This window comes from Oncorhynchus masou, chromosome 22 (assembly GCF_036934945.1).
Source record: "Oncorhynchus masou masou isolate Uvic2021 chromosome 22, UVic_Omas_1.1, whole genome shotgun sequence".
NCBI lineage: Eukaryota > Metazoa > Chordata > Actinopteri > Salmoniformes > Salmonidae > Oncorhynchus > Oncorhynchus masou.
The window spans coordinates 28720109-28792197 of NC_088233.1; the positions used below are offsets into that span (position 1 = coordinate 28720109).

A 72089-nucleotide genomic window follows, 5' to 3' on the forward strand; every position below is an offset into this window, starting at 1 on the left:
AGGCAGTTAACCCACTGTTCCTAGGCTGTCATTGAAAATAAGAATATGTTCTTAACTGACTTGTCTAGTTAAATAAAGGTAAAATCTATATTTTTAAAAAGACACCTGTCACACACACTGAGGAGACTCCAACATGGAGCATCAGGAGGCTGAGGGGGCAGGACAGTCCTCCTTTCAATGAGGAACACACTGATGACTTCACTGCTGTGGGAGCCAATGAGAGTGCTTACCTGGGCTCTGTGGGAGCCAATGAGAGCGCTTACCAGGGATTTGTGGAAGGGGAGAGGGAGGAAGTGAGAGACAGAGCACTGGGCCATGAGTGGACTTGCTCCTCCTACATCAGACCAGGAGACCCACAAAACCCCACATGCTACTCTAGAGAGAGACAGAACGATGTGGAGTGTGATGGAGAGGACATTGGAGCCATTCTCTGCAATGGAGAGAGAGAATGATGCGCGGCCTGTTGGACCTGCAGAGGAAACAAAAGAGAGACAGAGAGACTACTTGTGCGGCCGGTAGCCTAGCTGTTAAGAGTATGGGACAGTACCTGAAAGGTCACTAGTTTGAAACCCCAATCCGGCAGGGTGAAAAGTCTGTGCCCTTTTCCAATTCACACATATAAATACTTGTACATGTATAAAATAGGAGAACACAATTTATATTACTGAGAGTGAGACAAAGGGGAAGTGGGGGGGGGGGGGTACTGAGAGTGAGACAGGGGGGGGGAGACAACCACTGAGGGTGGGAGAGAGACATACTCTTGTGTTTTTTTAGGAAGAGAGGCACAATGAAAAAAAAAAAAAAAAGAGAGCAGCGTAGTTCTAAAGAGATACTTCCTGTGTCAGGTCCAGGAGCGGCTGTCAATAATCCAGAACAGGAATTCCCATGAGGACCTAATGGGCCTGAGACTGATAGACACCGCACACACAACCTGCCCCATGTAACACACACATAACCAACCACATCTAATATACCCTTTTGTTAGGCATTGGAGGTTGGTGTATAATTCTGAGCTGTACGTCTCTCTCAGGAGGATAAGAAGATCAGACAGAAACTGGAACAGCTGAAGAGGGAACACTCCTATGTCATGCAGTCTAAATGAGACAGTTAACACACACAAGTAATATGTCAGAGATACAGGTAACAAGACAGGTGTCAATTTCCACATCTTGCTCATTCTTTATTCTCCCTCCTCCCAGGAATACAGCAGGCTATAAGGAGCTGCTGGGTCCAGTGGAACTCCACAGCGCAGACAGTTGACACTGCTGACTCACTCAGGCTAGCCACCAACACTAACTAATATACTATCACTACCCATATAGCGATGCCATTACTACACATCCAGGTCACTAGAATTCTGATCAGTAAGTCCTGCTCTGGCTGTTCCCCCTCAATCTGTCAATTGCTATACTACTACCCACCCCATTCACTTGCCTGGCTGCAGTTCAGTCATTATTTTAGTGTATGCATAAGATTCAGCTTTCCTTTAATTAAATACAGTGGACTTCAAAGAGCTATACTTTTTTCTATTAAACTGTCTGTCATCGGCTTAAATACTGTAGCATGCTGGTAAGTGGATGAACAGAGGCAGAGAGCTGATGGTGACAGAGTTTATTATACAGTTCAATTGTCATCCTGACAAATATGAGCATCAACAATAATATCACTTACTAAATAAAGCCTGTCTGTTGGTCTGAAGCGTGTCCATCCAGTGGCCTATTTCATATTTACAGTGATAGTCATGTGACTACATCTCTACAGTCTAAAGCAGCCTCCTATCCTCTCCATCTGCACTGATCTCACAGAACTGGACAGGAAAAGGAAATAGAGCAGACTGTAGCTAAATATTTTGAAACTGGAAATTGAAGTGTTTTTTTAGGTTGTGATCAAAACATTTTCTAACTTGTGCCAACTAAACATGACCCTGCTGTTTTGTCCCATTAGTGCAGATGAAGGACAGGAATTTGGATTGGAAGGGAGGAGGCAGCTGAAGAGTACTGAGATGCAACTGTGCACAGGTGATGGGGCTGTGGCTGGTATTTACAGAGCTGGAGATGGCATGTGACAGTTCTACTGGCATGGAGAGTTGTGTATAATACAGAGGTTTGGGGTCGAGGGTTAAAAGGTGACATGGTCAAGGTGGGACAAGTTCAACAAATTCAGATGTTTTTATCTTAAATTGAGCATAAACATGAGGTCATCACTCACACTGCCACTACACACAGAATACATACTGCTATGAGTAGAGAAGCCAGCATCTCACACACACACACACACACACACACACACACTTGCCTGAGTTTAGAAAGAGGAATGGAGTATGCTACTCAGACAAAAGCTCTGTGGTCACACACACAGATGCGCAAAAGCACACAATCCTCACGCAGAAGAAACATTTTTTTCTGACTGAAAGGTAAATAAGCCTAAAGATTCAAGCTATGTGATTGGTGGAGATAAATCTGAGCCAGGAAGTCCTCAGGTAACTCAGTGATGAGAGGAGTTTGAGCTTACAGAATGTGATGTAATCACTTCCTGTGTGGCTCATCAGGCTGCCGTGTAGGCCAGGGGCTATGGTAGGCCTGTGTTAAATGTCTTTTCAGCATGCGCTGATGTGACATACTAGACTACGACACTGAAGAAGATAAATGAATGTATTTTTAAAGACAATATTTTCATTTTATACACAAGGTTCGCAAATGAAGTTTCCAAAGACAGCTGTAGAGCATAGAATCCTAGGATGTCAAATGGCCACCACACATCCAGCATAGCCTGCTGACCACACCCACACACCCTGATTGTGGAATGAAGAAGATGGAGGGTCCTGATGGGACCTGGGGCAGGGTGCAGTAGGGAGGTGCCCTTCCCTCTCAACAGATGGGCACACAGACTGGAGAGAGAGGGTAGTCGGGGTGTGTATTCAGTCTACTGGTGGGCACACTGTACCCCTGGGCCGTGCGGCCCCCCCTCCTCATCAGAGCTATCATTGTAGGCCTCCCTTCTGGCCCCCGCTGACCCCTGACCTCTGACCTCACAGTCCTGGAGGTCAACCTCCTCTGCCTCCGACGAGATGACTGGTCCATCTGCACGCGCAGGCAGCAGGTCCTCCAACTCCTAAACACACACATGTAAAACACACATTCTGTAAATTACGTACACAAAGTAAAGGTTAAGACAATGTGTGATGCACCAGACACCTTAGGCGGGCTATTTGGTTCTCAGGGGTACTCACGGTGAGTTTCTCAGGGCTGATCCAGTTGTTGTCAGGGAACAGGACATCAAACTTGATGAACAGATCGCCTTTCTCAAATGGGTTCCTGTACTGAGGCATACCCTCTCCCTTCACCACCCGGATACAACCTGACACACACGTAATGATACAAGGCAAGCAAAATAGATCAAGTTAAAGAGCGACTGCCCCTAAAAAGCAACTTCTCGTTTTGAAAACGTCCTATTTGGCATCGATAGGAGTCAGAATTATATCATGTCAAAATGTACTACAAAGTAGTATGATCATAAAATCATTCTCCAAAAAAGGCTACGTCACGGAATGAAGGGTACCGTAAGTGTTCCTTTGGTTGGGTTTATTTCAATCCTGCCCACAGCTGGCAGCACACAAGTAATCATGAATTCGGACCGCAGCTGCATGCGACCTGATCGTAATGACCAAGGTCAATTTCTATTTGACATCCCTATGGGGCAAGTTAGGGAACCTTAAGTAAATTGCAGTGTACATGGGACAATATTTTAAAATGTCAATAGCTCCCAATTTGAATTATTTAAACACCTCAAACCATCTATAAATTGTAGAAATATCGAAAGCATTTAAAAAAAGGTGTGCACCATGACAATATTGTCCCATTTTGCTATTTATTGACGGTCACTAACTAGCCCCAGAGTTAGGCTATCCGATGTCAAACCAACTTTGTCACGGTCGCACACCAGCCAGCTGAAGCTAATTGGCGAAAGAAGTTGTCTAGCACGAGCAAGCCTAAGCGACTTCAAGACACAAGACCTGGCTAGACTGTTTCAAGTTATAAGCGTAAGTGAATACTGTGTGCTGTACAAACGAGTGACTGTACAAACGCTTGCCACATCCGAACATACAGAGACAACCACATTAAACCACACCCCCAAAACATCTCTTGTTTGGCTTCAGTCATGGCTGCTGCATTTCTTAATGACCAAGCCAAAAAAACTAGGCCAAATGAGGAAGTTCAGGCCCCCTTTAAACTTGAAGCGGTGTGTGTGTGTGTGTTGTGGAGTGGTGAGTGTTTACCTGGGTCTATGACCTTGCCAGGGGGATATTTGACAGCGAGCTGGCGTCCGTCGAGGTGTGTGACCGCCAGCTGAAAGCCACACAGAGCTTCCACCAGGCCGATACGCTGGGTCATGTGGAGGTCATGGCCATCACGACGGAACTCCTGCAGAACACACTCAATAATTAACATTTTATCAGTACTTTGACTCAACCTCTCTGTTCGGCAAGAGCGTTTAAGGATTTTCTCAAACTCAGGAGATGGGAATTGAGGGCCACCTTCAGAGAGGAAGCTAAAACATTTTGTCACTGGCCGGCTACCACCCAGACTCTGCCCTCCAACTTAGACTGCTGTCCGATGTACATAGTCATTGATTCTCTGGCAGTAAGCATGCCAGTTGCACACTCAACTTGAGACATCTGTGGCATTGTGTTGGGTGATAACACGGCACATTTTAGAGTGCCTTCTATTGTTCCCAGCACAAGGTGCACAGGTGTTACGACCATGATGTTTAATCAGCTTCTTGATATGCCACACCTGTCAGGTCGATAGACTATCCTGGCAAAGGAGAAATGCTCACTAACAGGGACGTAAACACATTTGGGCACCACATTTGAGAGGAAAAATATTGTGTGAATATGGACAATTTCTGGGATCTTTTATTTCAGCTCATGAAACCAACCTTTTACATGTTGCATTTATATTTTTGTACAAAGTGAAGGAAAAGCAGCCAACGAGTGCTCAGCATATGTGGTTGAGATAATGCCAAGAGTGTACAAAGCTGTCAAGGCAAAGGGTGGCTACTTTTTCGCAAATATATTTTGATTTGTTTAACAGTTTTTGGGTTACTACATGACTCCATGTGTGTTATTTCAGAGTTTGTCTTCACTATTAATTCAACAATGTAGAAAATAGTACAAAATAAAGAACACCCTTGAATGAGTAGTTGTGTCCAAACTTTTGACTGATACTGTAATATAAATATATATACACTACTCAAAAAAATAAAGGGAACACTAAAATAACACATCCTAGATCTGAATGAATGAAATATTCATATTAAATACTTTTTTCTTTACATAGTTGAATGTGCTGACAACAAAATCACACAAAAATTATCAATGGAAATCAAATTTATCAACCCATGTAGGTCTGGATTTGGAGTAACACTCAAAATTAAAGTGGAAAACCACACTACAGGCTGATCCAACTTTGATGTAATGTCCTTAAAACAAGTCAGAATGAGGCTCAGTAGTGTGTGTGGCCTCCACGTGCCTGTATGACCTCCCTACAACGCCTGGGCATACTCCTGATGAGGTGGCGGATGGTCTCCTGAGGGATCTCCTCCCAGACCTGGACTGAGCGCATCTGGGACATCATGTCTCGCTCCATCCACCAACGCCACGTTGCACCACTGTCCAGGAGTTGACGGATGGAGCGAGACATGATGTCCCAGAAGTGCTCAATTGGACTCAGGTCTGGGGAACGGGCGGGCCAGTCCATAGCATCAATGCCTTCCTCTTGCAGGAACTGCTGACACTCCAGCCACATGAAGTCTAGCATTGTCTTGCATTATGAGGAACCCAGGGCCAACCGCACCAGCATATGGTCTCACAAGGGGTCGGAGGATCTCATCTCGGTACCTATTGGTAGTCAAGCTACCTCTGGCGAGCACATGGAGGGCTGTGCAGCCCCCCAAAGAAATTCCACCCCACACGATGACTGACCCACCGCCAAACCGGTCATGCTGGTGGATGTTGCAGGCAGCAGAACGTTCTCCACAGCATCTCCAGAATCTGTCACGTGCTCAGTGTGAACCTGCTTTCATCTGTGAAGGTCACAGGGCGCCAGTGACGAATTTGTCAATCTTGGTGTTCTCTGGCTAATACCAAACGTCCTGCACGGTGTTGGGCTGTAAGCACAACCCACACCTGTGGACGTCGGGCCCTCATAGCACCCTCAATGAGTCTGTTTCTGACCATTTGAGCAGAGACATGCACATGTATGGCCTGCTGGAGGTCATTTTGCAGGGCTCTGGCATTGCTCCTCCTGCTCCTCCTTGCACAAAGGCGGAGGTAGCAGTCCTGCTGCTGGGTTGTTGCCCTCCTACGGCCTCCTCCACGTCTCCTGATGTACTGGCCTGTCTCCTGGTAGCACCTCCATGCTCTGGACACTACGCTGACAGACACAGCAAACCTGCTTGCCACAGCGCACATTGATGTGCCATCCTTGATGAGATGCACTACCGGAGCCACTTGTGTGGGTTGTATAATTTTTTATATATATATAATTTTTGGGGGATGTGTGTATTGTTTCGTATTGTTACTGCACTGTTGGAACTAGAAACATAAGCATTTAGATGAAACTGCAATATCTGCTAAATGTGTTTGCAACCAACAAAATTAGATTGAGAATTTCTGAACACTGAGTGGTTTCCTGAGCAGTTTATTTCAATCTTTGAGTACTCTCTGCTACAGTGTGTGTGCATTTTACCTCATGCTCCTTCTCCTGTAGGACCAGTAGGATGTCTCCAGGCTCAGTGCCTGGGGCTTGGTCAGCCTCTCCAGTGAAGCTTATTTTCTGGCCATGCCTCATGCCTTTATCAACATGGACCTCCAACAGCTTGGTCTCCTTGTTCACCTTACGACCTTCACACTTCTTACAGCGGTCCTTCTCACTAATCACCTCCCCTATACAAAACACAAACAGATTAGTTTCCTAACAAAAAAAACATTTTTATAGTGTATTCATTATTGCAGACCACGTGTGTGTGTGTGTGTGTGTGTGTGTGTGTGTGTGTGTGTGTGTGTGTGTGTGTGTGTGTGTGGTCCTACCCTCTCCGTTGCAGTCTGTGCAGACTGACTGCATCTGTTGGACCATGCCAGGAGCCAGCTGTCTGATCATGATCCTCATGCCTCTCCCTCTGCAGGCCACACACTTCTGCACCGCCCCCGCCTTACCCCCGGCACTGGAGACAGACCAGAGAGAGGAGAGTCAAGTATCACATTAAACAATATATATCTCATGTTAAAGGGGCAATCAGCAATCACACCTACATTCATTTTTGGACTTGTACCCATTGATTCTAAAATATTATAACTTATAAATTAACTTTGTTCAATTGTCATATCCCATCACAACCCAAAATATAACCTTGTTTTTCAAACAAAGTGAACAAACGGTATACAGCTTCAAAATATGGTAAAAACTATACATTTTTATATCATGAATGTTTAGTCCTGCATCCATCTGTCCACTAAAGATATTTATACAGAACAAAAATAAAACGGAACGTGTTGGTCCCATGTTTCAAAACCTTTCCAGGTGCATAAAAAGCTTACTTCTCTCAATTTTTTTGAAGAAATGTGTTTACATCCTTGTTAGTGAGCATTTCTCCTTTTCCAAGATAATCCATCCTGACAGGTGTGGCATATCAAGAAGCTGATTAAACAGCCTGATCATTACACAGGTGAACCTTGTGCTGGGTACAATAAAAGACCACTAAAAATTAGCATTTTTGTCACACAACACAATGCCACAGATGTCTCAAGTTGATGGAGCTTGCAATTGGCATGCTACTGCAGGTATATCCACCAGAGTTGTTGCCAGATAAATTAACATTAAATTATCTACCATAAGCTACCAACGTCAATTTAGATCATTTGACAGTACGTCCAACTGGCCTCACAACCGCAGACCACATGTAACCACGTCAGCCCAGGACGTCCACAACCGGCTTCTTCACCTGCGGGATTGTCTGAGACCAGCCAACCAGACATCTGATGAGGGTTTGAACAACCAAAGAATTTCTGCACAAATTGTCAGAAACCGTCTCAAGGAAGCTCATCGTCCTCACCAGGGTCTTGACCCGATTGCAGTTGGCGTCGTAACCAACATCTATGGGTAAATGCTCACCTTCGATAGCCACTGGAGAAGTCTGCTCTTCACAGATCAATCCCGGTTTCAACTGGTACCATGAAAATGGCACACAAGCGTGTATGATGTCATGTGGGCGAGCGGTTTGCTGATGTCAGCGTCGTAAACAGAGTGCCTCATGTTGATGCTGGGTTTATGGTATGGGCAAGCATAAGCTGCAGACAACGAACACAATTGCCTTTTTTTTATTGATGAGATTTTGAATGCACAGAGATATCGTGACAAAATCCTAAGGCCCATTGTCATGTCATTCACCCGCCCCCATCACCTCATGTTTCAGCATGATAATGCACGGCCTCATGTCGCAGGTATCTGCACACAATTCCTGGAAGCTGGAAATGTCCCAGTTCTTCTATGGTCTGCATACACACCCATTGAGCATGTTTGGGATGCTCTAGATTGACGTGTATGACAGCCTATCCAGTTCCCACCAATATCCATCAAATCCGCACAACCATTGAAGAGGAGTGGGACAACGTTCCACAGGCCACAAACAACAGCCTGATCAACTCTATGCGACAGAGATGTGTCGCGCTGAATGAGACAAATGGTGGTCACACCAGATACAGACTGGTTTTCTGATCCACACCCCCTACCAACCCACTTGGTATCTGTGACCAACAGATACATATGTCAGAGTATGTGAGCGGAATTGAAAATGGAAATCCCACTCATGGGGCGCACCATGTCCTTTCCGACTGCTCTGACAAAAACCGCTCCGAGCTCCAAAAAACACCCATCTATTTCTGTAACGACCTGGACCTTTCATTTATTTTTTAAGTTTTGAAACCAAACCATATGATTTGAATGAAAAGTATTTTAATAAACATTAAAAGGTGAATGTAAGTGCTCAGAACTTCAAATAGGCTACACGTCATTAAAACAGCATATAAAACACTAAATAGGTCAGGAGCCAGACAAGCCTAAGAAGGAACAAAAATGAATTATTTAAGTTATATCCTACAAAGAAACACATTGTGATGAATTGTGTACAGATGAAGCAGATGCGAAGCTACATGACTGTTTTGCTAGCACAGACTGGAATATGTTCTGGGATCCTTCCGATGGCATTGAGGAGTACACCACATCACTCATTGGCTCCATCAATAAGTGCATCAATGATGTCGTCCCCACAGTGACCAGTACGTACATACCACCAACCAGAAGCCATGGATTATAGGCAACATCTGCACTGAGCTAAAAGGTAGAGTTGCCGCTTTCAAGGAGCGGGACACTAACCCGGAAGCTTAGAAGAAATCCCTCTATGCCCTCCGACAAACCATCAAACAGGCAAAGCGTCAATACAGGACTAAGGTTGGATAGTACTACACCGGTTCTGACGCTCGTCGGATGTGGCAGGGCTTGCAAACCATTAGACTACGAAGGGAAGCACAGCCGAGAGCTGCCAAGTGACACGAGCCTACCAGATGAGCTAAACTACTTCTATGCTCGCTTCGAGGCAAATAACATTGAAACATGCATTAGAGCACCAGCTGTTCCGGGAGACTGTGTGATCACACTCTCCGCAGCCGATGCGAGTAAGATCTTTAAACAGGTCAACATTCACAAGGCCGCAGGGCCAGAAGGATTACCAGGACGTGTACTGCAAGCATGCTCTGGTCAACTGCAAAGTGTGTTCACTGATATTTTCAACCGATCCCTGACTGAGTCTGTAATACCAACATGTTACAAGCAGACCACCATAGTCCCTGTGCCAAAGAACACGAAAGTAAACTGCCTAAATGACTACCAACCCGTAGCACTCACGTCTGTAGCCATGAAGTGCTTTGAAAGGCTGGTCATGGCTCACAACACCATTATCCCAGAAACGCTAGACACACTCCAATTTGCATACCGCCTCAACAGATCCACAGGTGATGCAATCTCTATTGCACTCCACACTGCCCTTTCCCACCTGGACAAAAGGAACACCTACGTGAGAATGCTATTCATTGACTACAGCTCAGCGTTAAAAACCATAGTGTCCTCAAAGCTTATCACTAAGCTAAGGACCCTGGGAATAAACACCTCCCTCTGCAACTGGATCCTGGACTTCCTGACAGGCCGCCCCCAGGTGGTAAGGGTAGGTAACAACACATCCGCCACACTGATCCTCAACACAGGGGCCCCTCAGGGGTGCGTGCTCAGTCCCCTCCTGTACTCCCTGTTCACTCATGACTGCACAGCCAGACACGACTCCAACACCATCATTAAGTTTGCCGATGACAACAGTGGTAGGCCTGATCACCAACAACAACGAGACAGCCTATAGGGAGGAGGTCAGAGACCTGGCAGTATAGTGCCAGGACAACAACCTCTCACTCAATGTGATGATTGTGGACTACAGGAAAAGGAGGACCGAGCACACCCCTATTCTCATCGATGGGACTGTAATGGAGCAAGCGGAGATCTTCAAGTTCCTTGGTGTCCACATCACCAACATGGTCCAAGCACACCAAACAGTCGTGAGGAGGGCACAACAAAACCTATTCTCCCCCCAGGAAACTGAAAAGATTTGGCATGGGTCCTCAGATCCTAAAAAGGTTCTACAGCTGCACCATCGAGAGCATCCTGACTGGTTGCGTCACTGCCTGGTATGGTAACTGCTCGGCCTCCGACCGCAAAGGCACTACAGAGTGTAGTGCAAACGGCCCAGTACATCACTGGGGCAAAGCTTCCTGCCATCCAGGACCTCTATATCAGGCAGTGTCAGGGGAAGGGCCTAAAAATTGTTATGGACTCCACCCACCCTAGTCATAGACTGTTCTCTCTGCTACTGCACGGCAAGCAGTACCGGAGCGTCAAATCTAGGTCCAAAAGGCTTCTAAACAGCTCCTACCCCCAAGCCATAAGACTCCTGAACATCTAATCAAATGGCTACTCAGACCATTTGCACTGCCCCACTCTACCCAACTGTACATATTACCCCAACTAACCAGTGCCCCCGCACATTGACTCTGTACCGGTACCCACGTGTAGTGTCACGCCATTGTTATTTTACAGCTGCTCTTTAATTACTTGTTACTTTTATTCCTTATTCTTACTCATTTTTTTCAACTGCATTGTTCATTTTGTTATACATTTTTATTTAATTCATTTTGTTGTATTAACTCATTTGTCTATAAATGGTACATATACAGTGCATTTGGAAAGTATTCAGACTCCTTGACCTTTTCAACATTTGGTTACATTATAGCCTTATTCTAAAAACTGCTTAAATATTTATTTTCTCCCCTCAATCTTCACACACTACCTCATAATGACAAAGCCAACAGTTCATACATTTTTTGCAAAATGTATAAAAACTTTAAAAAATGAAATATACCTTATTCATTTAAAAGTATTAAGACCCTTTGGTATGAGACTTGAAATTGAGCTCAGGTGAATCCGGTTCCCATTGGTCATCTTTGAGATGTTTCTACAAATTGATTGGAGTCCACCTGAGGTAAATTCAATTGACTGGACATGATTTGGAAAAGCACACACCTGTCTATATAAAAAGGTCCCACAGTTTACAGTGGATGTTAGAGCAAAAACCAAGTCATGAGGTCAAAGGAATTGTCCGTAGAGTGCCGAGACAGGAGTGTGTCGAGGCACAGATTTGGGAAGGGTACCAAAAAATGTCTGCAGCATTGAAGGTCCCCGAGAACACAGTGGCCTCCATCCTTTGGAACCACCAAGACTCTTCCTTGAGCTGGCCACCTGGCCAAACTGAGCAATCAGGGGAGGCAGCCAAGGGAGGCAACCAAGAACCCGATGGTCACTGACACTGCTCCAGAGTTCCTCTGTGGAGATGGGAGAACCTTCCAGGAGGACAACCATCTCTGCAGCACACCACCAATCAAGCTTTTATGGTAGTGTGACCAAACAGAAGCCACTCCCCAGTAAAAAAGGCACATGACAGCCAACTTAGATTTTCCAAAAGGCACCTAAAGGACTCTCAGACCATCAGATACAAGATTCTCTGGTCTGATGAAACCAAGATTGAACTCTTTGGCATGAATGTCAACGGTCACGTCTGGAGGAAACCAGTCACCATCCCTTCGGTGAAGCATGGTAGTGGCAGCATCATGCTGTGGGGAAGTTTTTCAGCAGCAGAGACTGGGAGACTAGTCAGGATCAAGGGAAAGATGAACGTAAGATCATTGATTGAAACATGCTCCAGAGCACCCAGGACCTCAGACTGGGGTGAATGTTCACCTTCCAACAGGACAACAACCCTAAGGACACAGCCAAGACTATGCAGGTGTGGCTTCGGGACAAGCGTCTGAATGCCCTTGAGTGGTCCAGCCAGAGCCCGGACATCTCTGGCGAGAACTGAAAATAGATGACCAGCGACGCCACCCAACCTGACAGAGCTTGAGAGGATCTGCAGAGAAGAATGGGAGAAACTCCCCAAATACAGGTGTGCCAAGCTTGTAACGTCATACCCAAGAAGGCTTGAGGCTGTAATCATTGCCAGAGTGCTTCAACAAAGTACTGAGTGTTGAATACTTCATGGAAATGTGATATTCCATTTTTTATTTGTAATATTTGCCAACATTTCTAAAAACCAGTTTTTGCTTCATTATGGGGTATTATGTGTAGATTGGGGGGGGGGGGGGTCAAGGGGTCTGAATACACAATAGGCTGTGACATATAATTAAATTCAAATTTAAAAAAATGCCTTATTAGTGCCTTTGAATTCATTTTTAGAAAGAAGAATTTAGCCAGTCTGACTTCAGGCTCATGCGATGGTGCCTAGAGAGCAGGCCAGCAGCGATGCATGTCTTTTCAAATGATTCTTTAGTTGTGGACACTACATCACCACACTCGCTCTCTTGGTCCTCATCTTTGTAAGTCACCTTCATTTTGCAAGTGTGTGTTTTTATCTGTTTCTTTATGAAAATATTTAGCAAACTCAATGACAGTAGTTAAAGAAAGAGGCTATAGCAGCACTTGTATTTATTTATTTCACCTTTATTTAACCAGGTAGGCTAGTTGAGAACAAGTTCTCATTTGCAACTGCGACCTGGCCAAGATAAAGCATAGCAGTGTGAACAGACAACACCAGAGTTACACAAGGAGTAAACAATAAACAAGTCAATAACATAGTAGAAAAAAAAAGAATCTATATACATTGTGTGCAAAAGGCATGAGGAGGTAGGCAATAAATAAACCATAGGAGTGTATAATTACAATTTAGCAGATTAACACTGGAGTGATAAATGATCAGATGAACATGTGCAGGTAGAGATACTGGTGTGCAAAAGAGCAGAAAAGTAAATAAAATAAAAACAGTATGGGGATGAGGTAGGTAAATTGGGTGGGCTATATATCGATGTTGGCTGACTTGTTGGCTGACCCTCATTACATATTCGTATTCGTCACCAAACCCACTGACTCCAGGTCATCTAAAAGTCTTTGCTAGGTAAAGCCCGGTATTATCTCAGCTCACTGGTCACCATAGCAACCCCACCCATAGCACGTGCTCCAGCAGGTATATTTCACTGGTCATCTCCAAAAGCCAACACTTCCTTCGGCCACCTTTCCTTCCAGTTCTCTGTTGCCAATGACTGGAACAAATTGCACAAAAAAAAAGTTTTTTTTTTATATCACTGAAGCTGGATGGAGCGTTAGATCTCACTCTCTAACTTTTAGCATCAGCTGTCAGAGCAGCTTACCGATCATTGCACTTGTACACAGCCCATCTGTAAATAGCCCACTCAACTACCTCATCATCTGCACATATATCACTCCAGTGTTAATGCTAAATTGTAATTATTTCACCTCTATGGCCTATTTATTGCCTACCTCCCTGCATTTGCACACACTGTACATTGATTTTTCTATTGTGTTATTGACAGCAGTTTGTTTGTTTATGTGTAACTGTGTTGTTTTGGTCGCACTGCTTTGCTTTATCTTGGCCAGGTCGCAGTTGTAAATGAGAACTTGTTCTCAACTGGCCTACGTGGTTAAATAAACGTGAAAAACCCCCACAAAAAAACAAGTAGACTACAAATGCATGGTGAGCCAGGCATGCCCTGACCTCGTGAAGTGAGCACTACTGGAGCCAAATTGGTAGCGAGCGAAAAGGTCGACGCTCCAGCTCCGCTCACATACTCGGGCGGCAGGGTAGCCTAGTGGTTAGAGTGTTGGACTAGTTACCGAAGGTTGTAAGTTCATATCCCCGAGCTTACAAGGTACAAATCTGTCGTTTGAAAATCTGGACATCATTGAAAATAAGAATTTGGTCTTAACTGACTTGCCTAGTTCAATAAAGGTAAAATAAAAAAATACTCCATCTGTATTCCAAGACATGTAAACTCCATAGATAGGTCCTAATGAATTAAATTCAATGATTTCCTTTTATGAACTGTAAATCAGTAAAATATTTGAAATTGTTGCATTTATATTTTTGTTCAGTGTATTTCAAAAAGTGTAGTAGCTCAGCAACTACCAACATTGATCTCCATGCGAATTATATTATTTTAAAGTGTGTGTGTGTGTGTAGACTCACCCATTGCAGGAAGCACACAGGACATTCTTGCTGAGTTGTAGTTTGGTTGTTTTACCATTGTAGAGGTCTTCCAGTGAAACTCTGTTAGACAGGTAGGCAGGGTAAGGAATAACTAAAATAATATGTCTGGATGAGGACCATAGATGTGAAGGGAGAATAACTGTCACTCACTTGAGGGGATGCACCATGTCCTCGCCTCTCCTGCGCCCTCCATTGCGTCCTCCCCCTCCGCGTCCCTGCCCCCCCATGAAGCCAAACAGCCCCCCTCCAAAGATGTGGGAGAAGATGTCATCCATGCCAGCCCCTCCACCACCTCCCTCCCGCAGCCCCTGCTCTCCATAGCGGTCATAAAGCTCCTTCTTTTCTGGATTGGTCAGCACCTCATACGCAAAACTTATCTCTTTAAACTGGGAGAGATGGGGGGGGAGGGTATCATTAGGGAGGAACCTGCCATTGTCCATCATAACTACCTCCCACAGACATTCTACATAATCAGGTGACATTTTTCATACTGTTAACTTTAAATCCACATGAACAATCTTCACGTTGTTGTCTCACAGATCCTCTCATCTCAATAGTCTAGGTTTCCTCTCCTTCATCTGCACTGATGTTACACAGGTCAGATGATAGCGATGCAGAAGAAGATGCTGGTTGGGGCAGTGCTGCAGATGAACCAAAGGAGACCAGGAAAGAGGGTGCCTCAACAGACTAGCTTGTGCACTCTTGCTATGGAGAGGAGGCCATTTGAGTAATACCAAAAGCGATTGATACCAGCCTCTGTTACTGCACAATACAGATAGGCCCATGTGATGGTACTACCATGACTAGTGGTCATGATGTGGCTTGATCAGTGTTATGTGCTGCTGTGAATCGTTTTGTGTGTACTGTGTCATGTTTTGATTGTGTTATTTGTGTAACTGCCCGTTTCTTACCTTGTCCCCTGCATCTGGGTTCTTATCAGGGTGAAACTCTTTGGCCAATTTGCGGTATGCCTGAACACATGAGAGACAGACCTACATTATCAGTCAATGTCTGGGAGTGGGCTGTTGTAGGGCCAACATTTTCTAACTGCGTAGCTTTACCCTGCTGCTGCGGCAAGAGAAACACTTGGTGAATCTGAAAACATTCAGCTAGCATGCTTAACATAATCATCCTCCTCATGACAATCTCTAGTAAAATAGCAATATGTAGTATCTGTCAAAAACATGACGACAGAGTAACTAACTTTAGACCATATTAGCTAACAATAATATATGTAGTTAGCCAACATTACCAGAAAAATGAGATACATCCCGAGCTCATTATGTACTAACTGGCTATAACTAGCAAATAACATACCTAGTACCTCTATATGGTTTTACTCTGTCAGCTTTGTTTTACTCACGCCAGCTAGCGCAGCATCTTACGCTAACGTTAGCTAGCTGCTGCAGCTAACTTCGCGCAGCAGTCTGCACTGCCTAGCAACGATCGGCCGCTGCCTGTGCTACGTTTCTATGCGTAACTAACTAACTAGTTAACTAGCTGTCTTAAATCGCGCTTTTCAAAACAGAGAAATACTTACTTTTCATTCGATATTTGCCCCAGAATATGCACTGGCTAGCTCGCATGATTAGCTAGCTAACGTTAACTAGCGATAGTTTAACTAGCTGGGTTAGCTTAGCATCTGAATAGTGTTGGTAAGGCCACATCAACCCTGTTTTGCGGTCATATAATTTTCCTATTTGTTTACATAACACCAGTCACTTACCTTCTTTAGGTCGTTTTCTGAGGCGGAGGGTGAAACTCCGAGGATGTCGTATAGCTTGGTATCCACAACGTTGGCCATAATGATAGCTAATGTTAGTCAACTACAGACAGAAATACCTTCTGCCGAGGAAAGGAAACGAGAGAAGATAAACAAGCCGGGTGGGAACGTCATAAGCAATGCGTCAATATGGGTCAGTGCTGACAGTCAGCTGATAGGCTACAGAGAGCAGCAGAGATTATGGAGGCATGTAGCTACAAATATTCATATTTATTTGTATAAACCTATCTCTAAGCTAGTTGCAGTTTTTAATAATGCCGGCTCGTCAATGTTGGAAGTACACTTCTGACTGGGCCACCGAGTTAGCATTTTAATAATCTCCTGTTATTTTTTACTAGGGGCATGCAGTCTGTGCTATGTTTTAAGGGTGCTACACATTTTGGAGGGACTTGTCAAGAATATTCAAGAAGCGCAGTATCTTTGGCACACCAATAAACCACACATGCTCGGCGTAGATTTGATTGCTCTTTCCCGCAATAGTGTCCGCCATTTTGATTTAAAATATGTGAGAATCCTTTTCTGTCTTGCTCCAATCTCCAGGATAAAAGCGACAACTAATTTACTGAACCTGGGATTGTCCTATACACAGTTGGAAGGGTCAGGCAGCTTCTGGTGAGTTGACAAGAAAACACTCGACAGTTTACTGACATATCTGGTTAAATAACCTGGACGTGCATCACCAGTTGACTGTTTTGGAACATAAACAAAATGCTCAGCTAGCAGGTTAACAACACTGACGCACTGAAGCTAAAGTCAAGGTAGGTGCTTGTCGTAGCTTACCTGAGAATTCTCAACCCCACGATATCGTGGAGATGATAGTTCCCAGAGTCGTAGCTGTGACTTGGCAAGATTGCAATAATCAGCCTGGCTATATACGCAGTCTAACGTTAATTAGCAGCGCGTAAACTAGCAACAACATCCGGATTCTACTAGCTAGCTAATATATGCTTAGACATTTGACAGTCATGGATCGCTAGCAACCTTGCTACGCAGCACTGCATCCTAAAGAGGAGAGTCAGCTGTGTGTGCTGGAACACACGAATTACTGTTATCTCTCTCTATCACTTTCAGGTGGCAGAGGTAGTGATGGCTTGTGTGTGAGGGAGTGTGTGTGTGTAATCATCCATACAGATTCATGACCGTTCCTCCCTGCATATTTGAAATAAATGACTGAAGAGGTCTGACCTAGGACACACATTTTACTAAGGTAAGGAGAAAACACACTCACACCTGACACATTATGCTCACTTAAAGATACAATCTAGACTATCTGTTCACTTCAGGTTTAAAGTGCTTCCCCTGTAAACTGAGTGTGTGTCTGACTCACCCCCCCCCCCCCCAATCATACCCCCTCCAATCATACCCCCTCCTTGCATCCTTCTTTAGCAAGACAATGGGAAACCTCATAAAACACAAGACCAAACAGAAAAATTAAAGTTGCAAAACCTATGATACACAGTGAAGTTGGTGTTTTCTATTCACTGTCTCTCCTCCCAGCAGCAGCAGCCATGTTCTGGAAGTTTGACCTGCACACATCGTCCCAGCTGGAGGCCCTGCTTCAGAAAGACGATGTCACGCTCACTGAGCTCATGGAGGAGGAGGACGTACTGCAGGAGTGCAAGGCCCAGAACCGCAGGTTAGCCTTTAACATTAGCCCCTGCATGCTTTTTATTAGCATTAGCTTTAGCATTTCCAATGCTAACAAGTGTCTGTTGGCTCCTCTCTGGGCCCCAGGCTGCTGGTCTTCCTGTCCCAGGACACCTGCATGCAAGAGCTGCTGCACCTCATCACCACAGAGCCACCTGCTGGTCTGGAAGAGATCAAACGCTTCAAGTGAGTCTATACACACACACACACATGCACGTACGTCCAGTCAGTCACTGGGATGCTTCAATGAGCGTGTGTGTATGTTCCAGGCATCCTAACATAGCATGTGAGCTGCTGACGAGTGATGTAGGGGTGATAAATGATAAGCTGGGGGGAGAGAAGCCCCTTCTGGACATCCTGTACTCCTTCCTGGAGCAGCCCCCTCCCCTCAACCCCCTCCTCGCATCCTTCTTCAGCAAGACCATTGGAAACCTCATCACACGCAAGACCGAACAGGTACAGTAACAAACACATCTTACACACAGTTAAAGGGATACTTCGGGGTTTAGGCAATTAAGCCTTATTTCCTACTTACCCAGAGTCAGATTAACTCATGGATCCGATTTTTATGTCTGTGTGTGCATTTTGAAGGTAGTATATCGTTAGCTTAGTGCTTTTGTTGGAAGTCTCCACAGACTGCTAGCCAGCTCCTCTCAAAAGCAGGGGAAATAGACCTAACTACTCCAAAGCTTGGTGGTTGGTCATTTATATTCTAACAAAGCTATACATAGTAATCAATATTTTATAAATTCGTAAATTTTTCTGATAATCACAAGAAACAAGGATCTATCCACTTCCTCATTCTGTCCCCTTGTCACATAGAGATTGCAATTTTGTATTTGTCTGTGTCACTACCCATGCGCTCACAGGCGCAATAATGGGACAGATACAGCATTGCGATCTCTGTGACAACGGAGCAGGATGAGGAATTGGATATAATCTTGTTTCTTATGATAATCAGTCAAATGAACACATAAAACATAAAAATGGTATCCATGAGTTTGTCTGACTCTCGCCTAAACCCTGAAGCATCACTTTAATGGTTCTAATCTGGTTGTTGTGTTCCGTTTCCTGCAGAGCAAGGAGATTTCGTCTCTCCAATGTAGATTTAATAAAATTGGTTATAATAATCTATATTGTTGAAATATAGGTTTTCAGTTGATCTGGGTGACAGGTGGTTGTGTTGTTGTCTCTGTAGGTGATCTCCTTCTTGCGGGGAAAGGAGGGTTTCCTGGGTCTGGTTCTTAAACACATCAACACATCGGCCATGATGGACCTCCTGCTACGCCTCATCAGCTGTGTAGATCCTGCTCCTCTCCGACAAGACACACTCAATGTATGTCACACACACACACACACCTCAGTGTGACTTAAAATATGTAATGGTGTGTTTGTGTTCTCTCTGCAGTGGTTGAATGAAGAGCGGCTGGCCCAGAGGCTCATAGAACTCATTCACCCTGGGAAAGACACGGAGGTGAGACACACACACACACACACACACAATCTACTGATGACTAGAGTGCTGTCAGAGGAGTAATGTAGCCAAATGTGTTTCAGAGACAGTCGAATGCGTCCCAGACTGTGTGTGACATCATCCGTTTGAGCAGAGACCAGACCAATCAGCTCCAAGAGAACTCTGAGGCCGACCCTCTGCTTGCCGTGCTGGAGTCGTAAGTCACTCTCTCACTCTCTCTCGCTCTCTCACACACACCTACCTACCTACCTGTAATTCCCTCTGTCCTGTGTGTTCCTGCAGGCAGGAGTGTGTGAGTCAGCTGCTGGACAACATGTTTGTGGGAGAGCGCACAGAGAGCTGCATCGTCTACGGAACTCAAGTCCTTCTCACCTTACTGGAGATCAGGAGGCCGGGGTTGGTGTTCCATTCTCACATTCCTATAAAGCCTACCAAATAGGATGTATAGGAATTTGGTCATAGGCTAGCCCCTCTTTGACTCACAGATTTTCACAAATCCTAACTGTGTCTTTGGTGTGTGTGTATTCCAGAGTGGAAGGTGTGCTGGATGTGTGTGTTCTGGGATATGAAAGGTGTGTCGTCAGCAGCATCCTGCAGGCTGTCCAACCCCACCTCAAACACTACCACCAACTACTGCTGGATCCTCCCAGGGTAAACTCGCAGACACACACAAAGGGTTGGGCGGTATCCAGATTTTCATATTGTCCTTTTCTCATCCTGGGATTTACGGTATTGGTGCACAAGGTGGCACCAAAACACTTTTTAAAAAGACCATCGGGTGTCTTACCAGAATGCTACCAAAATTAGCACAAGTAATAGTGAACGAGCACAAATGAAAATAAAAAAGGAAATAGACAGTGAAAATAACAGTAGCGAATCTTTATACAGGTGGTACCGGTACAAAGTTGATGTGCGCAGGCACCGGTTAGTCGGGCTAATTGAGGTAATATGTGGGTGTATAGTTAAAGTGACAATGCATAGATGATTAACAGAGTAGCAGCAGTGTAAAATAGGGTGTTTTTCATGCAGGAAAAAAAGATACAACGCAGAAATATCTTGCTGCGTTTTTTTCGACGCAGATCTAAAATTCTTCTTGTAATTTCTGCTCGCGATCGAACGCATTTTGTGCTTCAGTTGCTTCAGTTGTACTTCTCCACTCGGATGAGAGTTCACGAATGAACCGGCTTTCTATCACCAGACAGCGCTCTGACTGATGTGGCTGCCAGCCAAATAGAGTAGCACTTCTGTTGTCATCTGATGAAAATTAAGCTATTTTCTGCCGAATATGTTGCACTAATATATTTTCTGTGATGGATAACTTTAGTTGCATGTCCCTGATCACTCTATTGAAGCAAAAAACCACAACTTTCAATATAAAACGCGACCCCAGTCGATACACAGCTGGACTCAACCTGCTCCCGCTTTCTCCCATTGTGATATTTACAAACAAACAGGAGATTGCTCAACTGTTCTGTGGAACTAAGGTAAGCTTCATAATGTAATGTGGCCGGTGAAATGAAGAACGAGATCTGCTTTATCTCTTAACATATTGCACAAGTTGACTGCAGGTATTTACTTAAGTGTATATATAAAAATGTATTGGAAAAACTTCCAATAAATAGTTGTAATGTTGACGCTATTGAAAAACAATTCTGTGGCTATGTCCAAGTACCTCAGTATACCGTGCAAGCCTACACACACATGCACACCTTCAGCATACACACATCCTGTATTCTCTATGTCACCCTTCCAGTCTTGCGGTGTTATGTGTTATACATTCTTGGAGCTGTAATGTCAGCTATTCATCACACCATAAAACTAAATTACACCTGTGTCTATGTGCGTGTGTTTCTAGCGGACCCCCATGCTGACCAGTCTAGGTGTGTTGGAGGTGCCACTGGGTAACTGTCGTCTCCATGTGGCCAGACTAATGGCCTCCCTACTACAGACCACTAACATGAGTTATTACACCTGTTTTGACGACACGATTTATAACAACACCGTCACACTGGAGCTCTGCAGACTCCAGACCATAAGCCTCCTACTGGTGAGTATACTCTCACATAACATGTCCTGCTTTGTATACATATTTTATCTGTAAACCTGTTTGTGTTGTCTGTTGTAGGACCTGTTCTTTAAGTACACCTGGAACAACTTCCTGCACTTCCAAGTGGAACTGTGTGTGGCAGCCATTCTCAGCCACTCTGCTCAGGAGGAGAGGCCCCAGGTTAGCCTGGTTATCCAGGAAAGGCCCTTGGTTCCCCTGGAGGACATTCCCCAGGCCAGCTTTGTGGCCCAGGAAAAACCCATGTTTCCCCAGAAGGAGAATCCTCAGGGCAGCCTCCCGACCCAGGAAAAGCCCAGGCTTCAGCAGGAGCCCCAGGAAAACCATACCTTGCCTGGCCCCAAACCACCACTGCCCTCTGTTCCTCCTGACATCTCCACACATAACCCACTGGTGACCCATGTAGGTGTCTCTGTCTGCCTGTGTTTCTCTGTAACATATTCTCTCTCAAGGTCTCCCTCTCCCTCACTCTCTTTCTTTCTCTCTCTCTCTCCATCTGTAGTTATTTCAGGACTGTCGTCTGGTTCAGAGGATATTGGAGGCCTGGGAGGAGAATGATAAGACTCAGTAAGACACTCAGTGCCGGAGAAAATAGAGCCCTACGGAAGCTGAAGTGTCAAACGCACATTAGTTTGCAATTTTGTAATCTAAATACTGGTGCGGTGGCATTTTCCAGCCCTAACGCCAGGTTCGGCAATTTACCCGTCTAACATTAGCGCGAGGAGGGGTGGCAATATTTGAGGTGTGTCATTAAAAACAAGCGCAAAAGTGAAAACTTCATGCAGCACTAATGGGAAGTTTTAAGTCTCACAAAAAGCATGTCTTAACGGTAATGCAATTAATAATGACATGAATGTTGAGAGTAGAAGTGCAGCCTTACCAGCCATAATGCGCAGTGCCCATGGAAGAGGGATGTGCCCGTGAATCTCGTATTTACAAACATAACAAAACGATTGCTTTCCCTTCATTTTATTTAAAAACCAAGCATAGCCTACCCTCCCCTCAATCAAAGTTGGTTTAACAGCATCGCATAGGTGCATCTTTTTATCCTGGCCATTAGCCAAGTAGCCTATGAATGAAGGCTTCTAAATGGTCTACTGAGAGTGCTTTGAAATATTTTAGGTTTTTGCCCTCATGCTATCCATCTCCATTTTCAAAGAGCACCCTTCATCCGATTACCAAAGACATGCTCCTCCAAACTATTCAGTCCTCCTATAATGCCATATCAATGATACAATTGTATTTTGTGTAGTCATGTGAATGTTATGAGTAAATGCATTTAGGCCTACGTGTTTACACGGTGCCATGGAAAGAGAGAAGCGATTTTTATGATATAATGCTTCTGACCCCGTCTGATTTAGAAATATTGTTGGTGTTTTAATAAACGGATTGCTTTTTTTGTTTGATATCAAGCCCTCAATAGGCTGCCCTTACCCGAGGCTACTAAGGCTGGTTCAACAGCAATGCATTGTTTTTTTATCCTGGCATTGCAAAGTAGCTCTCCATGAAAGGTGTTTAAATGGTCTATTCGTCGGAGTTCATTTTGCTTGTTCGAGTAGCCATCTCCAAAGAGTGCCTCATCTGGTTACCAAAGACGCACTCCTCTAGACTTAATTAAATTATTCTGTCCTATAATGCAATATCAACAGTATGCCTAGGCTATATTGAGAACGTGCCTCACACATACCATTTATGGGAGCCTAGTATTTTTTTATTTTAGGAGAAGTGCAATGCGTAAGGACATGTAGGCGTGGTTAGGCTCATTGCAATTGCAACGTTGACCAGCAACACTCCAAACAGGCTAATGAGCAAACACTGGATTTAAAAACATTTGTTGCTAATTGTTACTGTAGCCTATGCTATTTAAAAACTGTAGGATCAATCCACAATGGACCAGAATGAGAATATTCTGTACTCTGAGACGAATTGGTGTTGATGACAATGCAAATACTGTCAATAACCTACAGAACTTGAAACAAAACGCATTCAGTTTTAAGCCATGGAACATGTTGATTGGCCAGTGAGTGGCCAAGCCCTCAACACACCGACAGCTTGTTTATTCATCAAAACCCAGCCATTTCATGCCACTGCCAGCTATTGCGCTCCTTTTTCCCTCTGTGAAAATATAACAAATATTTCTGGCACACCCTGAACCTATTAAGCTCTGCCAGCGCTTAGATTTACCATTGCGTTAGCTTTGTTAATAGAGCCCTTCAAACTGTTGAAGTTAAACAGATTCAACAGTTCTGCTGTTTTTGCTCTTGTTTTGTCATCTGTGATTGGTGTGTAATAGTATGTCACGAGTGTAGGTTGTTAACATTTATAAATGTAATTGTGCATGTTACATTTTCTCATGAATGTGTGTGTTCTCAGGGCAGAGGGGGGTATGAGGAGAGGCTACATGGGTCACCTGACAAGAATCGCTAATACTGTAGTCTGTAACATGGAGAAAGGACCAGTCCGCATCCAGATCAGCAGCCTTATTACAGGTAGGGCTGTGTGTGTTACTTAGACCTACGGACATAGCAAGCCTATTGTAGAGTAAATGTATTTGTGAAGCTCTCTACTGTCTGTGTTGCAGAGCTGCCTAAGGATTGCAGGGGGCGCTGGGAGAGCTTTGTAGACCAGGCCCTGACAGAGACCAACAGGAAGAACACTGTAGACCTGGTACACATACCTGCTCACACTAATGCACACCAGTGTTTCCCATAGCATTTTCTTCAGGAGTGGTGGCAAGGGTAGCCGGGGGGTGTGCATTGGTACAAGCAGGGGACTTTGCCAATAAGCCAACGACTATCCATTTAAGTGCGCGTCTCGTCATTAAAATATATATAAATTGTGTGTAGATTGAGGAACAACAACAAACTTAATCCATTTTAGTATAAGGCTGTAGCGTAACGTTTTCCACATTTTATGTTACAGCCTTATTCTAAAATGTATTAAATAGTTTATCAATCGACGCACAATACTCCATAATGACAAAGCTAACACCGTTTTTTTTTTTTTTTTTATGTTTGCAAAAATGATTTTTTTTTAATACTGAAATATGACATTTACATTAGCATTCAGACCCTTTACTCAGTACTTTGTTGAAGCACCTTTGGCAGTGATTACAGCCTTGAGTCTTCTTGGGTATAAACTTGGCACATCTGTATTTGGGGAGTTTATCCCTTTGCAGATTCTGTCAAGCGCTGTCGGGTTGGATGGGGAGCGTCGCTGCACAGTTATTTTCAGGGCTCTTGATCGGGTTCAAGTCCGGGCTCTGGCTGGGCCACTCAAAGACATTCAGAGACTTGTCCTGAAGCCACTCCTGTGTTGTCTTGGCTGTGTGCATAGTGTCATTGTCCTTTTGGAAGATGAACCCAGTCTGAGGTCCTGAGCTTTCTGGAGTATATTTTCATCAAGGATCTCTGTACTTTGCTCCATTCATCTTTCCCTCGATCCTGACTAGTTTTCCCAGTCTCTGACGCTGAGAAACACCCCCCGAGCTTGATGCTTGGAGTGGCTTCTGTCTGGCCTCTCTACCATAAAGGCCTGAGTGGTGGAGTGCTGCAGAGATGGTTGTCCTTCTGGAAGGTTCTACCATCTCCACAGAGGAACTCTGCAGCTCTGTCAGTGACCATCGGGTTCTTGTTCACCTCCCTGACCAAGGCCTTCCTCCCCTGATTGCTCTGTTTGGTTGGGTGTCCAGCTCTCGGAAGAGTCTTGGTGGTTCCAAACTTCTTCCATTTAAGGATGGAGGCCACTGTCTTCTTGGGGACCTTCAATGCTGCTGAAATGTTTTGCTACTGTTCCCCAGATCTGTGCCTCGACACAATCCTGTCTCGGAGCTCTACGGTCAATTCCGTCAACCTCATGGCTTGGTTTTTGCTCTGACATGCACTGTCAACTGTGGGACCTTTTTATATAAACAGGTGTGTGCCTTTCCAAATCATGTCCAATCAATTGAATTTACCAGAGGTGGACTCAAAGTTGTAGAAACATCTCAAGGATGATCAATGGAAACAGGATGCACCCGAGCTCAATTTCTAGCCTCATAGTAAAGGTTCTGAATACTTATGTAAATAAGGTATTTTTATCAATTTACAAAAACATTTAACCTGTTTTTGCTTTGTCATCATGGGGTATTGTGTGTAGATTGTTTTTAAAAACATTTAATTAATTTTAGAATAAGGCTGTAACGTAACAACATTTTGGAAAAAGTCAAGGGGTCGGAATACTCTCCGAACACTTTTTTATTTTTTTATTTGATATATAATATTTTATTTAGCATCTAAATGAAGGGGGAACTCTGCATACCACATAAATGCAACAATTTCTAAGATTTTACTGAAATTCAGTTCATATAAGGAAATCAGTCAATTTAAATAAATACATTTGGTCCTTATCGATGGATTTCACATGACTGGGCAAGAGCGCAGCCATTGGTGGGCCTGGGAGGGCATACACCCACCCACCCACTGGGGAGCCCGGCCCAAGCAATCCAAATGAGTTTTTCCCCACAAAACGGCTTTATTACATACAGAAATACTCCTCAGTTTCATCAGCTGTCCGGGTGGCTGGTCTGAGAGGATCCAGCTGGTGAAGAATCCAGATGTGGAGGTCCTGGGCTGGCGTGGTTACACGTGGTCTGCGGTTGTGAGGCCGGTTCACCAGATTCTCTAAAATGACGTTGGAAGCGGCTTATGGTAGAGAAATGATCATTCAATTCTCTGGAAACAGCTCTGGTGGACATTCCTGAAGTAAGCATGCCAATTGCACGCTCCCGCCAAACTTGAGACATCTGTGGCTTTGTGTGACAAAACTGCACATTTTAGTGGCTTTTATTGTCCCCAGCACAAGATGTACCTGTGTAATGATCATGCTGTTTAATCAGCTTCTTGATATGCCACACCTGTCAGGTGGATAGATTATCTTGGTAAAGGAGACATGTTCACTTGCAGGGATGTAAACAACACATTTTTGCACTAAATTTGAGAGATAAGAAATAAATAAAACAATTCTAGGATCTTTTCAGCTCATGAAACAACCAACACTTTACAACTTACGTTTTATTTTTTGTTCAGTGTATATATACACACACGTGTAAAACCCCTGGCTTCTGTATGTTCCAGGTGTCTCACAACCTGCGCTCCTCCAGTGAAGACGATGACCGACAGAGTCCCTTCCCCAAAGAGCTTTCACTGCAACAGGTACACGAATTTAGAGAGCCAACTACTGCTCCTACTCTGTCCTGGTAGCTACCATGGGTCTGTTTTATATGACTGATATCTTACAGACATTCTCAGACTACCAAATCCAGCAGATGACTGCTAACTTTGTGGATCAGTTTGGCTTCAATGACGACGAGTTCTCAGAACACGGCGACAACATCAGGTAAGACGCACAAACGTGACATCAAGTAAGTTCAATCAAACAAATGTATTTGTCACATACACATGGTTAGCAGGTGTTAATGCACGTGTAGCGAAATGCTTGTGCTTCTAGTTCCGACCATGCAGTAATATCTAACAAGTAATATAACCTAACAATTCCACAACAACTACCTTACACTTGTGTGTATAAAGGAATGAATATGTACATAAAAATATATAAATGAGTGATGGCCGAATGGCATAGGCAAGATGCAGTAGATGGTATAGAGTACAGTATATACATATGAGATGAGTAATGTAGGGTAAGTAAACATTATATAATATAAAGTGGCTAGTGATAAATTGATAACATACATTTTTCCATTATTAAAGTGGCTGGAGATGAGTCAGTATGTTGGCAGCTGCCACTCAATGTTAGTGGTGGCTGTTTAAGAGCCTGATGGCCTTGAGATAGAAGCTGTTTTTCAGTCTCTCGGTCCCAGCTTTGATGCACCTGCACTGACCTTGCCTTCTGGATGATAGCGGGGTGAACAGGCAGTGGCTCGGGTAGTTGTTGTCCTTGATGATCTTTATGGCCTTCCTGTGACATCGGGTGGTGTAGGTGTCCTGGAGGGCAGGTAGTTTGCACCCGGTGATGCGTTGTGCAGACCTCACTACCCTCTGGAGAGTCTTCCGGTTATGGGCGGAGCAGCTGCCGTACCAGGCAGTGATACAGCCAGACAGGATGCTCTCGATTGTGCATCTGTAGAAGTTTGAGTGTTTTTGGTGACAAGCCGACTATCTTCAGCCTCCTGAGGTTGTAGAGGCGCTGCTGCACCTTCTTCACCACGCTGTCTGTGTGGGTGGACCATTTCAGATTGTCTGTGATGTGTACGCCGAAGAACTTTAAAACCTAAATTCCTTAAGTGGTTCTGACTTGATTATGACTGAGTGTGTATGTTCTGTGCTGCAGCGCCACTTTTGACCGGATCAAAGAGATCAACTTCAACGTGGACACAGAGGACACTGTGAGTGACTGAGTCAATAGCCTCTACCTCATATGCGCTTCCAGTTTTGAAATTGACTGTCTGTCATTACCTAAAATGCTCTTGGAGTACTCTCATGCAGGGAATCTATACGTATACATTGTTGTGTTTGCGTTCGCTCACAGGCTAAGACTGCAGCATTTGAGGCCTGCACTAAAGAGAAGATCCAGTTGTTTGATGACAGCGAGGAAGAAGACATCTGGGAGGAGAGAGAGATCAACTATACTATGCACACCAAGTCTAGGACCAGGTACACAGAAACTCATTAACAATACAACACACTGGGACTTTGTACACACATTCACAGGCCTACATATATGCTATCTTAATTTGAGCCTGCTTCTCACGGCAGGAAAATAATCCTTCAACAGGAAATGTGGATTATAGTTAATGGAAATGTTTGTGGGTTAATGCATCTTTTTTGTTAGGGAAAATCAAATCTGACATTTTAAAGTTACAGACTTTAGGAGCCTTTTTAAACCTTGAATATACTAGAATTTGCTTTTCCTGATGCTTAGGAAAATTCTTTGAAAACAGAGTGAACCAATTTAGACTGGAGATCTACACACACACACACACACACACACACACACACACGTAATGCTCTCTCTTGGTTTCTCAGGTTTGGGGGGCCACAGAGTGATGGGATGAGCGATACTCCTAATAAGTCAACAGGTTCTGACACAGAGGGGGAGGTGCCTAATGAGGTCACAGGTCAGACTGAACACAGCAAGAACATCAGCCAGACAGAGACTGCACAGAGTAAGGATGATTATTTGATGCCAGGTCTGCTTGTGTGGGGGTATTTCATGGGTTTGCTGTGGGGTGTTTTCTTTGGTTGTGTGTTGCTGTAGTAGAAGTTTTTGTGTGTCTGGTGCTTTTTCTGAGTTGTCGTTTCTCTCAGGCCCTGGCTGGGCGGCTAGTTTCGGGGAGGTGAACTTTAACTCCCCCTCATCTGGAGTGGACCCATGGGGTAGCCCCGCCCCCAAGCCTGGAGTGGGCGTAGACCCATGGGTTAGCCCCGCCCCCAAGCCTGGAGTGGGCGTAGACCCATGGGGTAGCCCTGCCCCCAAGCCTGGAGTGGGCGTAGACCCATGGGGTAGCCCTGCCCCCAAGCCTGGAGTGGGCGTAGACCCATGGGGTAGCCCCGCAACCAAGCCTGGAGTGGGCTTAGACCCATGGGACAGCCCTGCCCCCAAGCACGGAGTGGCCGTAGACGCATGGGGAAGTCCCGCCCCACAGCCTGTAACTACAGAGGCTGAGAAGGGCTGGGCCAAGTTCACTGACTTTCAGCCCTTTTGCTGGTGAGTACAGCCATGTTTCAGCCCATCTTTTTTTAACCTTCTGCTGCTTATGTATAGGATTATATTCTGACACGTGTGTTTGTGTGTGTTCAGTTCAGAGACAGGTTTGAGATGCACTTCTCCAGTGGACTCGGAGATCTGTGGGTCAGACAAAGCTAAACCCAGCCAGGGAAGGAACCGTAAGTCTGTGTACTCTCCCTGCATTGTGATTTGTGTTTGTGTACACTGAGTGTACAAAACATTAGGAACACCTTCCTTAATATTGAGTTGCACCCCCTTTTGTCCTCAGAACCGCCTCAATTCGTCGGGGCATAGACTCTACAAGGTGTCGAAAGTGTTCCACAGGGATGCTGGCCAATGTTGACTCCAATGCTACACACAGTTGTCAAGTTTGCTGGATGTCCTTTGGGTGGTGGATCATTCTTGATACACACAGGAATTGTTGAAAAACCCAGCAGTGTTGCAGTTCTTAACACACTCAAACCGGTGTGCTTGGCACCTACTACCATACCCAATTCAAAGGCACTTCAATCTTTTGTCTTGCCCATTCACACTCTGAATGGCACACGTACACAATCCATGTCTCAGTTGTCTCAAGATGTAAAAATCCTTCTTTAACCTGTCTCCTCCCCTTCATTTACACTGATTGAAGTGAATTTAACAATTTAATTTAATGAGGGATCATAGCTGGTCAGTCTGTCATGGAAAGAGCAGGTGTTCCTAATGCACTTTGCAGAGCATGTGTGTATAATTGTGTGTTTTCTCTGCAGCATGTGTGTGGAGTGTTTGTGTGGCGAGGAAGGCTCCTCTGGTAGCATCAGACACCTCTTCATCAGGAGGCTCAGACAGCGAGGAAGAGGAAGAAAAGACTGAATCTGTTACTATGGAGATAGTATCCAAGGAAATGGTCACTACAGAGACCATCGTCACAACCGCCGGACTGGAGACCATCAGACTTAACATGAATGTCAAGAACGAGAGAGCTGGCTTCAACAGGTATATACAGTGCATTTGGAAAGAATTCAGACCCCTTCACCTTTTCCGCATTTTGTTACGTGACGGTCCCTCGTTAATCTACACACAATAAACCATAATGACAAAGCAAAAACAGGTTTTAGACATTTTTGCAAATCGATATTTTTTTAACTGATCACAATTATGTAAGTATTCAGACTTTTTACTCAGTACTTTGTTGAATCACCTTTTGGCAGCGATTACAGCTTTGTCTTCTTGGGTATGATGCTACAAACTTGGCACACCTGTATTTGGGGAGTTTCTCCCTTCTTTGCTGATCCTCTCAAACTCTTGTCAGGTTGGAGGCTGCCACCACCATGCTTCACCGTAGGGATGGTGCCAGGTTTCGTCCAGACATGATGCTTGGCATTCAGGCCAAAGAGTTCAGACCAGAGATTCTTGTTTTTCATAGTCCGAGTCCTTAAGGTGCCTTTTAGCAAACTACAAGTGGGCTGTTTAGTCAAATCAAATTGTATTTGTCACATGCCGAATATAACCGTACAGTGAAATGCTTACTTACAAGCCCTTAACCAACAATGCATTTTTAAGAAAATACCCCCCCCCCCCCCCAAAAAAAAGTAAGAATAACAAATAATTAAAGAGCAGCAGTAAATAACAGTAGCGGTGCTATAAACAGGGGGTAGCGGTACGGAAGCAGGTAGGTAGAGTTATTAAAGTGAGGGATGGCTTCCGTCTGGCCATGCTATAATGTATGCCTGATTGGTGGAGTGCTGCAGAGATGATTGTCCTTCTGGAAGGTTCTCCCATCTCCACAGAGGAGCTCTCTCAGTGACCATTGGCTTCTAGGTCACCTCCCTGACCAAGGCCCTTCTCCGCCGATTGCTCAGTTTGGCCAGGCGTCCAGCTCGAGGAAGAGTCTTGGTGGTTCCAAATGGAGGTCTACCGATTAATCGGAAGGGCCGATTTCAAGTTTTCATAACAATCGGAAATCTGTATTTTTGAACACCCGATTTCAAGTTTTTTTAATATATATATATTTCTTACACCTTTATTTAACTAGGCATGTCAGTTAACCTCTCTGAACCACCCATCTGGGATAATTGACATCAGCAACGCTGAATAGCATAGCGCAACAGTCAAATAATATTACTAGAAAATATTCATGAAATCACAAGTGCAATATTTTGAAACACAGCTTAGCCTTTTGTTAATCACCTTGTCGTCTCAGATTTTGAAATTATGCTTTACATCGAAAGCAATCCAAGCGTTTGTAAGTTTATCGATAGCCTAGCATAGCATTATGTACACTTAGCATCAGGAAGCTTGGTCACGAAAATCAGAAAAGCAATCAAATTAACCATTTACCTTTGATCTTTGGATGTTTTCACTCACGAGACTCCCAGTTACACAGCAAATGTTCCTTTTGTTCCATAAAGATTATTTTTATACCCAAAATACCGACGTTTGTTTGGCACGTTATGTTCAGAAATCCACAGGAAAGAGCTGTCATGACAACGCAGACGGAAATTCCAAATAGTCTTCATAATGTCCACAGAAACATGTCAAACATTTTTTATAATCATTCCCCGGGTAGTTTTTAAAATATATATTCGATAATCTATCAACCGAGTGTGTAGCTTTTTCCATAACAGCGGGAGGAACAATGGCCGTTTTACTCAATTGAGCACCAACTCACTCTGAGAGCCCCCACCTATCCACTTACGCAATGTGATCCTTCACGCTCATTTTTTCAAAATAAAAGCCTGAAACTATGTCTGAAGACTGACACCTTAGGGAAGCCACAGAAAAAGGAATCTGGTTGATATCCCTTTAAATGCAGGACAGGCACGCATAGGAACACAGAAGTTTCAAAATAAGAGGCACTTCCTGATTGGATTATCCTCAGGCTTCCGCCTGCAATATCAGTTCTGTTATACACAGACTATGTTTACAGTTTTGGAAACTTTAGTGTTTTCTATCCTAATCTGTCAATTATATGCATATTCTAGCATCTGGTCATGAGAAATAGGCTGTTTACTTTGGGAATGTTATTTTTCCAAATGTAACAATAGTGCCCCCTAGCTTCAAGAGGTGAAGAACACATTCTTATTTTCAATGACGGCCTAGGAACGGTGGGTAAACTGCCTTGTTCAGGGGCAGAACGACAATTTTACCTTGTCAGCTCGGGGATTTTGTTTTTGCAACCTTCCGGTTACTAGTCCAATGCTCCAACCACCTGCCTTACATTGCACTCCATGAGGAGCCTGCATGGCAGGCTGACTACCTGTTACGCGAGGGCAGCAAGAAGCCAAGGTAAGTGGCTAGCTAGCATTAAACTTATCATATAAAAAAACAATCTAAACATAATCACTAGTTAACTACACATGGTTGATGATATTACTAGTTTATCTAGCGTGTCCTGCGTTGCATATAATCGATGCGGTGCCTGTTAGTTTCTCATCGAAATCACAGCCTACTTCGCCAAACGGGCGATTTAGCACTGTCATTGCACCAAACCTAACCATAAACATCAATGCCTTTCTTTAAAATCAATATACAAGTATATATTTTTAAACCTGCATATTTAGTTAATATTGCCTGCTAACATGAATTTCTTATAATTAGGGAAATTGTGTCACTTCTCTTGCGTTCCGTGTGAGCAGTCAGGGTATATGCAGTAGTTTGGCCCACCTGGCTCGTTGCAAACGGTGTAAAGTCCATTTATTCATAACAAAGACCGTAATTAATTTGCCAAAATTGTACCTAATTATGACATGACATTGAAGGTTGTACAATGTAACAGCAATATTTAGACTTAGGAATGCCATCCGTTAGGTAAAATACGGAACGATTACGTATTTCACTGAAAGAATAAACGTTTTGTTTTTGAAATGATAGTTTCCTGGATTTGACCATATTAAATCAAATTTTATTTGTCACATACACATGGTTAGCAGATGTTAATGCGAGTGTAGCGAAATGCTTGTGCTTCTAGTTCCGACAATGCAGTAATAACCAATGAGTAATCTAACCTAACAATTTCACAACTACCTTATACACACAAGTGTAAAGGGATGAAGAATATGTACATAAAAATATATGAGTGATGGTACAAAACGGCATAGTCAAGATGCAGTAGATGGTATCGAGTACAGTATATACATATGAGATGAGTAATGTAGGGTATGTAAACATATGAAGTGGCATTGTTTAAAGTGGCTAGTATTAAAGAGGCTGGAGTTGAGTCAGTATGTTGGCAGCAGCCACTCAATGTTAGTGGTGGCTGTTAAACAGTCTGATGGCCTTGAGATAGAAGCTGTTTTTTAGTCTCTCGGTCCCTGCTTTGGTGCACCTGTACTGACCTCGCCTTCTGGATGATAGTGGGGTGAACAGGCAGTGGCTCGGGTGGTTGTTATCCTTGATGATCTTTATGGCCTTCCTGTGACATCGGGTTGTGTAGGTGTCCTGGAGGGCAGGTAGTTTGGCCCCGGTGATGCGTTGTGCAGACCTCACTACCCTCTGGAATACCTTACGGTTGTGGGCGGAGCAGTTGCCGTACCAGGCGGTGATACAGCCCGACAGGATGCTCTCGATTGTGCATCTATAGAAGTTTGTGAGCTTTTGGTGACAAGCCGAATTTCTTCAGCCTCCTGAGGTTGAAGAGGCGCTGCTGCGCCTTCTTCACGATGCTGTCTGTGTGGGTGGACCAATTCAGTTTGTCCGTGATGTGTACGCCGAGGAACTTAACTTACTACCCTCTCCACTACTGTCCCGTCGATGTGGATAGAGGAGGTGCTCCCTCTGCTGTTTCCTGAAGTCCACGATCATCTCCTTTTTGTTTTGTGACGTTGAGTGTGAGGTAATTTTCCTGACACCACACTCCGAGGGCCCTCACCTCCTCCCTGTAGGCCATCTCGCCGTTGTTGGTAATCGAGCCTACCACTGTACCACCCCCGTCTGTAGACTTGATGATTGAGTTGGAGGCGTGCATGGCCACACAGTCGTGGGTGAACAGGGAGTACAGGAGAGGGCTCAGAACGCACCCTTGTGGGGCCCCAGTGTTGAGGATCAGCGGGGTGGAGATGTTGTTACCTACCCTCACCACCTGGGGGTGGCCCGTCAAAGTCCAGTACCCAGTTGCACAGGGTGGGGTCCTATGTTATAATTAAGTCTATGATTTGATATTTAATAGAGCAGTCTGACTGAGCGATGGTAGGCGGCAGCATGATCGTAGGCATTCATTCAAACAGCACCTTCGTGCGTTTGCCAGCTGCTCTTCGCTGTGCTTCAAGCATTGAGCTGTTCATGACTTCAAGCCTATCAACTCCCGAGATGAGGCTGGTGTAATCGATGTGAATTGGCTAGTTAGCGGAGTGCGCGCTAATAGCGTTTCAAACGTCACTCGCTCTGAGACTTGGAGTAGTTGTTCCCCTTGCTCTGGGCCGCGGCTTTTGTGGAGCGATGGGTAACGATGCTTCGAGGATGGCTGTTGTCTGTGTTCCTGGTTTGAGCCCTGGTAGGGGCGAGGAGAGGGACGGAAGCTATACTGTTACACTGGCAATACTAAAGTGCCTATAAGAACATCCAACAGTCAAAGGTATATGAAATACAAATGGTATATAGAGAAATAGTCATATAATTCCTATAATAACTACAACCTAAAACGTTTTACCTGGGAATATTGAAGACTCATGTTAAAAGGAACGACCAGCTTTCATATGTTCTGAGAAAGGAATTTAAACGTTAGCTTTTTTACATGGCACATATTGCACTTTTACTTTCTTCTCCAACACTTTGTTTTTGCATTATTTAAACCAATTTAACATGTTTCATTATTTATTTGAGGCTAAATTGATTTTATTGATGTATTATATTAAGTTAAAATAAGTGTTCATTCAGTATTGTTGTAATTGTCATTATTACAAATACATTAAAAAAATTGGCTGATCAGCTTTTTTTGGTCCTCCAATAATCAGTATCGGCGTTGAAAAATCACAATCTGTCGACCTCTAGTTCCAAACTTCTTCAATTTAAGAATGATGGAGACCACTGTGTTGGAAACCTTCAATGCTGCAGGCATTTTTTGGTACTCTTCCCCAGAGATCTGCCTCGACACATTCTTGTCTCAGAGCTCTACAGAAAATTCCTTTGACCTCATGACTTGGTTTTTGCTCTGACATGCACTGTCAACTACAGTACCAGTCAAAAGTTTGGACACAGGGTTTTTATTTATTTTGACGATGTTCTTCATTGTAGAATAATAGTGAAGACATCAAACTATAAAATAACACATGGAATCATGTAGTAACCAAAAAAGTGTTAAACAAACCCAAAAATATTTGATATTCTTCAAAGTAGCCATCCTTTGCCTTGATGACAGCTTTGCACACTCTTGGCATTCTCTCAACCAGCTTCATGGGGTAGTTACCTGGAATGCATTTGAAATAAAAGGTGTGCCTTGTTAACACCCCTTAAGGATTGGACCCTTTTTTTCAAATTTTCCCCTTAAATTACTCAGAACCTGAAGCAAGGATATGTATTTTCTTGATACCATTTGAAATGAAACACTTCGTAGTTTAGAAATGTGAAATTGATGTCGGAGAATATAAATCAAATTCAAATCAAATGTATTTATATAGCCCTTCGTACATCAGCTGATACCTTTCTAGGGAGTTTTTCCTAGCCACCTTGCTTCTACACCTGCATTGCTTGCTGTTTGGGGTTTTAGGCTGGGTTTCTGCACAGCACTTTGAGATATCAGCTGATGTACGAAGGGCTATATAAATACATTTGATTTGATATCTCAAAGTGCTGTACAGAAACCCAGCCTAAAACCCCAAACAGCAAGGAGTCATCATGTCAGGTAGTCCTGAGGCATGGTCCTCAGAGAGAGAGAAAGAAAGAGAGAATTAGAGAGGGCATACTTAAATTCACACAGGACACCGGATAGGACAGGAGAAGTACTCCAGATATAACAAACTGACCCTAGCCCCCCCAGACACAGAAACTACTGCAGCATAAATACTGGAGGCTGAGACAGGAGGGGTCAGGAGACACTGTGGCCCCATCCAAGGACACCCCCGGACAGGGCCAAACAGGAAGGATATAACCCCACCCACTTTGCCAAAGCACAGCCCCCACACCACTAGAGGGATATCTTCAACCACCAACTTACCATCCTGAGACAAGGCCGAGTATAGCCCACAAAGATCTCCGCCACGGCACAACCCAAGGGGGGGCGCCAACCCAGACAGGAAGATCACATCAGTGACTCAACCCACTCAAGTGACGCACCCCTCCCAGGGACGGTATGAAAGAGCCCTAGTAAGCCAGTGACTCAGCCCCTGTAATAGGGTTAGAGGCAGAGAATCCCCGTGGAAAGAGGGGAACTGGCCAGGCAGAGACAGCAAGGGCGTTTCGTTGCTCCAGAGCCTTTCCGCTCACCTTCCCACTCCTGGGCCAGACTACACTCAATCATATGACCCATTGAAGAGATGAGTCTTCAGTAAAGACTTAAAGGTTGATACCGAGTTTGGGTAGGCAGAGTCTCTTACATGGGAAGGCAGACCATTCCATAAAAATTGAGCTCTATAGGAGAAAGCCCTGCCTCCAGCTGTTTGCTTAGAAATTCTAGGGACAATTAGGAGGCCTGCGTCTTGTGACCGTAGCGTACATGTAGGTATGTACGGCAGGACCAAATCAGAGAGATGGGTAATAGCAAGCCCATGTAATGCTTTGTAGGTTAGCAGTAAAACCTTGAAATCAGCCCTTGCCTTGACAAGAAGCCAGTTTAGGGAGGCTAGCACTGGAGTAATATGATACATTTTTTGGGGTTCTAGTCAGGATTCTAGCAGCCATATTTAGCACTAACTGAAGTTTATTTAGTGCTTTATCCGGGTAGCCGGAAAGTAGAGCATTGCAGTAGTCTAACCTAGAAGTGACAAAAGCATGGATGAATTTTTCTATAACACATTAGATTTGGTAAAAGATACTACAAACACAAAAAACATGCGTTTTCAAAATTGTTTTTGTTCCATCGAGAAAGGCGATAATATAATATTGCAGTTTAGGTGCAATTTGGGTTTTTGCCACTAGATGCCAGCAGTGTGTGCAGTTTCAAATTGATCCAGTGAAGCATTGCAATACTGGACAATATTTTGTATCAAGTTTGCCCAAATGTGCTGAATTTTTATTTCACCTTTATTTTGGTCAGTTGATACAATTGATACATATTTTCAAGTACATAACTATAGATAATATACAAAAATGATAAGGTAATACAACATTTAAGTGTACACACTCCCAGTAATGTCCTACATGATAGATCATTAGCTCATACACACATTTTCACACATCTAGATGGCCGGGCGGGGTGGGTGCGGAGCCAGAGACAGTAGGGGTTCAAACTATAGAACCCAGTTACTACATTTTAATATAAAAAATGATTTTATCAAACAAAACTACGCTACATTTTATCTCTGGGACCCTCCGGTATGAAAAATCATATCAAGATTACTGAATTGAAGTCATCTTCAATTCAGAGGTGAACGTTTCTAACCAGTTGGCGTGATCATTTTTGTTGTTGTGCACTCTCCTCAAACAAGGGCATGGTATTTTTTTCACTGTAATAGCTACTGTGAATGGTACAGTGCAGTTCGATTAACAAGAATTTAAGCTTTCTGCCCATATAAGACATGTCTGTCCTGGAAAGTTTGCTGTTACTTACAATTGTCATGCTAATCACATTAGCACATGTTAGCTCAACCTGTTAAAAGTTCAATTGTGGATTTTCTTTCCTCAATGCATTTGAGACAATCACTTGTGTTGTAACAAGGTAGGGTTCGTATATACAGAAGGTAGCCCTATTTGGTAAAATACCCAGTCTATGTTATGGCAAGAACAGCTCAAATAAGCAAAGAGAAATGACAGTCCATTACTTTAAGACATGAAGGTCAGTCAATCCAGAAAATGTCAAGAACTTCGAAAGTTTTTTCAAGTGAAGTCACAAAAACCATCAAGCGCTATGATGAAACTGGCTCTCATGAGGACCGCCACAGTAAACGGAGACCCAGAGTCACCTCTGCTGCAGAGGATAAGTTCATTAGAATTACCAGCCTCAGAAATTGCAGCCTAAATAAATGTTCAGGTAACAGACATCTCAACATCAACTGTTCAGAGGAGACTGCATGACTGCACACTTAACCAGCATGGCTACAACAGCATTCTGCAGCTATACGCCATCCCATCTGGTTTGCGCGTAGTGGGACAATCATTTGTTTTTCAACAGGACAATGACCCAACACGCCTCCAGGCTATTTAAGGGCTATTTGACCAAGAAGAAGGTAATGGAGTGCTGTATCAGATGACCTGGCCTCCACAATCACCTGACCTCAACCCAATTGAGATAGTTTGGAATGAGTTGGACCGCAGAGTGAAGGAAAAGCAGCCAACAGGTGCTCAGCACATGGGGGAACTCCTTCAAGACTGTTGGAAAAGCATTCCAGGTGAAGCAGGTTGAGAGAATGCCAAGCGTGTGCAAAGCTGTCAAGGCAAAGGGTGACTACTTTGAAGAATCTCAAATGTAAAACATATTTTGATTTAACACTTTTGGTTACTACATGATTCCATGTGTGTTTTTTCAAAGTTTTGATGTCTTCACTATTATTATTATTATTATTATGTATAAAATAGTACAATTAAAGAAAAACCCTTGAATGAGTAGGTGTATCCAAACTTGACTTGTACTATATAGACAGGAGTGTGCCTTTCCAAATCATGCCCAATCAATTGAATTTACCACATTTCAAGGATGATCAATGGAAACGGGATGCACCTGTGCTCAATTTAGTCTCATTGCAAAGGGTCTGAATACTTAAGGTATTTCTGTTTTTGTTTATTTAAGAAATTTGCAAAAATGTCTCTGTTTTCGCTTGGTCATTTATGGGCTGTGTGTAGATTGATGGAGGGAAAAAATAATTGAATCCACTAAGGCTGTAACGTAACACATTTTGTTAAGTCAAGGGGTCTGAATACTTTCCAAATGCACTGTATGTATGAAAGTACTCATTTGGCACCGTCTTATTTCTGATTATCTTGACTCACCATGTGCACCACAAGTCAAGCAAGTTTATTTTTAGCATCCATTGCGAATGATAGTTCCTCAGTATTTGAAATATCTTTTGAAAACTCCTTGCCTCGCTTATCACCAAGCCGCGTGAAAGAGCTAAATATCACGATCTGATGATCCCAGTGGAAACATCATAAACAGCTTACTGTCCCGAGCTCACACAACTCTGCGGTTAGGATAAGTGCCTTGCTCAATTGGCAGATTTTTCACCAAGTCAGCTCGGGATTTGAACCAGCAACATTTTGGTTCCTAGAATGTTCCACTTCACTAGCAATAGTTCAAGACAGACAGAAAGGGAGGCAGAACATTCTGGTTGATTTGACAACCAGAATTTTCATCAGGATATTTTCTGCTGTTTTTATATGTCGGCCAATGTATTTGACTTGACGATGGAACTTATAGGCCTACTGCTACATCTGAGTTATGCTCTCATTTCTTTAGCTGCAAGTGGATCACAGTATCAATGTGTCCATATGGCAGAGGCTCGTGCTCTCCCAATAGTGTCATTTACATTTTTTGACTTTTATAATTGTACTTTTATTATTAACTACGTGACAATGATTTTGAGATACAAACATTTTTGAAATTAAACTGTTCCATGAAAAATGCGCATGTAAAAATAATCCATAACTGGTTCGCAGATTGGTAGGATAAATTGTAAGCTTCCCCAGACTTGAAACTCAGCAGCTGCCTATGGTCTTTACTATTACATCTATTCAAAAAATTGTGAATGCAAGTGCACAGATGGGAGGTCCCGTGAAAAAAGGCCCCTCCCAACTGATTCGTTCTGGTGCCTGGTCGAAGTATGTTCCCCTCCCTGCCTTACTGTCTACACCACTCATCTCACCTTCTCTCCTTCCCACCGTTCCAATACTCATCCCTCCCACCTCTTTTCCTTTCCTTCTCTTCCTCTCCTCTACTCTCTAATTTCGTCTCCTCTCTCTCGTCCAATCCCCCATTTCCTCCCCTCTCCTCCTTATGTAGTGTATGAGGTCTCCAACCACTGAGTGTGTTGCCTGTGTTTGTTGCATTGGGAGTGTGTTAGAGTGTACAACACTTTGCAGACCAAAAACCAATGGTATGTGTTGGCCACATGTTAATTCTGTTAATAAGGCATTGAACTTTGTGTGCAGCTGCATGATAACTGTTTGTGTGTGTGTGACCTTTGGCTGGACATCCCTCCGTTCCTCTCTGACCCTATCACTATTCCTCTCTACTCTAGGTCTACAAGGAGAACATCTGAAAAGGCTAGAAAGTCCTATATAGTGCACTACTTTTGGCCAGAACCACATAGGCCTACCGCATAGGGCTCTGTCTAATAATAGTGCCCTCTACAAGAAATAGGCTGCTATTTGAGACACAAACTATGTTCTTAGTTGTGCCTTTCTACTTTTACAGTGAGGTTGACATGAAAGAGAAGGAAAAGGAGAAAAAGAGGGTGATGGGTGGAGAAGACCTGCTTAATGCCACAGCTGCTCCTCTCACAGATCGCCCTGCCACCGTCACAAAGTAAGTGTGTTTCTGTCTGTCTGTGTTGTGTACCTGCTTCTTCACTGACACCACCCCCACCCTCCACTCTCCCCACAGAGAGACACCCTCCTCAGCAAATGGACCGGCCTAGTACTGCGCTACCACAACAATTACACACTCCATTCCCTAGCTAACACAACCACACTCCACTTCCCAACAACACTCTGACATGCAACATCCTGTATTTGTGAGCAGTGCTGTCCTTTCATTGGTCCATGTCAAGGACATCTGTGGTGGTTGAGCAGGACAAAAGCAGAAGAGAAAAGCCAGTTCAGAATCCAGACCACAGCTCTTAAACACCAACAACCAATAAACAAATTAATGTGATGTTTGTCCCTTCCCTTCTGCTGAAGTCTCTCCTACACACCTACTATCACCACTCTACACACTGGGACATGACGTGTGTGTGTGTGTGTGTGTGTGTGTATGTATGTGTGTGTGTGTGTGTGCACGTTAGTGCTGCACAATGAATCAAATTCACATTGACATGTGCAATGTCCTTGTCTCAACATCCAAAGTTGCAACAATAGTTTTAAAACGCCACTAAGCCGCGTAAGGAAAGTTTTTATAGTTTTCTCTGTCGTCCCTCTTGCGGCATATTCACACTCACACCAAGACTCTACCCCTGTCAATCAAGCAGCGCATTTCCTCCTCCTCCTCGGTCAATACAGTAAACAGATTGTTCTAAACAAGAACGATGCTTCTTTCCACTTTGCTTCCTAATATACAGTACCAGTCGAAATTTTGGACATACCTACTCATTCAAGGGGTTTTCTTTATTTTTACTATTTTCTACACTGTAAAGCTCCAACAGGTGCTTCGCATATGTGGGTACTCCTTCAAGATTGTTGGAAAGGTATTCCAGGTGACTTCCTCCATAAAGCTGGTTGAGAGGATGCCAAGAGTGTGCCTTGATGACAGTGTTGCAAAGGGTGGCTACTTTGAAGAATCGAAAATATATTTTGATTTAACACTTCTTTGGTTACTACATGATTCCATATGTGTTATTTCATAGTTTTGACGTCTTCAATGTTATTCTACAATGTAGAAAATGAAGAAAACCCTTGAATGAGTGTAGGTGTATCCAAACCTTTTACTGATACTGTACGTGTTTCTATGATTCCAACAGTTCATAGAAAAGACTAATATATATGTGTATATACATATGTATGTATGTATATATACGTATGTATGTGTGTGTGTGTGTGTGTGTGTATGTATATATATATACACACACACACACACACAGCGTGAGGCATACACCACTACCTGAGCGCACACAAACAGTCACACCCTTCCATATCACCCCTCCACAGAGCTGTGTAAATGTAATATTGTGACATTTGAACCTGTATTAGGTTGTGGTATAATGTAAACGGTATATAAATAAACACATCTATTTTTGGTATCAATTCAGATGTATCGGAAAGCGGTTTGCTGTGTGTGTGTTGAAATGAGGCAATAATGATGTCTGTGTTTTGGTTTTTAGCCCAGCATCAGACCCTGTAACCCTGCTACATGCTTTCACCTGGGGTGGGGGTGTGCATGTTTGATATGTTGGAAATGTCTTCCATATACGTACAGTTTTGGTGAAGGAGGAAATGGAATGCATATGTTCCATTGACCAGACTGGCGCACATTCAACAAATCTGATCTAACGAAGTGGATATTCGTCAGTTACAAATATCATGACTTTTTTGTATTGTGACAGGCCCACAATGTCGGTGCTTAAGTCCGATTTTTGTGTTATTTCGCTGCATGGAATGCAGAACTCACATTCGTATATAAGCTGGTTAGCAGAGCTAGTATACCGAAAACCGAGGTAGTCAAATTTGAACTGTAATGCAGTTGATTGGTAACGATGACATGAACATGTGTTAAGGTTGACATCCATACCAGCATTATACTCTGGTTTTTAGAGACTTGTGATCTTTTCCCCACGCATTCCCATGGCAATTCCATTATTTTGGTCAAGTTCGATTGATCTCTTTACTGCATCTATGCTATAATCATGCTCTATCATCCCATCAGTATAAAAAGAGATCTCTTTCTCTCAGAGCATAGCATGTCCTTAATGTTATGTGGTTTTATGTTCTTAAAGCACTTTGTGATGGTGTCACAACCACCCAAGGTTTTTCCTCACAGCTGAGGAGATGTTTGACTTAAAGGAATCAGTTTGAAATATTAAGATTTTTAAATAACTATGTTATATTATGGGTTTTTATCCACAGATCGTGATGCCAAAGTGTCTTCCAGAGTGGGCTGGTTCTCAATCCTAGAGATAGTCTTCTTCCTCAGAAGTATCCAGGGGATTAAAAAGGGGTTGTGTAAGTGGTAAAGGCATAGGTTCTGGAGAAGCGTATAGGGAAGGTGTGGAGGGTAGAGACAAATGAAATAGGCTAGATTTGGGACTGGGAGAAGGATCCACCCTGAGTCAGGGTCTGAAAAAGCTAACTAGTTGTACAGGGTTACATCATACCTTCACCCCAACACCACACTGCATCTGACCCATACGTGTGTATGTGCTTTCTGAGGTCAGAGGCCTTTTGTAAAGGGCGCGGCTGCTGGTGGTTCATTTCTGTATAAGTAATAGGTATTGTTACTGTTGTCAAGCCCTAGCCTGTATGTTAAGATATCAAACTAATAAATATGTCAATCATCAATACTGGCTTCTGAATGTCATTGCTTAATGTGCTGAAATGATTTATGAGTGTGGCGCGCGCAAGCAGCAGCCAGCACAAATACAGTACGTTTATCTTTAGTTCAGGTGAGTAGTGTGGTTGGGTTCCACTTGCAGTCCAAAACACACAAACATTATACACACGGTTATTTAGGTTAGAGTCAATAACCCCTCGACTTCCACACACAGCTACTCGCAGACAAGAAACACCTGCATTAATTCTGATAGATCTCCCGACCTCAGTCTCTGTGATATGAGACACAGTACAGACACTGCTGCACTCAAATCAGATTCCTGATGAGTTTGAGGCCAAACACCATACCGTCTCTCACACACTGTCTAAAACAGACATTCTGTCTTTCTGTTACTCTTCCTCTCTGTCTTTCACACCCCGTGCTGCTCTGCTGTTGAGAAGCACCGCCACAATGCGTAGGCTACATTAAGTCACCAGGAAGCTGTGGAGCGCTGGGGAAGCTATGGAGCCAGCTGTAGACTTGCAGGATTGTATTTGAGTCTGTTATTAAATGTGTATGTTTACTGCTTTTCATTAAATCATGTATGGCTACAAATATTGTAGCCCAGGCCTGTATAGATTTGTTCATATGAGCAGAATATTGTATATTTGTTAATGTGTTTATAGAAGGGGCCGAAGGCTAAAAACAGCCAATATCTAGTTTCTACAATGTATTTTTGTTTTATCTATTTTTCTTACTCTCCATTAACATCAATTCACTATAAAACCTTTAATCAACAAAAAAGCTTACCAAAATACAAAAAAAAATATGGGGAGAAAAGAAATGGGCCTAAAACATTTTATTTAAAATAGCCAAAAAATACAAGGCTACATGGCAATGAATCGCCATTAAAAACTAGTTCAGGTCCAAATCTTTCAAGAATGTGCTTAACATTCTGGTCTCATACAGATTGTTGTTGAGAACAACATCCATTTTGTTGAAATGGATGTGTCATAAAGACGTGTCCAAGTAGGCTAGGTGCTCATTTTTCTCAGATGAATTTTGCAGTGTCTTGTCATTTTGGTCATTTGTGTGGTATAAAAAAATATTATTATAATGTATCCAGTCATGTAGAATTTCAGGAAATTATTTTAGAAAGGGCTATATTTTTCTCAGTATATGTCCCCGTCAGTCCCTGGTCTTCAGGGCTGCGTTCCTGGTTATGAAACTCTGAAGTCCCTGTTGCTTGTTCTGACCTAAGAATAATGAATGCTGAGGGTAGCAATGCAGATTAGCATATGAACGATTTGCAATTCGATTGCTGGACTATCAAAGCCATCCATCTAACCCATTCATTCAGATCTGGTAGTTCAAAGAGGATTGGTTCAAAGGTAATTGATTGGGCCTAGTTATTGTTCATTAGCGACATACATTTGCATTCATTCTCTCTTAAATCTCTTAAAATGGCCTATACTCGTCTTGTGCAATGTATAGCCTTCTGCACTGTTGGTGAGAATCTTAAGTTAATAATTATTTAGACATGAGGTGAATATAAAAAGTTTTAAAAGATGCTGGGTAGATCTTTTAGTATAAAAGCCTATAGAGTCAAATCAAATATGGTAAAATATGAAATAGCCTACATTTTCCATATCATAATGAGACTAAATGAAATTACATAGACCAAATGGATTTGGTGATGTTTTCCTATATTACATGGACTTATTAGACTGTTTAAAATGTAGGGGGAAAGCATTTTATATAAACATTGGATTTCTGTGTCTGAAATGTCATCATTTTAGTTTTCAGACGTTTTCTTTTGGTAGGCCTTCCCATGTCTCTCCTCACCCAGAGAGCCTGCTCACTGAAAGCTGATAATGATTGTGATGATGGTGAGTGCCCAGTATAGCCTAACACTTTGATAATAGGCTATTGTTACTTTGTCTCTCAAATCACAATGTTTCAAATTCTAGTCATGTGATCGATTATCGTAGATTTATTGGTGGTGAGTGTTTCCTAGCCTCAGTACATCTGGGAGGAGGTGGTCTTATTCTCCATGGACTTTACAGTGTCCCAGAACTTTTGGGAGTTTGAGTAGCCCCCGCGATATGCAACTTTTCAGGGAAGTTAGAAACCAATATACACAGAAGGTTAGGAAAGGCTGCAAATTTCTGTTTGAAAAATCTAGCCTTTGCTTTCCTAACCTTCTGTGTATATTGGTTTCTAACTTCCCTGAAAAGTTGCATATCGCGGGGGCTATTCAACGCTAATGCAGTACGCCACAGAATGTTTTTTTACTGGTCAAGGAGTGAACCAAGGGCTATATCTGTTCTTAGTTCCATTTTTTTAATGTGGCATGCTTATTTAAAATGGTGAGGAAAGCACTTTAAAAAAATAACCAGGCATCCTCTGCTGACAGAATGAGATCAATATCCTTCCAGGATACCCGGGCCAGGTCTATTAGAAAGGCCTGCTCAGTGATGAGGGGTGGTCGTTTGACCGCAGACCCATTACGGACGCAGGCAATGAGGCAGTGATCGCTGAAATCCTGGTTGAAGACAGCAGAGCTGGTCAGGATGATATCTATGAGGGTGTCCTTATTTACGGATTTAGGATTGTACTTGGTGGGTTCCTTGATAATTTGTGTGAGATTGAGGGCATCTAGCTTAGAGTGTGGGACGGCCGGGGTGTTAAGCATATCCCAGTCCCAGTGCTAGGTCACCTAGCAGAACGAACTCTGAAGATAATCAATCAATTCACATATGGTGTACAGGGCACAGCTGGGAGCTGAGGGGTATATAACAGGTGGCAACAGTGAGAGACTTATTTCTGGAGAGATTCATTTTTAAAATTAGAAGCTTGAACTGGTTGGGCATAGACCTGGAAAGTATGACAGAACTCTGCAGGCTGTCTCTGCAGTAGATAGAACTGACAGAGGGGGAGGAGTTTCAATCTTGATGGAATATGTTGTAGTTGGGGATGAAAATCTCAGAATTTTTGGTGGCCTTCATAAACTAGGATTCAGACATAGCAAGGACATCAGGGTTGGCGGAGTGTGCTAAAGCAGTGAGTAAAATAAACTTAGGAAGGAGGCTTCTGATGTTAACCTGCATGAAACCAAGGCTTTTACGATTACAGAAGTCAACAAATGAGATCGCCTGGGGACACACAGGGCCTGGGTTAACCTCCACCCGAGGAACAGAGGAGTAGTAGGATGAGGGTACGGCTAAAGGCTGGTCGTCTAGTGCGTTGGGGGCAGAGAATAAAAGGAGCAGATTTCTGGGCATGGTAGAATAGATTCAGGGCATAATGTACAGACGGGCATGGTAGTGTGCGGGTACAGTGGAGGAAAACCCAGGCATTGAGTGACGATGAGAGATGTTGCATCTCTGTAGGCACTAGTTATGCTAGGTGAGGTCACCGCATGTGTGGGAGGTAGGACAAAGAGGTATCTAAGGCATGTTGAGTGGGGCTAGGGGCCCCGCTGTAAAATAGAACAATGATAACTACCCTAAACAATAGTATACAAGGCATATTGACATTTAAAGAGACATAAAGCAATCACAGGGGTTGATTGGGAGAGCTAAGACAACGGGTAAGACAACAACAATAGGTAAAATGGCGATGAATGGGCAGAGAGGGTCAGTTAACTACACACAGGGCCTGAGTTCAAGGCTGGGGCAGACAGATAAACTAAATGGAGTACAGTGATTAATGAAAAGTCCAGCAGGCATCAGTTTTGTAGCCAGGTGATCATAGGGTCCAGTGAACAGCAATAGATGACACAGGGAAGCCGTTAGTTAGTCGTTACTATGCTAGCAAGTGGGTGACACGGCGTACATAAAGTTATGTCCGTTGTGCCCTCAACCGGCCTTTGCCAGAAGTCGATGAAGACGCTTCTGCTAGCCCCGTCCTGCTATCTTTACCTCGGCAGACCAGTCGTGGTGGATCGGCAGGGCTCCGTGTTGACAAGGGGTCCAGGCTAATTGGCAAAAGAGAATATTGTAGCTGGAGTAATTTTGTTTGCTATCCGGGAGATGCGCCTGGCTCGAGGCAAACTGGTGAAAGCTTCGGGACGAGGGCGTTAGCTCCCTGCTACCGAGTGGCTATTTACGATGCAAAGGTCAAATCACATTTATTTGTCACATACACATGGTTAGCAGGTGTTAATGCAAGTGTAGCGAAATGCTTGTGCTTCTTGTTCCGACCATGCAGTAATATCTAACAAGTAATATAACCTAACAATTTCACAACAACTACCTTGTACACACAAGTGTAAAGGAATGAATACAAATATGTACATATTGTATAAATGAGTGATGGCGGAACAGCATAGGCAAGATGCAGTAGATGGTTTAGAGTACAGTATATACATATGAGATGAGTAATGTAGGGTATGAAAACATTATATGAAGTGGAATTGTTTAAAGTGGCTAGTGATAAATTACATCAGGATGGCAAGATGCAGTAGATGGTATAGTGTACAGTATATACATATGAGATGAGTAATGTAGGGTAAGTAAACATTATATAATAAAAAGTGGCTAGTGATAAATTGATTACATACATTTTTCCATTATTAAAGTGGCTGGAGTTGAGTCTGTATGTTGGCAGCAGCCTCTCTATGTTAGTGGTGGCTGTTTAACAGTCTGATGGCCTTGAGATAGAAGCTGTTTTTCAGTCTCTCGGTCCCAGCTTTGATGCAACTGTACTGACCTCAACTTCTGGATGATAGCGGGGTGAACAGGCAGTGGCTCGGGTGGTTGTTGTCCTTGATCTTTTTGGCCTTCCTGTGACATTGGGTGGTGTAGGTGTCCTGGAGGGAGGGCAGGTAGTTTGCACCCGGTGATGTGTTGTGCAGACCTCACTACCCTCTGGAGAGCCTTCCGGTTATGGGCGGAGCAGCTGCCGTACCAGGCAGTGAAACAGCCCGACAGGACGCTCTCGATTGTGCATCTGTAAAAGTTTGAGTGTTTTTGGTGACAAGCCGACTATCTTCAGCCTCCTGAGGTTGAAGAGGCGCTGCTGCGCGATCTTCACCACACTGTCTGTATGGGTGGACCATTTCAGTTTGTCTGTGATGTGTACGCCGAGGAACTTAAAACTCTCCACCCTCTCCCCTACTGTCCCGTCAATGTAGATAGGGGCTGCTCCCTCTGCTGTTTCCTGAAGTCCACGATCATCTCCTTTGTTTTGTTGAGTGTGAGGATATTTTCCTGACACCACACTACGAGAGCCCTCACCTCCTCCCTGAACAGCATTTGTACATAGGTATTCCTCTTGTCCAGATGGGTTAGTGCAGTGTGATGGCGATTGCGTCGTCTGTGGACCTATTGGGGCGGTAAGCAAATTGGAGTGGGTCTAGGGTGTCAGGTAGGGTGGAGGTGATATGGTCCTTGACTAGTCTCTCAAAGCACTTCATGATGACGGAGGTGAGTGCTACAGGGCGGTAGTCATTTAGGTTCAGAGCTTATAGAAGGGATCCAGTGATGTAGTAGCTTCTAGTCGTGTTGGTGAAGAGTCCGTGAGGCATCAGCTTTGTAGCCAAGTGTTCATAGGGTCCACTGAGCAGGCCGGGTTGTGGGCCTGGCTCAAGGCTAGCTTTGGGGCTGGGCCACTCTGGAGCAGCTAGCTAGCTGCAATGATATGGAGTAATGGTCCAGAGCTTACGGCAGGAATCTGGTGATGTAGTGGAGAAGAGCAGTCCGGTATGCTCAGGGTTGATATCGTGCTGTGCAGACTTGCTAGTATTATCCAAGCTAAAAGCGGCTGGTGTCTGAGCTAAAGGTAAAGGCCACTAGCAGTGGCTAACAATTACTAAATAGCGAGTAGCTAATTAGCTGGTTAGCATCTGATGGCTAGCTCCTGATGGAGGTTCTAGCTATAAGGTATAACAATAGCAGATCCGTATCACATTGGGTGAGGCGGGTTGCCGGAAGGTAAATTTAATTTAAAAATAGAAAAAGATTGAAATATATACAATAAAAGACGGGGGGGGGAATTATATATCAGTACACCACCACCTGTATACCACAGATATGACAAAAGTATATTTTTACTGTTTTAATTATGTTGGTTTCCAGTTTATAATAGCAATAAGGAACTTCAGGGGTTTGTGGTATATGACCAGTATACCACGGCTAATGGCTGTATCCAGGCACTCAGCATTCCGTTGAGCATAAGAACAGCCCTTAGCCGTGGTATATTGGCCATATACCACACCTCCTCGGGCCTTATTGCTTAAGTGTAACCCATCTCTCACTGTATCAGCCCCTCAGCTGATTTGTTATGCTGTAGAAGCATTTCCGTTATGACCAGACACATAGGTCATTCAATCACATAACACAGACACATAATTAATTCACTGAATTGCCCATGCGTAGTAGTAGTTGTTGTTGTTGATCAGAGAGTCCAGACTACAACAAAGTGCAATCGCATTGCTGGAGCAATGAAACACACATCTGGAGCATCCCTACCTGTAGCAGCAGTATGTCTCTGAGAGGATCATACTCACCGGACTGGACCAGGCTGAGTGGTTCGCAAGCAACAGTCAGTGCACATGCACACACCAACTGATTAATGGACTGCTGAATGTATATATTTTTTCTCTTGCTTTGTTTTCTCTTTTCCGTATTATGTCTATCTCTGATACTCAGGAAATGGCTGAAAATAGCCCATATTAATTTAGGAGCCTTAGGTTCATGAAATCAATAACTTGCTATAACATCAGATAACATTCATATATTAGCCATTTCTGAGACTCACCTATATAATTTATTTGATGGTACAGCAGTAGCAATACAAGGATACAACATCTATAGAAGAGACAATAATGCTTATAGGGGATGTTTTTCCACATACTGTATATTCAGAGCCATATTCCTGTAATGCCTAGAGAAGATCTTATGTCAAGTGTTATTGAAGTGTTGTGGTTGCAGGTTCACTTGGCACATCTAAAGCCTTTTTTTGCGGTGTTGCTATAGGCCACCAAGTGCTAACAGTCAGTAATTAAATAATATGTATGAAATGCTTGATAGTGTATGTGACATAAACAGAGAGGTCTACTTCCTTGAGGACCTGAATATTGACTGGTTTTCATCAAGCTGTCTGCTCAAGAGGAAGCTTCTCACTGTAACCAGTGCCTGTAATCTGGTTCAGGTGACTAATCAACCTACCAGGGTGTTTACAGACACTGAACCAGAAAGTCCACATGTATTGATCACATTTTTAGTAATACTGTATCATGCATTAAAAAAACTAATAATGAAAGAAATGCATTGTAATTTTGTAAAGTGTGGGAGAGGTGGAAAAATTGTTCAAAAATGACAAACCTCCTGCCGTTGACAACTTAGATGGAAAGCTACTGAGGATGGTAGCTGAGTATATAACCACTCCTATCTGTCATATTTTTAATCTGTGTCTAGACTAAAGTCTTTGTCCTCAGGCCTGGAGGGAAGCTAAAGTCATTCCACTAAACAAGAGCCGTAAAACAGCCTTTACTGGTTCTAACCGCAGACCTATCAGGTTGCTGCCAGCTCTTAGCAAACTGTTGGAACAAATGGTGTTTGACCAAATACAATGCTACTTCTCTGTGAACAAATTAACAACACTTTCAGCATGCTTACAGTGAAGGACACACAACATGTACTCCACTGATACAAATAACTGATGATTGGTTGAAGGAAATGGATAATAAGAAGGTTGTGGGAGCTGTACTGTTAGATATCAGTGCAGCATTTGATATTATTGACCAAAACCTGTTGTTGAGAAAACATATGTGTTAAGGCTTTTCAACCTCTGCCATGTCATGGATTCAGAGCTATCTATTTAATAGAACTCAGAGGGTTTTCTTTAATGGAAGCTTCTCTAATGTCAAACATGTAAAGTGTGGTGTACTGCAGGGCAGCTCTCTAGGCCCTCTACTCTTTTCTATTTTTACCAATGAACGGTCACTGCCATTAAACAAAGCATGTGTGTCCATGTATGCTGATGACTATTGACCATAACCTGTTGTTGAGAAAACATATATGTTATGTCTTTTCAACCTCTGCCATATATTATACAATGGCGTCGGATCAATTGTGCTATTGTGATTTTTTTTCATGTTATTTTTTACTTATTTTATACATAATGTTTCTGCCACCATCTCTTATTTACATTTACATTTAAGTCATTTAGCAGACGCTCTTATCCAGAGCAACTTACAAATCTTATGACCGAAAAGAGCTTCTGGATATCAGGACAGCGATTACTCACCTCGTACTGGACAAAAAAAAAATCTTTAACGAGTTGGATGCCAAGGATTAACTTCAGACACCGGACAAGGCCCAAATCCCCATCATTCGCATGAAGAAGAGACAGAGATATCGGGGATGTAAACTCAGCAAAAAAAAAAGAAATGTACTCTCACTGTCAACTGCGTTTATTTTAAGATAACATAACATGTGTAATTATTTGTATGAACATAAGATTCAACAACTAAGACATAAACTGAACAAGTTCCACAGACATGTGACTAACATAAATGGAATAATGTGTCCCTGAACAAAGGGGGTGTCAAAATCTAAAGTAACAGTCAGTATCTGGTGTGGCCACCAGCTGCATTAAGTACTGCAGTTCATCTCCTCCTCATGGATGGCACCAAATTTGCCAGTTCTTGCTGGGAGATGTTACCCCACTCTTCCACCAAGGCACCTGCAAGTTCCCGGACATTTCTGGGGGGAATGGCCCTAGTCCTCACCTTCCAATCCAATCCCAGACATGCTCAATGAGTTTGAGTTCTGGGCTCTTCGCTGGCCATGGTAGAACACTGACATTCCTGTCTTTCAGGAAATCACGCACAGAAAGAGCAGTATGGCTGGTGGCATTGTCATGCTGGAGGATCATGTCAGGATGAGCCTGCAGGAAGAGTACGACATGAGGGAGGAGGATGTCTTCCCTGTAATGCACAGCGCTGAGATTGCCTGCAATGACAACAAGCTCAGTCTGATGATGCTGTGACACACCGCCCCAGACTATGATGGACCCTACACCTCCAAATCGATCCCGCGTCAGAGTACAGGCCTCGGTGTAATGCTCATTCCTTCGACGACAAACAGTTGCCTCGGGTAAGACCAGGGGTAGCGGTCTGTGTATATTTGACAATAACAGCTGGTGCATGAAATCTAATATTAAGGAAGTCTCTAGATATTGCTCCCCTGAGGTAGAGCATCTCATGATAAGCTGTAGAGTATCTCATGATAAGCTGTAGACCACACTATTTACCAAGACAGTAGTCATCTATATTTTTCATATCTGTCTATTTACCAGCTGTATAAGGCCATAAGCAAACAAGAAAATGCTCATCCAGAGGCGACACTCCTAGTGGCCGGGGACATTAATGTAGGGAAACTTAAATCCATTTTACCTCAATTCTACCAGCATGTTACATGTGCAACCAGAGGGGATAAAAACTCTAGACCACCTTTACTCCACACACAGAGATGTGTACAAAGCTCTCCTTCGCCCTCCATTTGGAAAATCTGACCATAACTCTATCCTCCTGATTCCCAATTACAAGCAAAAAGTAAAGCAGGAAATACCAGGGACTCACTCAATATGGAAGTGGTCAGATGATGCAGATGCTAAGCTACAGGACTGTTTTGCTAACACAGACTGGAATATGTTCCGAGATTCTTCCGATGGTGTTGAGGAGTACACCACATCAGTCACTGGCTTCATCAATAAGTGCATTGATGACATCGTCCCCACAGTGACCGTACGTACCCCAACCAAAAGCCATGGATTACAGGCAACATCCGCACTGAGCTAAAGGGTAGAGCTGCCGCTTTCATGGAGCGGGACTCTAACCTGGACACTTATAAGAAATCCCGTTATATAAAACAATGCAGGATTCAAGACTTCATGCTTTTCAGCTAAAATTATTATATAGAATTATTGCCACCAACAAAATGTTGAATATTTTGGGCATAAAATCATCGAAGCTCTGCAGATTTTGTTGTGAGGATACAGAATCAATAGACCATTTATTTTGTTATTGCCCTCAGGTAGCCTGTTTCTGGTCTCAGGTTCAGGAGTGGCTGAAAATGCATAACATTGATCTAAAATTGACCCTAGAAATTGTACTGTTAGGAGATCTGGAGAGACCGGGTCAGACAATTACTAATATACTAATACTTTTCGTAAAAGTATTTATCTTCAACGCACAATCTGTAGATTCTATTCTATTCGATTGATTGAAATTGTACATTAAAAGATATGTGTTGCATAGAAACACAAAGTAGTTGGCCAGCAGAGATAGATGGGATGGGCTGAGAAAAGCTGAGGGTTGGTATGTGGAATTGGAATGTGGAAGTGGGAGTGGAGTTGCTGTGTGTGAGAGAGAATGATGGTCAAAAGATAAAGGGTAAAAAAGTCAAAATAAAACATAATAAAAGTACATTTGAATGACACTAAGTGGCAGTGTTTTTACAACTAATGCCGGTTTGCCTGAGGCTGATGCCGTGCAGGTGTTTGTACACATGCATATACACACACTCATAAACTCATAAACACATACAAGAACGCACACATACATGTAATAGTGCCAGACATGCACACAAACATATAAAGTAGGCATTGCTGTTATGATTTCAGTTGACCTTGATGTCCTTTGTTTTAAATGTATTATTATTATTATTTATTTATTTATTTTTTGCATTGCTGTTTTCTTCTGTCTTTCATTTTTTCTCTTTAGTTAATTCTTTTAGTTGTTAGGGCATTGGGGGGTTCTTGGGGGTGGGGAATGGAATTATTATTATTTATATGTTTTCTTCTGGGGGGGCTGTGGGAGGGGTCTCGAATGGTTGAGGATCAGCTTTTGAGGAACTGTGGGAGGATCTTGGAGGGTTCGGGCTTCACAAGATTGTGATCATGAAAAAGGAAACTATGACATATATTTAATATCACTACCATGCACACGCACCCTCACACATAAGGATGGGTCTGTTGCAGAAAGACTGATATATGGTTGATAGTGTCTTGATGCTGTATTATTTGTCCTTCATGTTCCAATAATTTAATGTTATCCCTTCCTTGTGTTTTTTGTAATAAATATTTATTTTTGTACTAGGCAAGTCAGTTAAGAACAAATTCTTATTTTCAATGACAGCCTAGGAACAGTGGGTTAACTGCCTGTTTAGGGGCAGAATGACAGATTTTGTACCTTGTCAGCTCGGGGATTTGAACTTGCCACCTTTCGGTTACTAGTCCAATGCTCTAACCACTAGGCTACACTGCCGCCCCATTAATTATAAAAAAGAAGAAAAAAAGAAATCCCGTTATGCCCTCTGATGAGCCATCGAACAGGCAAAGCGTCAATACAGGACAATAGTCTAATCGTACTACACCGGATCTGATGCTCGTTGGATGTGGCAGGGCTTGCAAACTATTATGGACTACAAAGGGAAGCCGCAAGCTGCCAAGTGATACGAGCCTACCAGACGAGCTAAATTACTTCAATGCGAGCTTTGAGGCAAGCAACACTGAAGCGGGTATGAGAGCACCAGTTGTTCCGGACGAATGTGTGATCACGCTCTCCGTATCCGAAGTGAGTAAGACATTAAACAGGTCAACATTCACAAGGCTGCAGGGCCAGACGGATTACCAGGACGTGTGCTCCGAGTATGTGCTGACCAACTGGCAAGTGACTTCACTGACATTTTCAGACGGAGTCTGTAATACCAATATGTTTCAAGCACCATAGTCCCTGTTCCCAAGAAGACCAAGGCAACCTGCCTAAATGACTACAGACCCGTAGCACTCACGTCTGTAGCCATGAAGTGCTTTGAAAGGCTGGTCATGGCACACATCAACACTATTATCCTAGAAACCCTAGACCCATTCCAATTTGCATACCGCCCCAACAGATCCACAGATGATGCAATCTCTATTGCACTCTACACTGCCCTTTCCCACCTGGACAAAAATAACACCTACCTGAGAATGCTATTCATTGACTACAGCTCAGCGTTCAACACCATAGTGCCCTCAAACTCATCACTAAGCTCAGAAACCTGGGAAAAAACAACTCCTTCTGCAACTGGATCTTGGACTTCCTGACGAACCGCCCCTAGGTGGAAAGGGTAGATAACAACACATTTTCCACACTGATTCTCAACACAGGGGCCCCTCAGGCATGTGTGCTCAGTCCCCTCCTGTATCCCTCTTCACCCATGACTGCATGGCAAAGCACAACTCCAACACCATCATAAAATATGCAGACGACAGTGGACAGTGGCCTGATCACCGACAACGATGAGATAGCCTATAGGGAGGAGGTCAGAGACCTGGCAGTGTTGTGCCAGGATAACAACCTCTCCCTCAACGGGCAGCCGAGCGGAAATGGAGGAAAACTCGCCTCCCTGCGGACCTGGCATCCTTTCACTCCCTCCTCTCTACATTTTCCTCCTCTGTCTCTGCTGCTAAAGCCACTTTCTACCACTCTAAATTCCAAGCATCTGCCTCTAACCCTAGGAAGCTCTTTGCCACCTTCTCCTCCCTTCTGAACCCTCCTCCCCCTCCCCCCCCTCCTCCCTAACTGCAGATGACTTCGTCAACCATTTTGAAAAGAAGGTCGACGACATCCGATCCTCGTTTGCTAAGTCAAACGACACCGCTGGTTCTGCTCACACTGCCCTACCCTGTGCTCTGACCTCTTTCTCCCCTCTCTCTCCAGATGAAATCTCGCTTCTTGTGACGGCCGGCCGCCCAACAACCTGCCCGCTTGACCCTATCCCCTCCTCTCTTCTCCAGACCATTTCCGGAGACCTTCTCCCTTACCTCACCTCGCTCATCAACTCATCCCTGACCGCTGGCTACGTCCCTTCCGTCTTCAAGAGAGCGAGAGTTGCACCCCTTCTGAAAAAACCTACACTCGATCCCTCCGATGTCAACAACTACAGACCAGTATCCCTTCTTTCTTTTCTCTCCAAAACTCTTGAACGTGCCGTCCTTGGCCAGCTCTCCCGCTATCTCTCTCAGAATGACCTTCTTGATCCAAATCAGTCAGGTTTCAAGACTAGTCATTCAACTGAGACTGCTCTTCTCTGTATCACGGAGGCGCTCCGCACTGCTAAAGCTAACTCTCTCTCCTCTGCTCTCATCCTTCTAGACCTATCGGCTGCCTTCGATACTGTGAACCATCAGATCCTCCTCTCCACCCTCTCCGAGTTGGGCATCTCCGGCGCGGCCCACGCTTGGATTGCGTCCTACCTGACAGGTCGCTCCTACCAGGTGGCGTGGCGAGAATCTGTCTCCTCACCACGCGCTCTCACCACTGGTGTCCCCCAGGGCTCTGTTCTAGGCCCTCTCCTATTCTCGCTATACACCAAGTCACTTGGCTCTGTCATAACCTCACATGGTCTCTCCTATCATTGCTATGCAGACGACACACAATTAATCTTCTCCTTTCCCCCTTCTGATGACCAGGTGGCGAATCGCATCTCTGCATGTCTGGCAGACATATCACTGTGGATGACGGATCACCACCTCAAGCTGAACCTCGGCAAGACGGAGCTGCTCTTCCTCCCGGGGAAGGACTGCCCGTTCCATGATCTCGCCATCACGGTTGACAACTCCATTGTGTCCTCCTCCCAGAGCGCTAAGAACCTTGGCGTGATCCTGGACAACACCCTGTCGTTCTCAACTAACATCAAGGCGGTGGCCCGTTCCTGTAGGTTCATGCTCTACAACATCCGCAGAGTACGACCCTGCCTCACACAGGAAGCGGCGCAGGTCCTAATCCAGGCACTTGTCATCTCCCGTCTGGATTACTGCAACTCGCTGTTGGCTGGGCTCCCTGCCTGTGCCATTAAACCCCTACAACTCATCCAGAACGCCGCAGCCCGTCTGGTGTTCAACCTTCCCAAGTTCTCTCACGTCACCCCGCTCCTCCGCTCTCTCCACTGGCTTCCAGTTGAAGCTCGCATCCGCTACAAGACCATGGTGCTTGCCTACGGAGCTGTGAGGGGAACGGCACCGCAGTACCTCCAGGCTCTGATCAGGCCCTACACCCAAACAAGGACACTGCGTTCATCCACCTCTGGCCTGCTCGCCTCCCTACCACTGAGGAAGTACAGTTCCCGCTCAGCCCAGTCAAAACTGTTCGCTGCTCTGGCCCCCAATGGTGGAACAAACTCCCTCACGACGCCAGGACAGCGGAGTCAATCACCACCTTCCGGAGACACCTGAAACCCCACCTCTTTAAGGAATACCTAGGATAGGATAAAGTAATCCTTCTCACCCCCCCCCTTAAATGATTTAGATGCACTATTGTAAAGTGGCTGTTCCACTGGATGTCATAAGGTGAATTCACCAATTTGTAAGTCGCTCTGGATAAGAGCGTCTGCCAAACGACTTAAATGTTAAATGAAGACAAAGGAGATGATTGTGGACTACAGGAAAAGGAGGGCCAAGCACACCCCCATTCTCATCGACAGGGGTGTAGTAGAGCAGGTTGAGGGCTTCAAGTTCCTTGGTGTCCACATCACGGTGGTCCAAACACACCAAGACAGTCATGAAGCGGGAATGACAACACCTACCCCCCCCCTAATTTCCGTGTTCTATTCACGTGCTGTTTTTAATAAGCAATTTCTTTGTTCATGCAAGTGACTGATTGAACGAATCCTCACTTATTAGTATTTGCAATTTGGCAATAAGCCCTGACCTCGTTTCGAGAATTAAATATATTTCAGTTTCAAGGTCTCAGCTTCGAGAGAAGAAGCCTCGTGAGGTATTGGTCTGTCTACATGTGATTCATGTTCTTCTGACAGACGTTCACTATGGTGCATTATGTTTGTTGGAAACTATCCAGCGCGCTGGCAATGAACAATGATTCATTTAAGATTGACTTTGAGTGTCCCTGTGTAAATATTTCCACAACATGGTGGTGGATTTTCACAACACGTGATATGTTTAATATATATACTATATACCATGTCATGTTGATGATGTTCTTGTTGTTGTATTTTTATTGAAAATCTGAGGTCAAATTTCCCAAAGGTCATGTATTCTGTAGGTCAGGCCTGGGCAAGTCCTGTCCTCTGGGGCCTGATTGGTGTCACACAACTAATCATGATCTTCAGTTAAAAATGCAATTAGTTTAAATCAGCTGTGTTTGCTAGGGATGGGGGAAAAGTGTGACACCAATCAGGCCCCAAGGCCTGCTGTAGGTTATCTATGTTCTCCATAAAGATTTTAGGTCGTTCCATGAGTAGACTGCCTTTTGCATCCCTTAGACATTTTAAGTAGAAATTGTGCACCAATATTGCATTTTAAAAGCCTGATGTATTAAATGAAGTGCCCTTTAATAGAGACCTCATGGGAAATTCAATACATCTTATTTTGAATAAATCAACTGTTACTAGTCACATGCGCCTAGTACAACAGTGAAATACTTACTTACAAGCCCTTAACCAACAATGCAGTTAAAGAAAAAAATACCTAAAAAATAAAAATAAATACATTTGATTTGAGCGTTGGGCCAGTAACCGAAAGGTTGCTGGATTGAGTCCTTGAGCTGACATGGTAAAAATGTTGTTCTGCCCCTGAACAAGACAGTTAACCCACTGTTCCCAGGTAGGCGTCATTGTAAATAAGAATTTGTTCTTAACTGACTTGCCTAGTTACATTTAAAAATCATGTACTGCATTGTGTGCATGCCATTCCAAAACCACCCACAGGGTGGTGGCAGTTTCCTACTGTAGTACAAAGGCACCAATCCTATTGTAGCTATCACACTAATCCAGTGTCAAATGTATACACCATTGCAGATCTACGCACAGAGTGAGTGAGTGTAAATGTATAAAGGCTTTAATGGATATGTTCGTTCTGTTCTTTCAGTGGAACTGCCACTGTTGATCTTATAAATGTGAACTGCTACAGGCTTAGCCAGTCACAGCCTTGCTAGAAACGTCTGATAAAAGTTTTACTGTTGTTCTTTGGTCGGTCCAGAAGCGTGTGTGCATGCTTGTGTGTGCATCTGAGCCAGACAGACAGACGGATGGATGGAGACCTCAGCCAGACAGAACACTCATTGAGTCTGAGCTCAGCCTGAGGTGGTAAATTAAGATACATTCTATCTGACTTCATTACTGAAATGCAACTCCTCCATGGTGTACTGAAATTTAGGAGATCAGAGAGATGGGAAAGGTACACAGACTCAGACACTTACTTGCACGCACACACACACCCACACACAGTGGTCTGTGCTAAAAGCAGACAGAAGGTGTGCTAATGCACATATTGGACTGTGATGGGGCTCCCTGAGTTAAGAGCAGAGCTAAGAAGGTATTACTGTAGACTGCTGAGTCACACACGCACACGCACGCACACACACACGCACACACACAAAGCATTCTTTTAATCAGGGCCAGACACTGATCCTCTAATCTCTTCACACCGTATCACTCCATCTTTCCTCCATCCAACCATATCTTCTCCCAACATATCTCTCATATCTCTCCTCTCCATCTCTCAACTTCTCCTGACTTCATACCGGTCTATTTTTTCTTGCGGTTCTTGAGTGAAAGAAGCCAAGCTTTCTCTTTCATTCGCTCTCCATCCCTCAATACAGAGAACCCGGTCCTGAGCTGTATCCACATCCCTCCACCCTGACATGATGCCAAAGACAGCCTGGCCTACAAATCCAGGCCAAGAGGTTGCCTTTTATTCCTGGTAGTCTATTGATTGATTAATGTCATTGTTTGGCCAGACAGTCCAGTCACAATTGTCTCAGATCTGAATCCGTCTGAATAGAGGGAAAATTGGAAAAATGTTGCTAAATGTTGTGAAGAACTGTGATAAATCACGGTGTAGGAAATCAGACCCAGTTGATGATGGTAAGGCCGTTGACATACTGTATGTTTACATGTCAACTATTGTTGTGGTTTGGCTACGGTTTACCGCCACTGTCTCTGTGGTCTGCTCAGCTCTTCTGGATCACCATCAGGATTTTCCCAGAACTGTTGTTCCATATGTTCCCACTTTTGCTCTGACTGGATTGGGAATGCCCTGGCACTGGCCGACACTGTCAACTAACAGCTGCACACAGTTTTAGGGTGGATTGCACCAACATGGTTTAAATAATAATGACAAATACCAAAATGAGTTTTGAACAATACACAAACATTACATTTATATTCAGTAAATTCATAATGTTTTTTCTTATATCATTAACACTTAGCAAGTGCAAGCAAACAACCTGCGACGAAGTAGGCCTATTCATTCAGCATTTTCAAAATGGACACAGACAGAAATTCAGATAGATGATAGTTCAGATATATTCATCAAGATGATGAGGCCTTAACTTGACTCTTCTTCAAGTCACCACAGACAGAGAGACAGACAGTCAGATACTCGGTTAACCTACCATTTGAAGTATTTTATTAGGCTTATGTGGTCTAAAAAGGAAGGACAATACAATCATCCACTTTTAAATGCGCAGACAGCGCATTGCGCAAACCAGACCCTGGCAATATCAACTGGAATTACATGTCTCTATTACTGAACTTAAAAAAAAAATTTTTTTGAATGTTTGACTGTCACTGGCAAACATGGTTAAAGACCCAACAACATTATATAGTATCTCCTCCCCGTCAAGAAAAGCACATTTATAATACACAAAGTAAGCAAAACAATGAAATCATTCCAACATTGCCAAAAATTATGAATAAGGTACTAATGACAATTGAGATGTACAAACTATGGCATAAGGGAATGATCAGCGTATAAGAAGCAATCCGTCATTTCGATTAAGACATTACAGTAATGAGTGATCTAATTAGGACGTAGTCAAAATAACTATTTGTTTAGTACTTTGAAATGTACAGCGACATAATTCAGAACATGGGCCATTCTTACAGTATTCTCCCTGTACACCAAATCAAAAACATATAATAAATAAAGGGGGAATATAAGCAGGTAATGACATTTCTCTAAAACAGGCTATAGGCTACATGTGCACCACCTAGTCAGAACAGTAGGCTAAGTTGAGGGGGAAAGGGACCAAGTAATAAGGGTGAGGCACATGAGCTACTAACTTACTACACAACATACACTTAGTATTACTTTCTTAGCTTCAGTGTACATATCCCTGGCATATTACATAATTTATGTAATATCTAAGTCCGTGGGGATGTCGATGCGGTCCAGAGGGTAGGTGGCAGGAGTGGGTTTGCTCTCCAGAGCCTGCTGGCCCCTACGTTCATGGGTTCAGACTTTGACTCAGAACGGTCAACGTAAGCGGTAGAGAGGCAATTGCGATGCCTACGCTCCCGAAGGAGGATTGTCTCCTTGGCACGCCAACTCCATCTGGACTTCTTAGCTTAATCCACTTCTGAATAGGGCGCAGAGCGCGGCTCATTCCATCCACTGGATGCTGCCACTGTCCAAAAGGTGAGCGCATACTCCGGCGTGGTATGACCCTATTGCCGTAGTTGAAGTAGGCGCTCACCCCCCTCCCCCCCTGCCCTCTGGTGGATGGTCAAAAACCGCCCTGAACAGAGCCATGAACCCCTCATAGGAACCCAGCTCCTCCTCTCCTCTCTCCCACAAGGCTGTAGCCCACTCCAACGCCCGTCCGGTCAGAAGGGAAATAACCGTGGCCACCTTGGACCTCTCGGTGGTAGGTGCTCCCATCTGATGAGTGAAATAGAAGGAGCACTGGAGTAGGAAGCCACAGCATTTGGATAGAGACCTGTCATATTTGGACATCACTGTCACATTGGGCGTCGCTGATCTGGGTGGACTGTTTGCAGGGCTGGGGTGCTGGGGTATTAGAGAATCCTCCTCTTGTTGGAGGTGACACTCCTCTGGAAATTTTGAACGTGGAGGATCTCATCCATATGTTAAGATAATGGGAATAATGCCAACCCATAGATGGCGCTAGTGGGGCACCCATCTAGGATATATAAACAGGTGCATTATCAGTGTCTGATTAGGATGTTGTGACATATTATACCTGAGTAAAGGACCATGTTTGATCTTTACCTGACTCTAAGACATGAGTTATTCGCATACAAATAAAAACACATTGCCATCCCCAGTTATTCAAGCTGGTTTCGGGGTTGGCGAAGTAGGTGTCCCTGTTTGCTGACCATCTGGGAGATGTCCTGATCAACTGCTGCTTCCATTTGTTGAGGTAGTATTCTGTAATGTTGACATGGGGAGTCAGGAAGTAGGTGCAGTTAGTGAGTTTAATAATAACGAACATAAAACGATACAGAACAACAGAAATGTAAGACAAGGAAACTGAACTGATAACAAAAGAGTGCTATATAAAGTGTAAGTAATCAGGGAGTAATGAAGTCCAGGTGTGACTGATAATGAGACGCAGGTGTGCGTAAAGATGGGTTGCCAGGACCGATGGTTAGTAGACCGGCAAGGTCGAGCACCAGAGAGGGGGAGCAAGAGTAGACATAACAGCGTGCTTGGATATTGTACCAGCCATGGCACCAGCAGCAAAAACACCAGAGAGGCCAAGCAAACACCCAAGAACTGACGTGAACCAAGCTCATATTGGTGTTTTGGAGAGAGCTGGAGTGAGAAAAACATTTTAGGTCCTGAATTTACAAAAATAGCTACTGCAATTTCAGGAACAGACACTTCTTCAGGGAAACAAATGCCCACTGTGTAAAGAATGGTGATCTTTTTAGTTATTTAAACAATTATTTATTAAAACAATGCTTTCCAAGCAATTTGGTGTCCTCCAGTCTTGTGTTTTGGTGCTTCCAGTTCCACCCTGTATGGTATTGAGAATAACAATGTCGTAATAATATATTTTAATACAGACAGCCTAATTAGGAATTGTACTTGTCTATTAAAATATACACCTTAGGCTGCAAAATGGTTTTCTATCAAGATTCTCCTTACAGCATTCCAGTTGCATTGGTAGCATGTTGCCATCTTCTCCATTCTGTTCAGGTAGGTCCTCCTCAGCCTACTCAGTCGGGTAACTCGGCTCCTTGTCTCTTGCAAAAGTTATACAAAACTGACACTGCAATAATGATTGTCAGTGTAGTGCCCATCTTCGTTGCGGAGCCCCTCCTGTAGGCACAGGAATCTTTTTTTCCACACTCCAAAAACTCTCTATGATACCTCTTGCCAAGAGTGTGCAAAGCTTTCATCAAGGCAAAGGGTGGCTACTTTGAAGATTCTCAAATATAAAATATAGTTTGATTTGTTGAACACTTTTTTGGTTAATACTTTATACCATATGTGTTATTTCATAGTTTTGATGTCTTCACTATTATTCTACAATGTAGAAAATAGTAAAAATGAAGAAAAACCCTTGAATGAGTAGGTGTGTCCAAACTTTTGACTAGTACTGTATAAAATAATATTGAAAGATTGAGCAATGGGCTTAAAATTAATCTAGGTTTAAAGTGAAAACTAAACTTAGATTAGAGAAAGGATTTACTTTAACTAGGATTAATTTAAAACTAGGTTTAAAGTTTGGTGCAACAAATTCCTGTTTCCACTGACACTTAAAATTTTAGCCAAATTAGGGTTAAATTCAAGGTGGCTCGAATGTATTTTCAAATTCGAACCTGGGTTGACTTCAAAGTATCAATGGAAACAGGGCTCAAGATGAATAGATACACCTTGATTTAACCCAGTTTAACAGTTAATCCATGTTGATGCTACCCATCCACAGTCTTTAGTCAGAGTGTGTGAATGGGGTATATTACCATTATGTGATATCATACTGAAATCATATATCACTGTAGGCTCTAACACTAACGGGTGTGACTGCCTGGGTTTGAACTTGGGTCAACTGTGTGTTTCAGGCAAGGTTACTCATCATGTTAGTGTAGTTCACTAAATCAACTCCATAACAGAGGTTTTGTTACTAAGGCTTTAAATGGGCATGGTGACACTGGACTAGGAGCCACTTTTCTTCTGTACCTCACAATAAACATTTTTTAATAAATGTCACATTTTGCAGCTTGTTTTACTGAATGTCACCAGGCCAGGTTCTGGTTTAAAAAGGCCAGAGAGGTGATTGGAGGAACAGAATACGCTGAGAGTCCCGCTGACCAATAGAGACAGCCCAGAGTGACCACTGAGACAGGCCAGTAAAACAAGACTTTTTACTGTCTGTGGGGTGACCCATCTCACATCCAGTATATCTCTAATCTCTCTAATATCAATTTCTATATCATCATAGAGAATTAACACATTAGTCATTTACATCACTTCAAAAATTATGCTGTACACTCTGGATCTCTAACCACTAATAGCAGCTCATAGCTCCTTTACAACGGCCTTTATACAGTGGGTATGAGTTAATACAGAATGCATATGGGCCTATAAAGACATTTTGAGATGCTTTCCAGTTCCCACACAGCTAGAAGTGTGAAAAAATAGTCTAGGGCTCTATTCTATCTGTATTGCTGAAGCGATCAGATTGCGCGATAGAAATGTATAGGCAATTTCCTATTGACTCAGCCGACTTTTTCATAGTTTAACGTGAATACAGTTTCCACTAACACAGGAACTTTGCCTTTAAAACCCCCATGCAGTCTTTGTAGTTATTTTTTTAGCATCACGCTATGTCTTATAAATCACTGTGTGTGTTTATTTTTTTTACTCAAGAATATATTTTTTTACCATTTATTTCCCTGAGCCTCCTTTGGTACTTGAAATGCTCAGAACTGAATGTGTGGGCATTAGGAAACACGTTTGAAGATATTTTCATACACAGTCCTGATTGGCTGATAAGATGGTCTAGAGCCCACCCCCATACCCAGATGAACAGACATTGGTCTAGTATAATCAGATCACATTGTGACATCATGACGTGTGCCAATAATTTTTTAGAACAGCTCTTACACAAAAAGGCCGTTATCGTATTTTTCATTTCAGAGCTCTAATTCGACCTCATATTGTGGAATAGCCAATGGTGAAAAAAGTACTATATTGTCATACTTGAGTAAAAGTAAAGAAAAAATGAAAAAGTGAAAGTCACCCAGTAAAGTACTACTTGAGTAAAAGTCTAAAAATATTTGGTTTTAAATATATTTAAGTATCAAAAGTAAATGTAGTTGCTAAATTATAATTAAGTATCAAAAGTAAAAGTATGAATAATAAAAACAATCCTTATATTAAGCAACCAGAGGGCACAATTTTCACACGCCAACACTCAGAGATAATTTAAAAACAAAGCACTTATGTTTAGTGCGTCCGCCGGATCAAAGGCAGTAGGGATGACCAGGGATGTTGTCTTGATAAGTGTGCAAATTGGACCATTTTCTGTCCTGCTATGTATTCAAAATGTAACGAGTACTTTTGGGTGTCAGGGAAAATGTATGGAGTAAAAATAATATTATTTTCTTTAGGAATGTAGTGAAGTAAAATAAAAAGGTGTCAAAAATATAAATAGTGAAGTACATATACCCCCCAAAACTACTTAAGTAGTACTTTAAAGTATTTTTACTTAAGTAATTTGGAGTAACTGGAAATAGCCTATAAAAAATCTGGAACATCAAGTTTTAACTCCATTGTTCCTTCATCAGCATACCACCCTGCATACCACTGCTGGCTTGCTTCTGAAGCTAAGCAGGGTTGGTCATGGGAGACCAGATGGTGCTGGAAGTGGTGTTGGAGGGCCAGTAGGAGGCACTCTTTCCACTGGTCTAAAAAATATCCCAATGGCCTAGGGCAGTGATTGGGGACACTGCCCTGTGTAGGGTGCTGTCTCTCGGATGGGACGTTAAATGGGTGTCCTCACTCTCTGAGGTCATTAAAGATCCCATGGCACTTCTCGTAAGAGTAGGGGTGTTAACCCCGGTGTCCTGGCTAAATTCCCAATCTGGCCCTCAAACCATCACGGTCACATAATAATCCCCAGTTTACAATTGCCTCATTCATCCCCCTCCTCTCCCCTGTAACTATTCCCCAGGTTGTTGCTGCAAATGAGAACGTGTTCTCAGTCAACTTACCTGGTAAAATAACAGATAAATAAGGTCTAGCCTGGTGATAACTAACATCGCAATGTTGGAGGTGTAAATGTGTTGGCGCTGTCAAAAATGGGAAAAGCTGACCATGTGTTCATTGTTATGAAGTTACACCCCTCCCACTCGTTCTGAACTACGTCAAGATCAGAATGAGAAAGTGTAGGCTATATATAAATAATTGAAAATGTATAATCATTAAATGAAATAATGAGGATTTCTATCAGCCTAATTGAGGTGTAGATAACATCTCACTTCCCAGCCTTCCCTGCATGTAATTTGTCTTAATGCAAATCTGTGCACCTAATGTCAATGTTGGCTTTAAGCATTGGTGTAAAGTACTTAAGTAAAAAATACTTTTTAAGTTCCAGTAAGTCTTTTTGTGTGTGTGTGTGCGGGGGGGGGGTATCTGTACTTTACCACAGTGGCTTGTGAAAGTATTCACCCCCTTGGCATTTTTCCTATTTTGTTGCCTTACAATGTGGAATTGAAATAGATTTTGGGGATATTTGTATTAGATTTACACAACATGCCTACCACTTTGAAGATGCAAATATTTTTTATTGTGAAACAAACAAGAAATAAGACAACAAAAACTGATAACTTGAGCGAGCATAACCCCCCCAGGCTGCAAGTCTCTTGGGGTATGTCTCTATAAGCTTGGGCACATCTAGCCACTGGGATTTTTGCCCATTCTTCAAGTTGGATGGGTTCTGCTGGTGTACAGCAATTTTTAAGTCATACCACAGATTCTCAATTGGATTGAGGTCTGGGCTTTGACAAGGCCATTCCAAGACATTGAAATGTTTCCCCTTACACCACTCGAGTGTTGCATCAGCAGAATGCTTAGGGTCATTGTCCTGCTGGAAGGTGAACCTCTGTCCCAGTCTCAAATCTCTGGAACACTGAAACAGGTTTCCCTCAAGAATTTCCCTGTATTTTGCACCATCCATCATTCCTTCAATTCTGACCAGTTTCCCAGTCCAATGCCCGAAGAAAAACATCCCACAGCATGATGCTGCCACCGCCATGCTTCACTGTGGGGATGGTGTTCTCGGGTGATGAGAGGTGTTGGGTTTGCGCCAGACATAGCGTTTTCCTTAATAGCCAAGAAGCTCAATTTTAGTCTCATCTGACCAGAGTACCTTCTTCCATATGTTTGGGGAGTCTCCCACATGCCTTTTGGTGAACACCAAACCTGTTTGCTTATTTCTTTCATTAAGCAATCGCTTGTTCTGGCCACTCTTCCGTAAAGCCCAACTCTGTGGAGTGTATGGATTAAAGTGGTCCTATGGATAGATACTCCAATCTCTGCCGTGGAGCTTTGCAGCTCCTTCATGGTTATCTTTGGTCTCTTTGTTGCCTGTCTGTCTGATTAATGCCCTCCTTGCCTGGTCAGTGAGTTTTGGTGAGCGGCCCTCTCTTGGCAGGTTTGTTGTGGTGCCATATTCTTTCCATTTTTTAATAATAGATTTAATGGTGCTCCATGGGATGTTTCTGATATTTTTTTATAACCCAACTCAGATATGTGCTTCTCCACAACTTTGTCCCTGACCTGTTTGGAGAGCTCCTTGGTCTTCATGGTGCCCCTTGCTTAGTGGTGTTGCTGACTCTGGGGCCTTTCAGAACAGGTGTATATATTCTGAGATCATGTGATCACTTTAACTTCATTACATTCCTACTTTTTATTCAAATAAAATAACATTTATTTATATAGCCCTTCGTACATCAGCTGATACCCCAAACAGCAAGCAATGCAGGTGTTGAAGGACGTTGACAAAAAAAACTCCCTAGAAAGGCCCAAATCTAGGAAGAAACCTAGAGAGGAACCAGGCTATGAGGGGTGGCCAGTCCTCTTCTGGCTGTGCTGGGTGGAGATTATAACAGAACGTGGCCAAGATGTTCAAATGTTCATAAATGACCAGCATGGTCAAATAATAGGTCTGGGACACGGTAGCACATCCGGTGAACAGGTCAGGATTCCATAGCTGCAAGCAGAACAGTTGAAACTGGAGCAGCAGCATGGCCAGGTGGACTGAGGACAGCAAGGAGTCATCATGCCAGGTAGTCCTGAGGCATGGTCCTAGGGCTCAGGTCCTCCGAGAGAGAGAAAGAAAGAAAGAGACAAAGAGAGAATTAGAGAGAGCATATTTAAATTCACACAGGACACCAGATAAGACAGGAGAAGTACTCCAGATATAAAAAACTGACACATAAACTACTGCAGCATAAATACTGGAGGCTGAGACAGGAGGGGTCAGGAGACACTGTGGCCCCATCTGATGATACCCCCGGACAGGGCCAAACAGGAAGGATATAACCCCACCCACTTTGCCAAAGCACAGCACCCACACCACTAGAGGGATATCTTCAACCACCAACTTACCATCCTGAGACAAGGCCGAGTATAGCCCACAAAGATCTCCGCCACGGCACAACCCAAGGGGGAGGCGCCAAGCTTGACAGGAAGATCACATCAGTGACTCAGCCCACTCAAGTGACGCACCCCTCCTAGGGACGGCATGAAAGAGCACCAGTAAGCCAGTGACTCAGCCCCTGTAATAGGGTTAGAGGCATAGAATCCCAGTGGAAAGAGGGGAACCGGCCAGGCAGAGACAGCAAAGGCAGTTCGTTGCTCCAGAGCCTTTCCGTTCACCTTCACACTCCTGGGCCAGACTACACTCAATCATATGACCCACTGAAGAGATGAGTCTTCAGTAAAGACTTTAAGGTTGAGAACGAGTTTGCGTCTCTCACATGGGTAGGCAGACCATTCCATAAAAATTGAGCTCTATAGGAGAAAGCCCTGCCTCCAGCTGTTTGCGTAGAAATTCTAGGGACAATTAGGAGGCCTGCGTCTTGTGACCGTAACGTACATGTAGGTATGTACGGCAGGACCAAATCTGAGAGATAGGTGGGAGCAAGCCCATGCAATGCTTTGTAGGTTAGCAGTAAAACCTTGAAATCAGCCCTTGCCTAGACAGAAAGCCAGTGTAGCGAGGCTAGCACTGGAGTAATATGATCGTTTTTTGGGGTTCTAGTCAGAATTCTAGCAGCCGTATTTGCACTAACTGAAGTTTATTTAGTGCTTTATCCGGGTAGCCAGAAAGTAGAGCATTGCAGTAGAATAACCTAGAAGTAACAAAAGCATAGATTAATTTTTCTGATTTTTGCAATGTTGCGTAGATGGAAAAAAGCTGTCCTTGAAACAGTCTTGATATGTTCGTCCAAAGAGAGATCAGGGTCCAGAGTAACGCCAAGGTCCTTCACAGTTTTATTTAAGACGACTGTACAACCATTAAGGTTAATTGTCAGATTCAACAGAAGATCTCTTTGTTTCTTTAGAACGTTTGCAGCCATCAACTTCCTTATGTCTGAAACACAGGCTTCTAGCGAGGGCAATTTTGGGGCTTCACCATGTTTCATTGAAATGTACAGCTGTGTGTCATCCGTATAGCAGTGAAAGTTAACATTATGTTTTCAAATGACATCCCCCAAGAGGTAACCTATTTTGTGAAAACAATAGTGGTCCTAAAACGGAACCTTGAGGAACACCAACATTTACAGTTGATTTGTCAGAGGACAAGCCATTCACAGAGACAAACCGATAACTGACAAATTGATAAGATCTAAACCAGGCCAGAACTTGTCCGTGTAGACCAATTTGGGTTTCCAATCTCTCCAAAAGAATGTGGTGATCGATGGTATCAAAGGCAGCACTAAGGTCTAGGAGCACGAGGACAGATGCAGAGCCTCGGTCTGATGCCATTAAAAGGTAATTTACCAACTTCACAAGTGCAGTCTCAGTGCTATGATGGGGTCTAAAACCAGACTGAAGCATTTCGTATATATTGTTTGTCTTCGGGAAGGCAGTGAGTTGCTGCGCAACAGCCTTTTCTAAAACTTTTGAGTGGATTGGAAGATTCGATATAGGCCGATAGTTTTTTATATTTTCTGGGTCAAGGTTTGGCTTTTTCAAGAGAGGCTTTATTACTGCCACTTTTAGTGAGTTTGGTACACATCTGGTGGATGGAGAGACGTTTATTACGTTCAACATAGGAGGCCAAGCACAGGAAGCAGCTCTTTCAGTAGTTTAGTTGGAATAGGGTCCAGTATGCAGCTTGAAGGATTAGAGGCCATGATTATTTCCATCATTGTGTCAAGAGATATAGTACTAAAACACTTGAGTGTCTCTCTTGATCCTAGATCCTGGCAGAGTTGCTCAGACTCAGGACAACTGAGCTTTGAAGGAATACGCAGATTTAAAGAGGAGTCCTTAATTTGCTTTCCAATAATCATGATCTTTTCCCCAAAGAAGTTCATGAATTTATTACTGCTGAAGTGAAAGCCATCCTCACTTGGGGAATGGTGCTTTTTAGTTAGCTTTGCGACAGTATCAAAAATACATTTCGGATTGTTCTTATTTTCCTCAATTAAGTTCGAAAAATAGGATGATCGAGCAGCAGTGAGGGCTCTTCGATACTGCACGGTACTTTCTTTCCAAGCTAGTCGGAAGACTTCCAGTTTGGTGTGGCGCCATTTCCGTTCCAATTTTCTGGAAGCTTGCTTCAGACCTCGGGTATTTTCTGTATACCAGGGAGCTAGTTTCTTATGAGAAATGTTTTTAGTTTTTAGGGGTGCAACTGCATCTAGGGTATTGTGCAAGGTTAAATTGACTTCCTCAGTTAGGTGGTTAACTGATTTTTGTCCTCTGACGTCCTTGAGTAGGCAGAGGGAGTCTGGAAGGGCATCAAGGAATCTTTGTGTCGTCTGTGAATTTATAACACGATTTTTGATGCTCCTTGGTTGGGGTCTGAGCAGATTATTTGTTGCATTTGCAAACATAATAAAATAGTGGTCCGATAGTCCAGGATTATGAGGAAAAACATTAAGATCCACAACATTTATTCCATGGGACAAAACTAGGTCCAGAGTATGGCTGTGACAGTGAGTAGGTCCAGAGGCATGTTGGACAAAACCCACTGAGTCGATGATGGGTCCGAAAGCCTTTTGGAGTGGGTCTGTGGACTTTTCCATGTGAATATTAAAGTCACCAAAAATTAGAATATTATCTGCTATGACTACAAGGTCCGATAGGAATTCAGGGCATTCAATGAGGAACGCTGTATATGGCCCCGGAGGCCTGTAAACAGTAGCTATAAAAAGTGATTGAGTAGGCTGCATAGATTTCATGACTAGAAGCTCAAAAGACAAAAACATTTTTTTTTTGTAAATTGAAATTTGCTATCGTAAATGTTAGCAACATCTCCGCCTTTGCGGGATGCACGGGGGATATGGTCACTAGCGTAACCAGGAGGTGAGGCCTCATTTAACACAATAAATTCATCATGCTTAAGCCATGTTTCAGTCAGGCCAATCACATCAAGATAATGATCAGTGATTCGTTCATTGAATATAATTGCCTTTGAAGTAAGGGATCTAACATTAAG

General features: G+C 43.4%; 2 protein-coding genes across 7 annotated transcripts; one reads left to right on the top strand and one right to left on the bottom strand.

Annotated features, from left to right (window-relative positions):
- Positions 1-1596: 1596 nt before the first annotated feature.
- On the bottom strand, positions 1597-16598 carry dnaja2b (DnaJ heat shock protein family (Hsp40) member A2b). The gene is made up of 9 exons (XM_064929814.1): positions 16439-16598; positions 15624-15683; positions 14863-15098; positions 14692-14772; positions 7091-7224; positions 6750-6946; positions 4277-4421; positions 3230-3357; positions 1597-3111 (listed from the first exon to the last, which is right to left on the bottom strand). Exons 1-9 carry the CDS (start codon positions 16514-16516, stop codon positions 2923-2925), a joined length of 1248 nt encoding a protein of 415 aa, XP_064785886.1. The 5' UTR covers positions 16517-16598; the 3' UTR covers positions 1597-2922.
- Positions 16587-43680, top strand: ppp6r2b (protein phosphatase 6, regulatory subunit 2b). Of its 6 annotated transcripts, none has more exons than XM_064929810.1 (26): positions 16587-16681; positions 17036-17107; positions 17567-17702; positions 17993-18131; positions 18230-18328; positions 18412-18598; positions 19341-19478; positions 19551-19616; positions 19700-19812; positions 19899-20012; positions 20147-20267; positions 21472-21663; positions 21742-22083; positions 22184-22248; positions 24055-24170; positions 24263-24348; positions 26796-26873; positions 26960-27057; positions 28009-28063; positions 28207-28331; positions 28704-28843; positions 28986-29385; positions 29479-29564; positions 30156-30381; positions 40886-40996; positions 41075-43680. In XM_064929810.1, the coding sequence occupies exons 4-26, from the start codon at positions 18004-18006 to the stop codon at positions 41106-41108; spliced, it is 3120 nt and encodes a 1039-aa protein (XP_064785882.1). In that variant the 5' UTR covers positions 16587-16681; positions 17036-17107; positions 17567-17702; positions 17993-18003; the 3' UTR covers positions 41109-43680. The 6 variants fall into 6 exon arrangements, with proteins under 6 accessions (XP_064785882.1, XP_064785883.1, XP_064785885.1 ...); XM_064929811.1 differs by having other exon boundaries at positions 17627-17702; XM_064929807.1 differs by lacking the exon at positions 16587-16681 and having other exon boundaries at positions 16704-17107.
- Positions 43681-72089: the final 28409 nt, after the last annotated feature.

Bases quoted from the DNA above. Each gene is read 5' to 3' on its own strand.
- ppp6r2b (XM_064929810.1), top strand. From the start codon at position 18,004: ATGTTCTGGAAGTTTGACCTGCACACATCGTCCCAGCTGGAGGCCCTG. The intron at 28,844-28,985 runs GTAAGGATGATT...CGTTTCTCTCAG, and splicing joins CCAGACAGAGACTGCACAGA to GCCCTGGCTGGGCGGCTAGT. The intron at 29,386-29,478 runs GTGAGTACAGCC...GTGTGTGTTCAG, and splicing joins GACTTTCAGCCCTTTTGCTG to TTCAGAGACAGGTTTGAGAT.
- dnaja2b (XM_064929814.1), bottom strand. From the start codon at position 16,516: ATGGCCAACGTTGTGGATACCAAGCTATACGACATCCTCGGAGTTTCA. The intron at 7,225-14,691 runs GTGAGTCTACAC...GTCTGTCTCCAG, and splicing joins CTGTGTGCTTCCTGCAATGG to TGCCGGGGGTAAGGCGGGGG. The intron at 6,947-7,090 runs GTAGGACCACAC...TGTTTTGTATAG, and splicing joins CACAGACTGCAACGGAGAGG to GGGAGGTGATTAGTGAGAAG.